Source organism: Lytechinus pictus, unplaced genomic scaffold (genome assembly GCF_037042905.1).
Source record: "Lytechinus pictus isolate F3 Inbred unplaced genomic scaffold, Lp3.0 scaffold_20, whole genome shotgun sequence".
NCBI lineage: Eukaryota > Metazoa > Echinodermata > Echinoidea > Temnopleuroida > Toxopneustidae > Lytechinus > Lytechinus pictus.
In genome coordinates this window covers 7,643,770-7,715,858 of record NW_026974141.1, presented here as the reverse complement: position 1 = coordinate 7,715,858, position 72,089 = coordinate 7,643,770, and the positions used below count along the sequence as shown (strand labels likewise).

The window sequence follows — 72,089 nt, the reverse complement described above, 5'->3', positions numbered from 1 at the left end:
CCCGGAGGATTGATATTATTTGAAATTCAATCTACTAGACGTGTCTGTGCCCGGCAAAGAAGAGAAAAGCGGGATATTGTCTGGCCCATAATGCCCGTGTTATTACGACGAGATGATCGGGTTACGCGATCAAACGGGGAGGATAAGGAGTCACGAAAATCCATGGAAATTGAGCTTCGGCAAGGTGTAATTTATTGATGTAATCGCATCCTCGGCCCCCCTTAACCTTTAATGTGGATGACTCTAATGCATATGAGCTCTCTATCCTATTGTTAGCAAAAAATAACCACTAGAAATAACAAGAGGTTCTATTTTGCTGCGCATTGTTAGAGAACATAAGCACTAGAAATAACAAAACAGGTTATAGTTGCTGCCTATCGCTAGTCTCAATAACCTCTAAGTCACCATTTGTTGTTAGTAAAAAATATTACCACTAGAAATAACAAGAGGTTATAGTTCCTGCGTATTGTTAGCAAAAAATAACCACTAGAAATAACATGAGGCTATATTTCGCTTTGTATTGTTAGCAAAACTTAACCACTAAAAATAACAAGACATTATATTTTGTTGTATATTGTTAGCAAAACATAACCACTATAATTAAATAACAAAACAGGTTATAGTTGCTGCCTATCGCTAGTCTCAATAACCTCTAAGTCACCATTTGTTGTTAGTAAAAAATATTACCACTAGAAATGACAAGAGGTTATAGTTCCTGCGTATTGTTAGCAAAAAATAACCACTAGAAATAACAAGAGGCTATATTTTGCTACCTATTGTTAGCAAAACTTAACCACTACAAATAATAGGTTATATTTCGTTGTGTATTGTTAGCAAAACCTAACCACTATCAATAACAAATCAGTGGCTATTGTTATCTAAAATAACCTATATGTCACCATATGTTGTGAGTAAAAAATAACCACTAGAAATAACAAGAGATTATAATTTGCTGTGTATTGTTAGCAGAAAATAACCACTAAAAATTATAACAGAGGTTACTTTTTGCTCTGTATTGTTAGTAAAAATACCTACTAGAAATAAGAAGATATTTTTTTTCCTGTAAATTGTTTAGAAAAAAGAGTGGTAGAAAATAACAGAGGTTATATATAGTTGCTGCCTATTGATAGTTAAAAAAAAACCACATAGAAAGAACAAGAGGTTTACAGCTGCTGCTTAAATCAAGATTAACTATAACAACAATTGTTGCCATTTAAGGAGTGAAACCCAAAAGCAGGAATATATTTTTTTCTGTAAAAGAGCCATTGTTGTGCTTTTTTGGTCAATCTCAAAATGTGTTGTTTTGTATACAACCCAATGGGATATGGGGATATATGGGCATTTCCAGAGTAATAATAGACAAGGCCTTTATGAATGAAATGAGAAGATATCATAATGTGAAAAACTATTTCAAAAACTGTTTGCTATTATTATTATTATTATTATTATTATTATCATTATCATTATAATTATTATTATTATTTTTGTTATCATTATTATTAATATTATTAATATTATTACTCTCATTATCATTATTATTGGAGCTAAATGAAAATTACCCTCAGTTGAGTATGCGTTTATTTTGCGGCCCTTCTAAAAGGAACTTATATGTAGTAACGGTACCTCTACATCATCACAGCCGCCCGATTTCAAATTCACCTCTGTTCGTTCAGAAACACAGGAGAATCCAGCCGTGCAGCTAATCAAATTGCAGAGTCAATAGTGTAGCCTTGATCTACAAATGCTATACAATTAATGCAGGCATATTTGATCATTTTGGGTGGGTATAATTAAGTCTGCAGACACTAGAAATTATGGAGTCCACCCATCCATGTGGTCAATGGTGTTTTTCTATTGTGCGTGTGTAACGCAACATGCAACATGCATCATTGTTGAGAAGGCCCGAAGTGTACGAATTAATCAATTATAAACAAATATCACCTACCAGTACATGTAGTATCAAAAAAGAGGGAGGGATATGAGAAGAGTGATTTACCGAGTTCAGTTGATAAAATAATTTACATTGAAGCTGTCAAAAAGTACTCTAGAAAGAGTTTAAGATTATAATTCAATCCAACAAGATTGGCATATCAAAAAGCCCTTTATAAAGCGTGGATGCATTTGAGACTGAATCCAATCAAAAAGTAAATCTGTATTATATTTATAATCAACTGAAAATATTGATCATCACCAATTCTTGAAGAGACAAGGGATTTATCATGCTTTTAAGCAATTTAATTTTTCAGAAATCTTTCCAAATTGAATTATAATCTTAATTAATATTCATCGGAAAAATGTCCTCCCCCCCTCTGGAAAATCCTGGATCCGCCCCCACGTCAGGTGATAAAATACGATGCAATAATCATTGGTTCTCTGGGCTTGCCGATCTTTGTAGTGTTGTTGTCAACACTCAGTATGAAGGAGTGCATTTTGAGGTGGTGTTCACTAACATTTGATTTGAGCACATCTGCATATACATGTATATGCCCTAGCACAAGATATTTCTAATTTATCTGTTTGCCTGTCAACATACATGTATGTAGTTGCAGGGGCGGATCTAGGATTTTCCAAAAGAGGGGGGGGGGACGAATTTTCCCGATTAAAATTTGACAAGCAAAAAAAAAAGAAGAAAGGTTTTCACTTGAAATTGAAGGTCATTTCATCTGCGGAAAAAAAATTGACAAGCAAGCAATAAAAAGTCCTCCTTTTCAAAAGGGGGGGGGGCACACTTGAGTAAAAAAAAAACATTTACATGTACATTACAAATTTTGATTATGGCTCTCAAAGGGGGGCGGGGCAGGGGCCAGCTGTGCCCCCCCCCCATCCGCCACTGAGTTTTTCTGTCCACCTGTCTGTATGTCTCTCTTTATTTGTTCTCCTAATAAATCTCTCCTTCAATAATGTGCTATGACTGCAGATCAGCCTTTTGCCATATTAACCTAATTATTCATCCATCCACATGTATCTATCAAGGCTCCTATCTACCTCATCAACTTTCTCTTCTAAAATACTTCCCTTGTGATCAGACAATCATCCTCTCAAAATCCATTCCTCTTCCCTGCCTCTCATTCTATTTCTCAAAATTTATCATCAGATTAACCCGATTATCAAGCCATTTTTTTACTGGATATTGAGCTCGAAATTTCCCAATCAACTAGCCTTTTGTGTGCACAGTATGTGCTCTAAATGATTATTTGATTCAACTGACAATGTATTGCATTCAAAATCCAAAATGAATTGTTCAACTTCTATGTCTACGTACATCTACATTGACTTGGAAAACTGAATACAATCATCTATTTGTTTGTAAATGTTGATATAGTTTTATTTTAAAGAAGAATAAATAATTTTGTTTTTACTTTTTTATATTTGTATGTTTTATCTAATAAATAAAAAGAATCCTATTCGATATTTACGCAGTCATGACAATTGGAAAGAACATTACAAACAAAGAATAGATAAATGATAACCTGCTTTTATACATCAGAGGCCTGTTACACAAAGCTTGGCAATCATCTAAGAACATTCTTTTTTTTTACAATTGATTTCATCGCATACATTCGTAATAACGAAGCTTCGGATATTCCGAAGGTTCGTATTTCCGAAGGTTCGTAATTCCGAAGGTTCGTTAGTCCGAAAACGAAGTGAGGTTCGTAATTCCGAAGGTTCGTTAATCCGAAAAAGAAATGAGGTTCGTAATTCCGAAGATTCGTTAGTCTGAAAACTAAATGATTAACTAACCTTATTTCGTTTCCGGACTAACGAACCTTATTTTGTTTTCGGATAAACGAACCTTCGGAACAACGAACCTTAATTCGTTTTCGGATTAACGAACCTTCGGAACATCGAACCTTATTTCATTTTCGGATTATCGAACCTTCGGAATAACGCCACAAATGTTCGGATTAACGAACCCTTTTACGTTTTCGGATTAACGAACATCGAGGTATAGGCAATTTGCATGTTTCGGAATTACGAACCTTCGGAATTACGAAGTGTAACCGATTTCATTGACCACAATGTTAATCCATCGTGAATCGTAAAAATCAAACATCTTTATAGATTCATCCTACTCTTCTTCTTTAATAGGCCTTTTTCATAGAGGGGGGGGGTTCATCTGGTCCAATGCCAATTCGTCCAATTGCCAACTCGTCTTCTTTCATTTGGTATACCATCAATTAGTCCAATATCCACACGGTCTAACTGCCATTTCGTCTAATAACCAGTTGGTCCAATAGTCATTTATAGTCCATATACCATTTGGTCTAATTAGACTAAGTGTTATTTGGGCAAAATGAATGAATATAAAACGAATATTAGACCGACTGGTTGCGAGATGAAATGGTCATAGACGAACTGGTGATTAGATGAAGTGATGATTGGACCAAATGGTTGTTGGACGAAATGTTGATGGACGGAATGGCATTAGACTAAATGAAAGTAGACCATGTGGTGAGTGGACGAGTTGGCAGTGGACAAATTGGCAATAGCAGGCCCCCTATACATTACTCTCCATTTCCGTGCATTCCTTTCCAATTTTCTTCTTTTCATTCATCTCTCAGCATCATAATCATCATTAAAACTATTATTATTATTACAAGAAGCCTCCCATCTTAGAATGAAACACAAATATCAATAGGTGGGGCTGCTCTTTAAATCATTAAGCAGGTCCATGTTTAGATATAGGCAGACAGTTCCGAAGGGGTGAATTATAATCAGATCTCCTTCAATCCTAACATTGTGAAGAAATACTGCATTTCTGGAATATCAAATTATTCCCAAAATAGAGAGCATGACCAGACACTGGATACACAAAATGCCATCATGTATCTCATTATGCTCAAAGACTCATTAGACGCTGAGCTGTTCACACAAAACCAATTAGCAATGCAATGTACGCAGGCCTCGTAATATCAAATCCTAGAGCAAGCTTGTAATACACATGTATCCTACAGGCCGTCCAGTAGATGCGTTCATATGAGACTAATTAAACGTATACTGTAGCAGTCACATTGGTTTGACAATGTTCATAGGCTCAAAGACTCATTAGACACTGAGCTGTTCACACGAAACCGATTAGCAAAGCAATGTACGCAAGCCTTGTAATAGGCTATTCCTAGCTAACAATCTTGTCACACACGATCATGTATCCTATGGTCTAAGTGATGTGTTCATACGAGACTAATTAGACATATACTGTAGCAGTCACATTGGTTTGACAATGTTCATTATACTCTTAGACTCATTAAACACTTATGTGTTCACACAAAACCAATTAGCAATGCACTGCACGCAAGCCTTTCTTTTCTCTTTTTCAGAAAATTTGTCAGCAGCATGGTAAAAATTGTACTCAAAACATTAGAGTGATTTGACTGTCAATAAAGGGAGTAATTAATGACAATTAGATAACTGATGATAATGATGCTTTGCAGTACTCAACAACATTGTGTTGAATTCATATTACACTGAATTCAAACTGTAATTCCATCTACATGTAATTTCAATTTTTGATCAATCTTGTTCATATAGGTTATGAAATCGATAACCCTAAAACACCACAAGTTTATTACACTGAAAGTAAACATTTGTACATGGTATGTAAAATTTATCACACATGTGGTGAAGAATTCACACAAGGGACTAAAATAACGACTATATGGCTTAATAAATTGCGCTTTAGCCTAAGTAGTGCATTGAAACCCTATTTGAGTCCTTTTACGTTGCTTACAGTAGCTACATACAAGTTTACATTGGAGTAGATATATCACTTTGTATTACCACGTCCATGCCCTTGTCCACTTAAATTTGCTGTTAATTACTGGAGCTAATCGAGGGCAAGCCTCAAGGCTTGCATAATTTCATAGACCAGCTCGATCTTTCTCATGTCCCCTCCGTCTCTCTTTCTGACTCTCTCTTCTATTTTTTTCCTTTTTCAATTCACCCTACCCTCATTTCCCATGAATTCATGATAAACACAACTTATTGTCCTGTCGTTTAAATACATTCTGTCTCTAATCTCATGTACACTATTATTTCAGGACTTGATTGTATTTTGTACAATCTCTAGCTATTTATCTCTCCCTCTCTCTTAATCTCCCACTTCCGCTTACTCTCAAATCAATTCAATTCAATTCAGGTTTATTGCAAAAAACATGATTGGCAGTCAGACTGAATTGTACATGTTTACACAATGCCAACATATCTACAAATAATAAAAATCATTATCAAGATTAACAATAATATATTGTACAATCAAAATCACATATGTGCAGTTAAAAATAGAGTTAAAAATGAAAGATAGCGCAATATTGCACATTTTTTATCACACAAATTACAAAATTTTCCCCAATTCATCTCTGACTTTTCCCTCTTCCAAATGTCAAGTTCTTTATATGTTTTCTCTCCTCATGATGTTTGTGTGTGTGTGTGTGTCTCTCTCTCTCTCTCACTCATTCTCATCCTTTACTATGTCAACTTATTTTTATTTCCCTCCTACCTATTTTGTGTTTTTATATCTTTTTCACTCTCATCCTTGGCATTTTCTATGCCGACCTTTCCCTTTCTCTCCTATTTTATGTCCTCTCTCCCAGTCTCTCTCTCTCTCTTCCGAGCCGAGTAATTACTCCCCCAATCCGTCCCTTCCCTTCCATATCTGTATATATGTACACATACATGTATGAGTGACACAAAGTTGATTGTTTTGAAATGCTATGCCTAATTGCTTAAATGGATGCTAAGTAATGAAACGCCCTGGATGACAAGCGCTTATAATATATATTTCCCCAAATCAACTCCGACTTTCGACTATTATGCTGCATTCGGAGTGACACTGGATATTACAGGCATGTCACCAAGCGGTACACGCTCTACCAAAACTCATGGTCAAACGTTATCATCTCTATCTAGATTACTTTATAGGGTGACAAATAAGAAACATATCATTTCAAAATGATAATGTATCCCGCTCAATACAGAACGAAATTGTCCTAAATGGGTTTATTCATATTTTTGCACATCTCATTAATTCATCAGCATGGATAGAGCTACATATGGGAAACACATGTGCATCCGTGTATTTCCATCTATAATTTTTCAGATTTTACTTAATGTAATCATGACTGAGCGATTCACCCATTTTGTGCCATATGCGAAAGTAGACTAGTCATCTTTTTTAGGAGCTCAGCAGCAATTTTAGCAATAGGGACCAACCCAAAGTGATCATTTACTTCTCAAAGCATTTTCTGAAATGTAATTTTCTGAAGTACAAAGTATTTTCACATACTTTTAAGTAAATTTCATTCATTTTAATCCAACATCTACTTGATGCAGAGGAAGGGACCAAAGGAAAATGGAAAATAAGTGAATTTCAGATTTATTCTTCAAATGATAATGCTTAAAAATGTTCATGGTAAGGTGAATCTCTGTCAGTCTAATTATCTACTTTAGATATTAAGTTAGGATGGTAAATATTCACCAGCCCACTGAAGAAACTGAACTCGAGGCATGCATTCAATTAATAATTGTCTATTGATATTCAACTGGAAACTGCTACAAGCTACTGATATCCTTGTCTGTGATTGGCTAAGAGCAAAGTAAACAGTGAAAATCATCCACAAGATACTCCATAAAAATGAGGCATCTTTGAGGAATCTATTGTACCAAGAAAATTCATTTATAGTCAAAACATTACTTTGCAATACTTTAGGAAGATTTAAATTATAATCAAAAGAAATCATCAGTACATTAGGATCAGAGCCATAATAAGAAATGTTAATGGAAACATGCCGTGTTTACACCAGTGTGCCCCTCCTCATTTTGAAAGTCACATCATCCATTTTTAATGGGAATATGTCATTGAAAAAGTTTTCCTCAGGAAAATGTGCCCCCTCCCCTTTTGGAAAATCCTGGATCCGCCCCTAACAATGATCATCCAAATTGAATAATTTTAATAATTGTCACTTTATTTGTATTATCCGGCTCTACATATGTCTGCCATTACAGTCAGATACTAGACTGGGGCATAGGATATGAATTTCATAATTAAAAAAAAATACATATATTCATTAGCAGGGGTGGATCCAGGAATTTCCAAAGGTGGGGGCACATTTCCCTGATGAAAACTTGACAAGCAAAAAAGAAAAAAGAAAAGGTCCTCTCTTGAAAAAGGGGGGGGGGGGCACACTTGGGTAAAAACGGCATATTTACATTACAAATTTTGATTTTGCCTCTCAAAAGGGGGAGGGGCACAGGCCAGGGGTGCCCCCCCCCCCCCCCTTGATCCAGATACTAGGGGCCGGTCAAAAAGAACTTAAAAATACGAAAAGGGGCTGTGGAACAGTTTTGAAAGATGGTGTGACCATGTAAAAAATCACAATCTTGTGGAAAATTTTATGCCTTTGTACATATGGTTCGGGAAAAAAGTGGGGAGCTAAAGCCCCAGCCACCCCCCCCCCCCCCCCCCGGCCCCTGACAAACATGTAGGCCGAGGCCTACTCATCATTTTAAATCTAAGTTAGATCTGAACTTACCCAAAAGGGCCAGAATCTACAATGATTGTTTATAGAGATCCTGCACTATCCTGTAGATCTACAGCTGAGGTATCTAAATTGGAATCTAGATCAAACTTGACTCTGACATTAATAACAGTTGTCTATTTTACGACTCATCATGCATTATTGCATGACATTGCATTTTTTCTCTCTGTCATACTTACACAGCAAAATGATAAGCAAAACATTTCCAACCAGACGGTCTCTCCAAAAAGTTATACACTCTCCCTTGAAAACTCATCCGAACTGAGGGCCTTTTGCTCACATGTTCCGAGTATTTTCTCTCAAATTCCTTATCAGTTTGCACACTGTTGTTGAGATTTAGAGTTTGGACCAGTGGGCTACGCGAGGTGCTGTCCACCTGTTGGGAGTACGCCATGCATCCCCCGGCCTGGCCCGCCCCGCTGCTACCCATATCCGATGACGAGCTGACTGGGTCGAGTTCAATTACGCTCGAGTAGGAATAGGCCTTGGGCGGTGAGGAGGTGTTGCGAGATTTCGTACCTAAATCCTTCTCAGCCATCGCTACGTTTTTTCCGCTATTCACTCCTCAAAAATTATCTCAAAACCATTCCGAGGATTGGAGCTTCTGTAAGCACAACAACATCTCTGATATCAAATCTGGTTCGACGATTAACGTGTCACTCCGTGTTTTAAATTAGAAGCGCTGAAATTTGTCCCGCACTGCTGATGTGAGTGATGATGGCCACACGCTTTTAATCCACGTTTCCAGCGTAGCAAGCTAGCAACATACAGCATGCAGCTCAGATGCAGAATTTTCACGCCGATGCGACCCCGTCGTAATACGACAGCTTTCGCGCCGAGCGCTTGTCGCTTGCTGCACTCCACCCATATACTATTGCGAAACAGTTTGTTTACAATGACGTCATGCATATTCATTAGAAAATTGACCAATCAAAAACTTTTGAAATGTTTCGTCCTCATTATCCTCCCCCCCCCCCATAAGAAGGAAAAGGAGTTTGTAACATTTTAACAGAAAAATGTTGCAAATACAAAGGATTCTAGTACACAAATCCCTTTTTTTTTTCATTTTCTCTTTATTCTTGCTTCTTGCATGCTCATTCTGGCTGTACGCCCCCTTGTCCGCCCTGCATTTACTGTGGGGGGACTGTTTTGGACATTATTAAAGTCCATTACCACATTAGAATCTTCTTGTTCAAAGATCACGCACGGTAAGTAATCCTTTTTAATTTTGTTCACTTCTTTCTAAGCGAGAGTTCACTTCTTTAAACCCCTTTCACATTTACAGCACATTGCCTTCTCCCTCTGTCTATCTCAAGAATGGCAATTGTTTACATTCCTCCTCTCGTTGCTACCAGATCTATCAGCCTTCTTGCCTTTTGTTAACCTCATCCATCCTTTACTTGACCATTTCTTTTGTTATAGAATTCCTTATCTCTCTGCTCCCCTCTTCAGTTATATTAACTACCCTTCCTCCTTTCTTCGGTTGATTGAATCATGAATATATACTGTAAGACTCTTTAATGTGATTGGACCCTAAGCCCTCATCACACTTATTCGGAATCAAGCAGAAGCTGGAAAGAAAAAAAATATTCAAAAAATCTAGAAATTTTTGGGAGGAACTTACGAATTCACCAAACTGGAGTTGAAATTCAGTAAATTGACCAGGTGTATCATCATACACTAGTCAAAATGAACCGCAATGGAGTCAGATTGATAATTCGTGCTACGTTCTTGGACATTCTAGGGGCATTCTAAATATCCTGACTGCATTCTGAGTGCATTCGAAATATTTTTGTCATTTCTTTTGGCCGTCCCGAAGGTTTTGGTCATGTTCAAAACATTCGAGGGATATTATCGAACGGTGTTCGAAGTAGATTTAAATGACCAACTGGTGGTCAAACAATAGTCCTTTCATTCAGGCCAATTCTGCTTGATTCGGAATAAGTGTGATGGGGGCTTACCAAGAATATGATTACTTTGGTATTGTTTACACTGTAAAAACGCTGTTTAAACTTTCAAGCAATGTTGTTTAAGCCTGTCACTCTAACAACTGTTATTTAAGGTCAGTTTTAATCAAGTTGTTTAAACTGTAAATTAGATTGTTTTAAAAGTATATATTGATCCCATTTTTATTCAAATATCGAGTATTATGACGGTCGGAATATCCCGTTATCGAAACACATTAATGATTTTGTTTTCCTTTGAAAATAATTGCACAAATAACACACCGTTTTTGTTGTGTTTTTTTTTTTGTTACAGAGATGTGAAAAATGAATAGACTGATCATAATCATATCTTTATCATGTTTATGGTGAATTTTTAATTTAAAGATAAGTGAAAATCCCTTCGTTAATGCAAATTGTGATAATAATAATGATAATAATATTATTGTTCCCAAACAACCTTTATAACTAGTATCTCAATAGGCCTATATATATTTCTTGTAAAAGCCAAAAGTGATAATAACCTTAGTCTGCTTGGCATCGGTCGGCGCATCGTCAAAGGACAGAACAAAATAAAAAGATCTATAAATTTGAAAATAAAATTATTTCAATTGGGGATTCCCCCAACTGATAGCGAATGCGCAGAGTAATGCATACGAGTCAGTTTGCGCAAGAGAACCCCCCCCCCCCCGCAGAGTCTCTCTTAAATTGTGGCTGGGGATTCCCCATAAAATCCGCGACTGCGCATCAATGTATTTACGCGCAAATATTAATGGGTCAATGCGCGCACGACTCGAGAGGGGGAAAAGGGAAACATTGCATGCACTGAATGTGTAAAAGAAAAATAACCCATTCTTTGATTTTTCTTCTGATTTTGTTCGTTTCCTTGTTTTCTTATCAACATTCTCCTCTTCAGCTTGATTCATCGCTGGGAAGTGATGTTTGATGAAGGACTTCAGACTTGAAATTGTTTGACCTCACCACGAATCAAGCATTCCAGTTCAGGGTAATTCATGTAGATCAAGGAAGACGGAGTTGGCATAACATTTCATTCGGGGGAAAAGAGCTGGGAACGCTTAAAAAATGCCGATATCCAGCTCTCGACGTCGGCTGACAAGCCCGTTTGTAGGCCCATCGGCAAGTAGCACATCGTCGTTGTTGAACACCTCTTCTAACACACAAATTGTACGTTCGATAGACGAAGAGGGCGTCACATCAGATAACGGACTGGAAACATTGAAGAAGATACGGGGAAGAGTGAATACAAACAGCATTAAATTCCCAATCTTGGCTCGAATTCGACCGTCAGTTCGGTGAGTAGATAGATCCAGGCTCAATTTTAATCGAGTGAACCTAAATTATAAAAGCATAGATCTAGACCTGACTTTTCATTTGTTTTCTTTTAATATAGGGCCTACTTCTCTTTTTTCTCCATATTATTTTCTCCATCTTATTTTCTTCTCCTTATGAGGAGAAGAAAATAAGGAAGAAAGTGGATAATGAGAAATTGAACAGAAGGAGAAAAAAGAGAAAGAAAACCAATGAAAAGTCAGGTCTAGATCTATCTGTCGCTGTGCTTTATTTTGTCTTCTTTCGAGCTTCTGTGTTCCTTTCTTTGTTTTGTTGTTGTTGTTGTTTTACTTTGTGTTTGTAAATAATTTAAACAATTTTATTCCCCTGGCTATACTGCTGAACGCCTGCCATTATCACGATTTATTTCAGTATTATATTAATGCATGAAGGCTTAAGATGAGTTTTATTTAAGGCCTAATATTTTAAGCAGGTTTATTTCCAATTCGTCTAATGCCAATTCGTCCAGTTGCCAACTCGTCTACTATCATTTGGTCTTCCATCAGTTTCTTCCACTATCCACACGGTCTAATTGTAAATTCATCCACTCACCATTTCGTCTAATAACCAGTTGGTCCAATAGCCATTTAGTCCGTATACCATTTGGTCTAATTGGACTAAGTGTTAATTGGGCAAAATGAATGAAAATGAATTGGATATTAGACCAACTGGTTGTGAGACGAAATGGTCATAGACGAAATGGTGATTACACGAAGTGATGATTGGACCAAATGGTTGTTAGAGACAAAATGTTGATGGACGGAATGGCATTAGACTAAATGAAAGTAGACCATGTTGTGAGTGGACGAGTTGCAGTCTACAGACGAATTGGGAATTTACCATTTGAGCAATGGGCCTCTATTGCAACTATGCCTTTGTAAAGAATCATTACGCCCCCCCCACCGATTCCTTCTCATGAATGCCTAATTAATTTGATATGACGACTATTTTGTCGATTTTTTTTCCAGGAAAGACTTCAACGTCATTCATGGCACACCTCAGTCCAAACCTCGCCGCAGAGGGCGCACCACCCCGCTGACAACACCGACACCCAGCAACACCGCTGCCCGTCGACTGCAACACGGTGATCAACGGCTGTCGATGGGCAAGGACCAGTTTGCTCTGAAGAAGATTCGATTTTTCAACGCCCCACCAAAGCCTGCACCGCTGACGCTGTGCTTCTCCTACCCGGGATACGATCTGATCCATCGGGATGTGCTGGACGGCATCAAGAAAAGGAGACCTATTGACGTCAAGAGAATCAAGAGCATTCAGTTCGTCGATATGAATGTCATTCTAGGAGCAGCGGGAGTTGATAATAGGTTGGTTGGTATTAGAAACTAGTTGTAACAAAGCATTGTTGCATACAACCAATATCAGCGCCAAAGGGGCAGGCAGCGACTACAAAGTCGTGAAAAATAAAGGAGGTAAATCAGGAAGGTATTATATTTATCAAATCTCTTTGGGTAGATCAAGGGATAGAAAAGGAAGACGAGTCCGTAACTATTATTTTAAATAAGAAACAAAATTATGGCGTGACCTTTGTGTCGTCTGAGAGACCCCCCCCCCTCAAGGTCATCTAATCCCAAGTATTTTACAGAGCTCCAATCTGCGCATTCGAAATATATATTTAGGTCATTGGCCAAAATGGTGTTCTAATATCAGCGTGGAGCAAGACAACTCTTCTAAAAAGATAATCACACCGGATACAATTCCCACACCCAAGAATCATTGGCGCACTTTTCCTTTATTCTTGGAGGAACTTCCCTTGAGGAAAATTCTCCCCCTAAATGACACCCTACAAAAAATGAAACTCCTTTACAGGCAGGGAGGGGGGTGGGGCTAGTCTGCAGGCACAGTCCCTGATTGAAACTCTGATCAAGTGTGTCAGCATGCGAAGACTAGCATATTAATACAAAACTTGCCGTTTCAGTCGTTGAGCGAGAGAGCCTTCAGTACACAAGGCATTTGTAGGCTGCACATTCAGACCCTTAACTCGAGTGAAGGGTTTGCACAGTCAAGCAGACGGGGGGGGGGGGGGCAGCGGAAGCTGTCAGAAATTTCCTTCTTGATGCATTTTCCAGTTTGTCAAAGGTATAGCTGGGTCCAAAGACGTGTGTCCCTTTGCATAAAAAATTCTATTAAGGTAACTTTACCATCCAGTCAGTGGCGTACCTAGGATTTTCCAAAGGAGGGGGGGGGGCAAATTCGTCCGCCAAAAAATTTGACAAGCAAAAAAAAAAAAAATCTTCAACCGCAAGTAAAGGACATTTCGCACCACAAAAAAAAAGGTCTTCAACCACAAGTAAAGGACATTTCGCACCAGAAAAAAAATTGACAAGCAAAAAAAAAATAAATAAATAAAAGTCTTCAAGTTCAAAGGAGGGGGCCACTTGTGGCTCGTCAGAGATCAGTTTTGACTCGTCGGGGGGGGGGGGGAGGGATACGTTCTTTGCATGAGTTGTGACTCGTCAGGGGGGCAGTCTGTCCCCCCCCCTTAGGTACGCTATATAGTGCATCCAGTGGCGTCTACCATTGGAATGTAATCAACAGCCAACTAGAGTCATTGATTCCATCTAAGTAACCATTGGAGGGCCATTATCTCCTTCCTCTTCTTTTTCCTCTTCTACTCCTTCCTCCCCTTCTCCTCCTCCTTCTTCTTCTCTCTTCTTCTCTTCTTCTCCTCCTCCTTCCTCTTCTTCTTCTTCTTCTCCTCCTCCTCCTTCTTCTCCTCTCTTCTACTTCTCCTCTTCTTCTCCTCCTTCTCCTCCTCCTTCTTCTTCTTGTACTTCTTCTTCTTCTTCACATCGACCTTCCTATCTTCTTTATTTCACCTGCTTCAATCATCCCATTTTGTCTTTTCTATCCCACACCCCAGATGGTTAATAACCCTGAAAGATCATGATGCCCGCTATAAACTCTTCCGAGACGGACTATCTATCAAGGGCGAACGAGTCTTTCTCAGACGGTACGACGACGTCAACTTCGAAGATTACCGGGACTACTTGAGGCGGAAGAATACTTTGCAAAGTGATGCACACACCGCTGTGCAGAGACTCTTATCTCTCTGAATGTATTTTTTTTTTTGGGGGGGGGGTACAATAATGGAATTAAGAATGAAAACGAAATAGACTACCCTTTTGCCTCAAAGTACATTTGGAAAAATAATGTGCATCTACTGGCGTAAGAGCGAGGTGAACACCCCCCCCCCCCCCAAATATTCAAATTGCAGTGTATAATTATATTAAATTCAAAATTAGAATAAAAATGGCAAATGCCTCGGACATGGTGCTTCTGCCGTCTCACCGCCTCACACATGGGTGTCGATCACGGGGGGATGGGGGGATATATCCCCCCCCAATATTTCAAGTGGGGGGGGGGATGGCCTGTATTATCATCCCCCCCAATAATTTAGGGAAGAAACATTATAATAATGATGATGAAAAAATGAAAAGTTTGATCATGATGATTATAGTGATGATTATGCCTTCAATCAGTTTGTTTTCCTCGCAATTTGTGTATATTGTTATTAAATAAAAACATTCCTTTTCAGGACTATTAAACAGATGGGTGGAGGTTCAAGATGAAAAAGAGTGAAATGTTTTTGTATATGATATTTTTTAACACATGACATAAAAGAACCCAACGAAAAACAACTTTTGTTGATAGGGTGTTCCATCCCACCAGTGGTGAATAAATTAATTTTAATACATCAATTAATTCAAAAGGGTGGACAATAAACGGGAGTAAAAGGGTGGCAAGATAAATCGTCTAAGGAATGACCATATAGCTATTACAGTAATAGCTCTATGGAATGACGGTAAGCCCGATGGCGCACGAGAAGCCACACAGTTTGTAATTTGTGCTTGTCTTAATTGGTCCGAATCTGCATGTTATCATCATGCATTAAGAAAAAAGATATTGCCAGTCGGGTTAGATTTAAGAGAGAAGTTGTATACACAGAGGCGTCGATCCGGGGGGGGGCAGGGGGGGGGGGGGCGATCGCCCCACCAATGAAAATATTTGGGGGGAACATATCGTTTTGCCCCCTCCCAATAATTCCGCATGTGCAACTAAAAAATAAAATAAGATTGTAATGCTACACTGAAACCAGCAAGCGAGATTGAGATACCAACTCGATTTTGATTTAAAATCGTGCTCAAAATGTCTGCTTTTCAGATTGGAATATAAAAATTTTCAGCTCGCGCTTCGCGCTCGCATCATTTCTGTACCAAAACCCCATACTTTTCATGATTAAATAGGTGAATAGAATGTCCCGTTTTCAGTTCTACATGTATACCTCAAAAGAACTCCCACTTCAATTTGCAATAATCTTTTGTTGGATATATATCTTGTTCTTTATTAAAAGCGTCCATTAAACTGTCTTTTTTTTCCAGATCGAAATATCAAAATTTTCAGCTGGCGCTTTGCGCTCGCATCTATTGTTCTTCTAGATACCCATCTTAATCATTGGTACCAAAAATGCTTAGAATATCAAGCTTTCACGTCAGAATATAAAGAAATTTTAGCTCGCTATCTAGTGAGATACATGTATCTATGCTCCTCATAAGTTACTACAAACAAACCTATACAGGTAATTTTTTCCTGTTTTCATGTCATACTAAAAAATTTCAGCTCGCGCTTCGCGCTCACATTGTTGGTGAGGGTGAGATATGTGTCTCTTTCTCATGAGTCATATATATATATACATATATATATATATATATATATATATACACATAGGTACATAAATATATATATATATGTATGCATATATATATATATATAATATAGGCCTATGTGTGTAGGGGGTGTAGGGGCGTGTGGGTGAGTTTGTTCGTTTTGTATGATCGAGCGCCTTTGGAACGTTGATTCATGATTTTGCCCCCCCCCCCAATCTGAAAAATTGATCGACGCCCCTATGTATACATCATGCTCAATAAACAGATCACTATGTACATGGTCCAGACAATTTTTGTCATTTTTTCTTTCGTATGAGTTTAGAATAGGCTTACTTGTAACACATATTGAATTTTCAAAAAAAAATTATATAAGTACAGTACACTACAACAATGAAGGAATTTCCAAGAACACCATGCATATCAATTACTCCAAAATGTCCTAACTTGTGATTTTAGTGGGGGTAATGTTGAAAGATCCCCATCCACAAGAACTTTTGTGTCAATCATCCCCCCCAACCAAGAATACCGATCGACACACATGGCCTCACACCTTATAGCCTGTCACGCGGGGTGATAGGGTATCGGGTACTGAAATGCCCGTGTGTGTATGGGTGTGTGTGGGGTGTGTGTGTGTGCATGGACCTACGATGTGAGTGAGGGAGGGGGTATTTGGGAGAGGATCGCCTTTTTCCTTACCCAACGACTATGACGTTTGTTGTTTCTCTTTCTCATACGAGTGCAGAAATAAAGAGCCCAGCACAAGTGTGACGGCTTTTTGACACATACTGAATAAATTTCACACATTTTTATTTCAAATTTTATGTACGATATATTGCATTAGTAAAAAACGTTATACTATACCAATAAGAACAGTAAAATACAGAAAATAGTTATTGCTCTAAAATCAGATTATCACGATTGCAGAATCATGTGGATATAATGCACTTTCCCCAATGTGTAATACAAAATGCTAAAATACAAAAACATCAACTAAAAGTGTAATATTGAAATTATAAATAGCACCCTTCGCCTCGATTTTCCAATACTTCTTATCGAATATTATTATAACTAACAATTAAGGACATGGAAGGCAAGATGTTACTACTACTACTATATACTACTACTACTACTACTACTACTACTACCACTACTACAATAATGACTTATAACAATGGTGATTTGTTTGGGCAAATAATGATTTATTTGTCTTGGTAGTGTTAGCTGGGGGGGGGGGGGGGTAGTTTAGACTGTCAAGTCATACCATTGAGCGTATTTCTCTCTCGGGTTTGTCATCATTTTTAACCAGTGCGCATGCGCCCGCGGTGTGCTCCGATAACCCAGAATCACTTGACCGACTTCGGCTTCGCTGTAACCGGTATCCGTATCCGAGTCCTGTCCGCTGTCTCGCTCGTTCGTCACCGCGACTAAAATCTGGACGCGTTCGAGTTTCTCCGCTGGGACTTCGAAAAAGAATTTGTCGTTGAATACGGGGTCGACATCGGACGTTACGACGCGGGTCTTTCTTCTTCTGCATTTTCTGCCGCCCATGATGAGTCTAGCCCGAACACAAGAGTCTGTAAAATGAGGAGAAAGTCATATAATGGTTACAATAATTGTGGTTCTTTGAGAAAAGAGAAATACTAGCATGGTTTTGGCAATGCCGTCATTGTCAACACCCTCATTTATCATCATTTCCACCATAATTACCATCTCTGGTATCAAAATCTTTACCATTAACATTATCAACATAAACAAGATGATCATCATTATCATCACAGTGCCTTTATCATCATCATCATCGTCACCATCATCATCATCATCACCACCATCATCATCATCATCACCACCATCATCATCATCATCATCACCATCATCATCACTATCATCATCATCATCACCATCATCATCACTATCATCATCACCATCATCGTCACTATCATCATCACTATCATCATCATCACCATCATCATCACTATCATCATCATCATCACCATCATCATCATCACCACAACCATCATCATCATCACCATTATCATCACTATCATCATCATCACCACCATCATCATCATCATCACCATCATTATCACTATCGTCGTCACGTCACCATCATCATCACTGTCGTCATCCTCATCGACAACTTCATAATCATCACCATCGTTATCGTCACCACCATCACCACTACATTCATCATCGTCGTCGTCACCGTCCTCTATGTCATCATCATCATCTTACCTATATTTCTCGAGTCATCTTGGCACGTAAGATTCCTCGCTCTTAGAACACCAAGAAGCAGACGGCTGGATGTTGGCAGGTAGCTCAGAGAAAGCAGCATCTCACCGCACATTTTCTGGAATAAACAACAAAACATCAACAATCTTCGACCAGGGTGGGTGTTTCATAAACTGTTCGTAAAGTTACCCATGACTTTACACACGACAAGAGCATTTTATTTGGATCTATGTCAGCTAGTTCAGACGTAGCCTCTTGTCGAGGCCCTGTCGGCTGCTTTCCGAGCGAACATGGCAAAGCAAGGGAGAGAGCGAAGCAGAGCGCCGCGAGACAGGGCCTCTTGAAATCTGACCCGAATTTCACCGACTTTCTTTTGTTTTTTATTGTTTTTACCAATTCACCGACCAAAAACTGGTCGGTGAAAATCATCCAATGAGAGCGCGAGCTGCTATGACGTCATATTAAATATTCATGAGCTCATCTTGAATGGCGACCCTTGGATTCTTGGCGAAGAGTGACGACGAAATATCAAAGAGCGCTGAATATGACTCTAAAATGCTGAATATTGACCGATTTAAGGATTTGCAAGTCGATGAAATTAACTCTGCACTGAAAGGACGAGATGTCTTTGTAAATCTACCCACAGGATATGGAAAAAATGTAATATTTCATGCGATTCCACCGGTCGAACCGGGGCGTCGGGGGGGGGGGGGTACTGGCGCACCACGTATCGTATATGGCCTAATTGCAGAAGAGGAGAACCCAAGATGCCTTCATTTGGAAGTGATGACCCTTTTTTTTTGGTCGTACATATTTAGGAGGAGGGACAAAATGAAATGCACCCTCTTCTGAAAAAGGTTTGGTGTATAAAGTAACAAAAATAGCACAAAAAGAGTCATCCTACGTGCGTAAAATTATTTGTAAATTATTTCACGAAGTGGCCTCTAGAGATCATAACTTCAGGTACATTGATAACGAGCGAAATTCGGAAACAAGGTTTGAACTGGTTATGAAAAATGTGAAACCCTCTGCAATCTATCTATTTCCTGTGATTAATGAAGTATGGTTTTATCATCATTATCTATTTAATTTGTCATTGTCTTTTTTTTTTCAGTGCCAACAATATCGATTAATCGAGAGCAAAATGATGAAAAAGAAATAGATTCATGAAAGTACGAAACTGGGGGAGATAGGAAGAGAGGAAGAGATTTATTTATTTATTAATTTATTACGTCTTATTTTACCAGGGTGACTCTGGACTCTGGAGATGGAAAGATAACAAGAGAATGATAGAGAGAGAGAGAGAGAGATGGTGAGATAGAGGGAATGGGGGACGGAGTTGGAGAAGTGGGGGCGGAGAGGGAGGGATACTGAGATAAGAAAAGAGTCCCATTGCGACCGACAAAATAGAAAAAAATATTCGTGTGATGTTTTTTTTTGTCATATAATAAAAAAATAAATATTTACTTCCCCTTCGAAACTAACCTTCATCGGCTCTTTTAGATCGTAAGCTTGCGTTATCTCATTCGTTGTCGTGACGTCATAAAGAGGAATACAAATCTCGCCTATCACGTCCTTTCGCGAGAATTTATGAAAATTGACCACCTCGAGCCTGATGATGTAGTGCGTTAGTTCTTCGGGGGATAGATTCACAAAAAAGGTTTCTTCAAAGGTTGGGTTCTGCGTTTTCCTCTTAACCGCGCTTTGGAAGTAAAAATCGTGAAAATGATCTGTAATTGAAAGAGAGAGAGAGAGAAAGAGAGAGGGAGAGAGATGAAGGGAGAGACCAAAAAAACTTTGACTTTATCGTTACAATACCTAAAAAAGCAAAGAGTGAAACAGGTAACCGATATGAATTCAAAGAATATTATATCAAGGTAAAAGTAAAATGAACTAGAAATATATATAAAATTGAATAATGCCTCAGCCCTATAGCATGGCGGCCTTGTGACAATTCAGTATACCCGGCAAATAAAATATGCACTGCATTGCTTCACTTCAACACCAACGTGTGTGTAACGATTAACATGAGTATACCGGGTGAAAACTGAGGAAGTAAGAAAATATTTTTATTGCAAAGGACCGACCGTTCACCAAACAGTATGTAATACATACCCTTCAATTAAGTTTTTATTTTAACCTGGTGGGTGTTTCATAAAGACGTTCGTAAATCAAAAGTGACTTTAAGAACGACTGGTGATCCTTTCTTGAGGCAAATGGGAGACACAACAATGTTCATTGGCAATGGTTTAGCGCGTAAGAAAGGTTTACCAATCGTTCATAATGTCACTCTTAACTTACGAACAGCTTTATGAAACGGCCTCCTGCAGCCTGTTGCATAAAATTTTTTACCTGAGAAAACTCCGGTAAAAACTGAAAACTAAGTTTAGTCTGATTTCTGCCATTGACTTTAACACAGGGCAAAAACTCAGATGAAAAATACCTGAGTTTTCTCAGGTAAAAAGTTTAATGCAACAGGCCCCAGGTAGGTGTTTCATAAAGCTGTTCGTAAGATACGAATGACTTTTAGCACGACTGGTGATCCTTTCTTGATTGTACATTGTAGTCTATGCAATCAGTCGTAATTAAATGTTCTACGATCATTGCTAAGCTTTGTGTTACGGGCCCCAGGGGCCTGTTGCATAAAACTTTTTACCTAAGATAACTCTGGTAAAAACTGAAAACTAAGGTTAGTCTGATTTCTGCCATTGACTTTAACACAGAGCAAAAACTCTGGTAAAAACAACCTGAGTTTTCTCAGGTAAAAAGTTTTATGCAACGGGCCCCTGGTATATAAAACGATCAATGGCTATGATATCCGAGACGGAAACACAAAATACAATTTAATGTAATGAAATCGAATAAAATAAAAGAGAAATTACACACTTGAAATGAGCATGATATGGAATGAAGGACAAACGTACGGATCAATGCTTTATAAAAAAATGCCCATGCAGCACGTAATTTGTGATAGAAAAAAAATAATTTTCGATATAATCTATAAAATCCTCTATTGTTTTAATATAGTATCACCTTTATTGCTTGATCTAACTCGTATTCGAACATAAGGATCGATGCTTTCTGAAAATGGCCTCAGCAACAAGTTCGTCACTTCGAGCAACGTAATAGTCAACCTGTTCGACTGGCTGTATGATAACGAGAGGAGGACCTGACCGATGTCGCCGGGAGATGTCTCGACGTCATCGATGTCGAGATGGTGGATGTTCTCGACCGGGGTGATTTCGTGGACGGAGGAGGCGTTGCGTCCGAGCAGCAAGGAGCGACTCTGTTCCGAAATAAATCAAACAAAAATGTGTGAAACAATGCACTTTAGAAAAAAAATGTACAGAAGATTAGATTCAACATTTATTTCAAATGAATTGTGCATAGGCCTATTATTGACATTCGTATTGCTTACAATACAGGCCGACTGCCTACGGAGGTGACAACTCTGAAAGCACTACTACTAATACGAGGTACTGCGTCTCTTTTGTTGACGCCCTCTACGTTCGTTCGTTAAATCTTTTGGAACTCACATGTAGCGATCCATAACCCTCTGAAGTATTGGAACACGAAGTGGATGCAAGAGATATTTTTTCAACGCCACTGTTGGACCTCGATGGCGGGAATCTTTCTAGAGCATATTCATCACGTGATTTCTTTTCTGTAACCATGGTGATGGAATAAAAAAAAGTGGAAAGGGGAGGGGGCGGGAGGAAAGAATGACATGGGGTGAAGTAAAAAGAAAGGGGCGAAAGTGTATGAGAGCAGAAAGAGAGAGAGAGAGAGTAAAAATAGAGATGGAAAGGAAAAGGAGAGAGAGAGGAGAGAAATAAAGAAAGATACAACGGTTGTAGAAAGAGACAGAGACAGATTGGATAGACAGAAAGGGCATAGTGTGAGAGAAGGGGGTAGATTGGCGAGGAGAAATAGAGGTGGGAATAACAATTAAAAGTTAGAACAATTAAACAAAAATAATGAGGGGGGGGGGGTGTTGTACATCAATGGAACCGCCTCGGTCAATTTATTTTCTACGTAGGCCTATGTGTACCCCGCCCTATGAGGCGCAGAAAACAATCCCTTCCTATCCGCTATTTTGTTTCTTATCAATTCAGGCAATGATGAAAATAGGCCAACGTGATACCTTACAATCGGGCGTTTTAGATTTATCATCCACGACGCAGTTCAAATCTTCCGATTTGGGGAAATCAGCCTTACACTACGCAAGTGCGCATGCACGAGTATAGTCCATCCTCCGTTGTCTATCATTGTACAACCGTTCTCAGGCATTTCTACGTTTTCGCCATAAATATTCGTGGACAGGCGCAGCAAGGTTGATGGCGCTATTTTACTGTAATTCGTCTGTTAAATTGCGTCGAGACGTTACATGATTTCATAAACCCAATAAAACCCAATTATGCGGCTAATAGCAGCATAATTTGGTCGTAAAATCAGAGGAGGACAAGAGTTATCCGCATTATTCTGATGCTGCTATTATCCGCATAATAGCGGCATCGGGACAAGATTTTGAGTTTATGAACGTATTTCCAAATAATGCGGATAATTGCCATGGTGTGGTCACAAGGTCACCCTTTTCCAACACAACCGCATCGGAGGGGGCGTGTCCAGTTGTCATGACGATTATCCGCCTTTTTCAGGACGGGCGCTCGTAAAAATAATGCGGATAATTTTCGGAGTTTGTGAACGCAATTTTTATTGAATTATCCGCATTACTCTAAGGCGGCTAATTAGGTTTTATTGAGTTTATGAAAGGGGTATATAGCAAGATTATTCCCGATGCGGAATAAGGTACCGAACTGATGACGCCTCAAAAAACTTTTAGTGGCATTTCAGCGTTTTTTTATACCATATTTTTGTAGCGCATGATGAAAAAGCACCACTACCAAAATTTGGGAGAATCGGTCCATGCGGGCCTGAGATATAACCTCATGAATTCATATAGTTAGCCCCATTGAAGTCAATGTTTTATTGGCCTCCCAGATAGCTAAGTATCTGGGGCCCATATGGGAATCATGTGGGCCTACTGGGGCCCATATGTACCATGTAAAACCCATATGTGGCCCATATGGTTTGTCCCACCTAGAACCCAGATAATAAAAACCATATGGGCCCCATGTGGTATCTATATGGGCGATGTGGTCTTATTTCAGGGTCGACCGAGCCCATATAGAAACATATAAAACCCACATTGGGCCCATATGAGTTTTCCCACCTAGAACCCACATAATAAAACCACATGGGCCCCATGTGGTATCTATATGGGCGAAGTGGCATAATTATGGATCGACTGAGCCCAGATAGAAACATATAAAACCCATATGGGGCCTATATGGGTTTTCCCACCTAGAACCCACATAATAAAACCATATGGGCCCCATGTGGTATCTATATGGGCGAAGTGGCATAATTATGGATCGCCTGAGCCCATATAGGAACATATAAAACCCATATGGGCCCATATGGATTTTCCCACCAAGAACCCACATAATAAAACCATATGGGCCCCATGTGGTATCTATATGGGCGAAGTGGCATAATTATGGATCGACTGAGCCCAGATAGAAACGTATAAAACCCATATGGGGCCTATATGGGTTATCCCACCTAGAACCCACATAATAAAACCATATGGGCCCCACGTGGTATCTATATGGGCGAAGTGGCATAATTATGGATCGCCTGAGCCCATATAGGAACATATAAAACCCATATGGGGCCCATATGGATTTTCCCACCAAGAACCCACATAATAAAACCATATGGGCCCCATGTGGTATCTGTATGGGCGAAGTGGCATTATTATGGATCGACTGAGCCCAGATAGAAACATATAAAACCCATATGGGGCCTATATGGGTTATCCCACCTAGAACCCACATAATAAAACCACATGGGCCCAATGTGGTATCTATATGGGCGAAGTGGCATAATTATGGATCGACTGAGCCCAGATAGAAACATATAAAACCCATATGGGGCCTATATGGGTTTTCCCACCTAGAACCCATATAATAAAACCATATGGGCCCCATGTGGTATCTATATGGGCGAAGTGGCATAATTATGGATCGCATGAGCCCATATAGGAACATATAAAACCCATATGGGGCCCATATGGGTTTTCCCACCTAGAACCCACATAATAAAACCATATGGGCCCCATGTGGTATCTATATGGGCGAAGTGGCATAATTATGGATCGACTGAGCCCAGATAGAAACATATAAAACCCATATGGGGCCTATATGGGTTTTCCCACCTAGAACCCAAATAATAAAACCATATGGGCCCCATGTGGTATCTATATGGGCGAAGTGGCATAATTATGGATCGACTGAGCCCAGATAGAAACATATAAAACCCATATGGGGCCTATATGGGTTTTCCCACCTAGAACCCACATAATAAAACCATATGGGCCCCATGTGGTATCTATATGGGCGAAGTGGCATAATTATGGATCGCCTGAGCCCATATAGGAACATATAAAACCCATATGGGGCCCATATGGGTTTTCCCACCTTGAACCCACAAAACAAAACCATATGGGCCCCATGTGGTATCTATATGGGCGAAGTGGCATAATTATGGATCGACTGAGCCCAGATAGAAACATATAAAACCCATATGGGGCCTATATGGGTTTTCCCACCTAGAACCCACATAATAAAACCATATGGGCCCCATGTGGTATCTATATGGGCGAAGTGGCATAATTATGGATCGCCTGAGCCCATATAGGAACATATAAAACCCATATGGGGCCCATATGGGTTTTCCCACCTAGAACCCACAAAACAAAACCATATGGGCCCCATGTGGTATCTATATGGGCGAAGTGGCATAATTATGGATCGACTGAGCCCAGATAGAAACATATAAAACCCATATGGGGCCTATATGGGTTTTCCCACCTAGAACCCAAATAATAAAACCATATGGGCCCCATGTGGTATCTATATGGGCGAAGTGGCATAATTATGGATCGCCTGAGCCCATATAGGAATATATAAAACCCATATGGGGCCCATATGGGTTTTCCCACCTAGAACCCACATAATAAAACCATATGGGCCCATGTGGTATCTATATGGGCGAAGTGGCATAATTATGGATCGACTGAGCCCAGATAGAAACAAATAAAACCGATATGGGGCCCATATGGGTTTTCCCACCTAGAATCCACATAATAAAACCATATGGGCCCCATTTGGTATCTATATGGGCGAAGTGGCATAATTATGGATCGACTGAGCCCAGATAGAAACATATAAAACCCATATGGGGCCCATATGGGTTTTCCCACCTAGAACCCACAAAACAAAACCATATGGGCCCCATGTGGTATCTATATGGGCGAAGTGGCATAATTATGGATCGACTGAGCCCAGATAGAAACATATAAAACCCATATGGGGCCTATATGGGTTTTCCCACCTAGAACCCAAATAATAAAACCATATGGGCCCCATGTGGTATCTATATGGGCGAAGTGGCATAATTATGGATCGCCTGAGCCCATATAGGAATATATAAAACCCATATGGGGCCCATATGGGTTTTCCCACCTTGAACCCACATAATAAAACCATATGGGCCCATGTGGTATCTATATGGGCGAAGTGGCATAATTATGGATCGACTGAGCCCAGATAGAAACAAATAAAACCGATATGGGGCCCATATGGGTTTTCCCACCTAGAATCAACATAATAAAACCATATGGGCCCCATGTGGTATCTATATGGGCGAAGTGGCATAATTATGGATCGCCTGAGCCCATATAGGAACATATAAAACCCATATGGGGCCCATATGGGTTTTCCCACCTAGAACCCACAAAACAAAACCATATGGGCCCCATGTGGTATCTATATGGGCGAAGTGGCATAATTATGGATCGACTGAGCCCAGATAGAAACATATAAAACCCATATGGGGCCTATATGGGTTTTCCCACCTAGAACCCAAATAATAAAACCATATGGGCCCCATGTGGTATCTATATGGGCGAAGTGGCATAATTATGGATCGCCTGAGCCCATATAGGAATATATAAAACCCATATGGGGCCCATATGGGTTTTCCCACCTAGAACCCACATAATAAAACCATATGGGCCCATGTGGTATCTATATGGGCGAAGTGGCATAATTATGGATCGACTGAGCCCAGATAGAAACAAATAAAACCGATATGGGGCCCATATGGGTTTTCCCACCTAGAATCCACATAATAAAACCATATGGGCCCCATTTGGTATCTATATGGGCGAAGTGGCATAATTATGGATCGACTGAGCCCAGATAGAAACATATAAAACCCATATGGGGCCCATATGGGTTTTCCCATCTAGAACCCACATAATAAAACCATATGAGCCCCATGTGGTATCTATATGGGCGAAGTGGCATATTTCTGGGTCGACTAAGCCCAGATAGAAAAATATAAAACCCATTTGGGGCCCATATGGGTCCTCCCACGAATCCATATAATAAAACCATATGGGCGGTGTGGCTTATCGCCTGTTCCCAGATAGAGACATATCTAACCCATATGGGGCCTATATGGGTCTTCCCACCTAGAACCTACGAAGTAAAACCATATGGGCTCCACTTTGTATGTATATGGGATCGCTTGAGCCCAGAAAGAAACGTATCAAACCCATATGGGCCCTATATATTGGTCCTACCTGAAACCAAAAAATACGTAAACCATATGGGCCCCATGCGCCATCTATAGGGGCGATGATGTGTATCGCCTGAGCCCAGATAGAGACATATCAAACCCATACGGGGCCCACATGGGTCCTCCCACGAACCCACATTATAAAACCTTATGGGCCCCATGTGGTATCTATATGGGCGATGTGTCTCATCGCCTGAGCCCAGATAGAAACATATCAAACCCATATTGGCCCCATCTGGGTTCTACCTAGAACCCATGAAATAAAACCATATAGGCTCCATGTGGTATCTATATGGGCGGTGTGGCTTATCGCCTAAGCCAAGATTGAGACATATCAAACCCATACGGGGCCAAATGAATCCTCCAAACTACAACCCACATAAAATAGTAGAAGTAATAATTGGCCATATGCAGTATCTCTGTAGGCGATGTGGTCTGATATAAATCTATTAATCTACTGATAGACACATAATAAATCCATAGGTAGCACACACATTTGTGTATCGAATGGGTCTGTATGTATACATTGGCGATACAGGGGCCGAAGGGACCGCCCCCACCCCCATATTGGTCAGGGGCCGCGGAACGGTTTTCAAAGTGGGGGGGGGGGCTGAGCCAAAAGTGGGGGGGGGGGGCTGACCATGCTAAAAATCACAATCATATGGTCAATTTTAGGTTTTTGTACACGGTTTTGGGAAAAAGTGGGGGGGGGGGCTGAAGCCCCCCCCCCCCGGTTCCGCGGCCCCTGTTGGTGGTCTAAAAATAAGGGGGGGGGAACAAAAAGGAGAGGAAATTGAAAAAAATAAGAGTGGACAGGAGAAGAGAAAAGATAAAGTGGGAGAGAGAGAGACCGGGCTTTGCATGTAACCGAAAGGAAATAGCGCTTTATAAATGCCCAACTATTATTATTATTACATTAAAGAAAAAGACGAGGGGGGGGGGGGGCTGGGAACAATATAGGCCGTCATATCGTGGAAAAAACCTGCTCACGCTAATTCGCACTCGCCTTTTTTAGATATTGTGCAGAGGAATGGTTAACTCATCACTTCACGGGGAATTATTTCATAAAAAGAAGAAAAACTATCAAAATGTGTGTATGTTTTTGTTTTGTTTTGTTTAATTTTTTTTTTTTTTTTTTTTTTTTTTTTTTTTTTTTGGGGGGGGGGGGGTAAATCACTATATTAGGAGGATTTCAAAACAAAATAACACGGTTGGTAAAAAAAAAATGTTTTGAAGAACATTGAAATTACAAATCAAATCAAATCAAATCAATTTATTCAAATAAAATCCACAGTTTAGGATTTTTATCAAATATTATAAATAATGAACGTGGCAAAACAGAGAGATATATATATGTAAACAAGTAAATATAAGCAATCGCCAAAATATGTGTCCATTCGAAAAGAAAATACATTATTAAACATTTTGCTAAACTCTTACTGATTTCCAATTAAGTCATTACAACACGTCCATGGCGTCATTTATTAACACGAATGTATCATAGTCCGTCATTATAATTACTCATATTATTTAGTTACATAAATTTTACTTATATCGTAATCATTACTTTTATTTGCATGATGTACAAGAAGTAACCTGATTAGCTCAGTTCTCTAAATGACGGCACTATTGTATAGGCCTATTATCATAATTTTTCTCGTTGCGGGTTAAGGATGGGCGCGAGTACGTCGATTGATTTCTAGTGTTTTTGTCGCCCTTGTTCAGTCATAAATTTACTATTGCTAATTCTTATCTTCAAATAATTCCTTACTTATAGATTATCAATGTCTAATTAGGTGGTCTGTCATGAAAATGCCAGATCACCTATTATATTCGTCAGAATTTTCTTTATTTTTATTGCCAAATCTTTGTCCCACTTTATCTCAAAATCGGGCATGTCAATTTCCTTGATTTTCAGGTCATGTATGGACATCATTATGGACATGGGAAACGAAACTTTTCAAGGTTATCAAATCATGATGACGTCATCTAGGCGCCATTTTGTAAAATTAAATGATTGATCATATCATCGCAACTAATCATAAAAAATCATCCATATTTGCATCATATCAAGTTCAGGTGACAGGTCATCAGAACATATCATCAGAGGTCATGCAAAGGTCACGACGCGCACGTAAGCGCGCGTCAAAATTTTAAATTTCCCCAAATCGACCGTGGTCAAGTTTGGGTACGTTTCTGGTCATTTTGAGCATGTCAAGAATTTGCGCGCGCATAGGTATGCGTGCGCGTTCTTGCACCTACCATCGGTATGCATCTTCGAATCATCATTTATTTTATGTCTTTCAATTGCCCATTATCTTCTGATTAATTTGATACCTCATTCAGCCTCTTACGACCAATAATACGGGAATGGCGTCCATTCAAATTTGCATTACTCGCGCGTGCAAACTTGCAAAAAAAGTCATAAATGGGCAAAAATATGCCTATATAAAATTCACTGTAGCTCTTCAGGGAGTCCGTTGACCCCCAATTTGTTTTTTCATATTCGAATAGAGTATGAATAGGAAATATGATTTCATGCCACATTTGACCCTTAATTACATCGTGACGTCATCAAAATGGCGTCGGAACTAAAAATTAGTGTTTTCTGTTTAATGATGTCACCACACTCATGTAAATTGATTCTAATTCCGTAAATGTTGGTCTGTTCTCGCCAAATTTTCAATATGTTTTAGCTTAGAATGTACCCTTTAGACAATATGTCCATTGTATCATTTTAAAGCTTGTACTATTCTCAAAACTAGAACTTGTAGAAGTTTGTCATCATGCCAATTTTCTACTTGCAAAAATTTACATTGACAATATGTTTCCTGTTTTGCACCTGCTGTTTGTCGGAAACATTGTGGTCGACTGGATAACGCACCTGACTGTCAAAGCAGAGGTCGGTGGTTCAAACTTCGCTTGGCTGTTTTTTTTTTTTTTTTTCCTTTTTAGGTGGTCTGTCATGAATATGACAGATCACCTATTATATTCGTCAGATTTTACTTGATTTATTTTTATTGCCAAATTTTGTTCCCACTTTATCTCAAAATCGGGCTTGTCAAATTTCTTGATTTTCAAGTCATGTATGGAAATTATTATGGAATCGCGAAACGTAACTTTTCAAGGTAATCAAATCTACAAGAAATTCATAACTTATATTCTTTAGATCAAATTAATAGAACCGACTACACAAGGGTCACATGCAATTCAATGACTCTCATTGATCATATGATTACTAATTCACTTGAAAATATAAATAAATATGGTATTATTCACGTTGGTATCAGTGACCACTCAATGAGTTACATGATATGGAAATCAAACATGAAGACGCTTCTCGAATGATTAACTTCAGAAAACTATCAGGTATTGATCTAGAAGCGTACATGGAAAGATTAAATAACCAGTCTTGGCATGAGATACTTAATTATGATAATATAAATGAAGCATTTATCAAATGGGAAGAACTTTTAATGTCAGTTGTTGACTATTGTATGCCTATCAGAAGTAGGAGAATTCGGAGTAAAAAATCGCCCTGGATGAACTCGGAAATACTTAAATTGATTCGAGAAAGGGAGAAATTTAAGAAAAAAGCCTGGAAAAGTAAAGATGAAATTAAAATGATAGAATATAGAAAGATCAGGAATAAAATCACTTACCAAATTAGGAAAGAAAAGAAAAAATATTATAATGATCAAATAACAAAACTAAAAGTAAATGCTGGAAATATATGGACTGTTATGAAATCATTATTACCTTCTAAGAAATCAAATTCTATGATTAAAACTGACAAAGAACAAATATTTGAGCAAAGTGAGAATTTTAATAATTATTTTGCAAATATCGGGGCTGATTTAGCATCCAAGATTCCTCTTTCTTCTGGAATAGTGCCGGAACAATGTAACCTGGATTCATCTTTTTATTTTACAGCAGTAACAGAAGAGGATGTTTCAAAAGAGATTAAATTATCAAAAAATAAACCTTCATCTGGTATAGATGGTATTACTGCTCAAATATTAAAAATGTCTGCACCAGTCATACTTCCATCACTTACTTATTTGATCAATAAATCACTACTAGATAGTACGTTCCCACATAAATACAAGATAGCAAAAGTTATTCCAATTTACAAATCAGGTGATAAAAATGATCCTTGTAACTATAGACCAATCTCCATTTTATCTTCTATTTCAAAAATTATGGAAAGACTTGTATCCAACCAACTTAAATTGTATATGAAAGAAAATGAAATACTCTGTGTGGAACAGTCCGGATTTAGAAAGAAACACTCAACAATGACTTCTCTTTTGAAAGTCACAGATGACTGGCTCAAGGCAATGGACGAGGGTCTTTATACGGGGGCAGTATTCGTCGACCTGAAAAAGGCCTTCGACACTGTGGATGTTAAAATACTTGTGAAGAAGCTAGCAAAGATTGGTGTTTCAGAAGATGCTTTGCACTGGTTTGAGAGTTATTTATGCAACCGGAATATATGTACGAGTATAGAGAATATTACATCAAACGTCTCGAGTATAGAGTATGGGATTCCACAGGGTTCAACCCTAGGGCCAATTCTCTTTACGTTATACATAAACGATATCAATAAACATGTAAAATATTGTAAACTGCATCTGTATGCAGACGACACAGTTATTTATTTTTCTGGAAAAAATATCAGTGAGATAGAATACAACGTAAATATTGATCTACGTAACATATATGATTGGCTGTGTCATAACAAACTAAGCCTTAATGTTGATAAAACGAATTCTATGCTTTTTGGAACTAATATTATGTTGTCAAAATGTGCAAATATAAATGTTAAAATATCTGATAAAACTATTAAGCAATCTAACTCTGTTAAATATTTAGGCATGTATCTCGATCCAAAATTGAAGTGGGATACTCATATTGAAGAACTGTGTAAGAAAACTAACAAGCTTGTCAAATATTTAGCACGTCTAAGACATTTCGTAACTGAAAGTAATCTGAAATTATTGTATAGTTCAGTTATACTTCCCTTATTTGATTATGCTGATATTGTATACGAGTCCACAAATAAGAAATATACTGAACGTCTTCAAAAAATTCAGAACAGAGCTGGTCGTATCATTTTGAATGTTAAACCGCAAAATCGAATATCAAATAGAGAAATACACCAACGACTCGAATTGAGGTCATTGCAATCACGAAGAAATATCCATGTACATACAATGGTGTTCAAATCATTGAACGGCCTGGCTCCATTATACTTAGCAGATTCATTTAAATATTGTAATTACTCATATAATTTAAGAACCGTAGGTAATGTAATTATGCCCAAACCAAATACAGAAAATTGCCGTAGAATGTTTATATATAGAGGTTCACGCCTATATAATGACTTACCTTTAGATATGAAATTTATCAAAAACTTAACTACATTTATTACTTCTTTGAGCTCTAAGGTTTCGAAGTACATTGATATCTGAGCAACGCGTTGTTTTGCCGGGAGGGGGGGGGGGGGGGTTATTTGCTTGTAGCTTGAAATTGTAACTTTATATTTAGTTTTATGTCTACTGACTTGCTTTCATTACTTTATATTTTGTTTAATGTCGTTCTTTCCTATTGTTAATGATGTTTATAATACAATCTGATCTATTTTATTATGTTCTGGACCCCTAGGCAGAACAGAGTGGTAAAAATTACCACTCTGAATGGGCAATCCAGCCATTCATATGTATTCATTTTATTTTGTAATTATATCTGATGTATTTTGTTTGTATTTTGCATGTTTTTATGAATGGAAAATAAATACAATACAATACAATGATGACGTCATCTAGGCGCCATTTTGTAAAAATGAATTATTGATCATATCATCGCAACTAATCATAAAAAAATCATCCATATTGGCATCATATCAAGTTCAGGTGACAGGTCATCAGGACATGTCATCAGAGGTCATGCAAAGGTCACGACGCGCACGTACGCGCGCGTCAAAATTTAAAAATTCCCCAAATCAACCTTGGTCAAGTTTGGGTACGTTTCAGGTCATTTTGAGCATGTCAAGAATTTGCGCGCGCACAGGTATGCGTGCGCGTTATTGCACCTACCATCGGTATGCATCTTCGAGTCGTCATTTATTTTATGTCTGTCCATTGTCCATTATCTTCTGATTAATTTGATACCTCATTCAGCCTCTTACGACCAATAATACGGGAATGCGCGTCCATTCAAATTTGCATTTTACGCGCGTGCAAACTCGCAAAATAAGTCATAAGTGGGCAAAAAATGCCTATATAAAATTCACTGTAGCTCTTCAGGGAGTCCGTTGACCCCAACTTTTCCTCACTCTTGGATATAGTCAAAATCTCATCTGGAGATTGCGTAATAACGTCAAAATTACGTTAGAAGTGAAAATTAAACATTTTCGCAATTACGTCAACGTATTTATGCATATTTGACCGTATCTTCGTTATTACTAGTCAATTTTCTCTCCAATTTAGATATGATGTAGTGAAGACAATTCTCTACAAATAATGTGTCAATAATTTTCACTTTAAACCACAGCATTTGTGTGTTATGACCTGTTTAAGTTTTTGCAAATTTTTTCTGGACCTAATTTTTGAGAATTTTTTTAAGAAAATGCTTTATTAATCAATTGTACGGTCTTGCTGAAAATATCAAGCCCACTTGCCTTGCGGTTTTTTATGTAGGACATTTTTTTTAAATATTGCCGGAACTTTTTAAAGGGTAGTTTTAACATTGTAAAACATCATTTATGCATTTTTTGGTAAATGCTACAATATTGAAACGCTATTTGGTTGATTAATTTCATTCTAGACATTTTGTGGAAAATCCTGGATTTTTTCTATTTGGTTATTTTCTCTAAATAACATATAACAAATTTTCAGATACCTTCTGTGAAATTAAAAATATGTGATTTAGTAAAATACTAATTTTCCCGAAATTTTGCGGGAAAATTGCCAGTATTTGAATCTTTTACCTGACTTTTTTAGTAAAATCATCAAGAAAGAATTTTCAAGTAAATGTTAAAGTCATACACAATTAATAAATGGATATTGAAAATTCTTGACGGAAAATATTATGTGAAATGTTTAGGAATTTGCAGAAATTTTGCAAATATTTCCCCTCAAAAAATTCTACTTAATTCTTTTATCAAATACATCACTGATGAGTTTTGAAGTGAATGCTGTGAAATTGTATCATTGCGAAACTTCTCATTAAAAATAATTGAAATTTAGCAGAAATTTTGAATAAAAATATTTAAGATATTTTAGTTTTCAAAAAGTATCACCTAAGTATTTTTAAGCATTCTGTGAAATTGATACCCACTGACATTGTGAAAATTCTTGCTTGAAATCTTAAAAGAAAAATTGCTGACAGTAGAAAGAAATTTTAAAAAGATTTTGCATAAAAAACATGAAACTGTCCATTAAAAATTAGCTGCTCTGAAAATGAAGGCGCCTTTTATTGCGCAATTTGGAAAGCCAATTTCGGTAAATCGTCTGAAATTTTGGAGGAGTTTTTAAGGCATTTTACATGCTCCAAACTTAATTTCGCATTTACCGTATTGCATTATCACCACCATTATTATAATCATCACGGTTGTCATCACCACATTAATAATCACATTTAGCAATGGTCAATATGTATTCCTATGATGTCTATGATCAAGATTATCAACCATATCTAAATGATTTATTTCATACAACATTAGCCGACACTGAATGAAAAATCATGACAGACCACCTAATTCGTCCTCATGACGAATTAAAATCTAGTTATAAATATTTTTCTATGTAGGGCCTACGTTTAAGGTATTTATATACGTTCTCAGTTTACTACAATAATTCTCTTCCAGTATCTATCTTCCTGAAACTGTACCCACTGATTTAACTTGATGTCGTTTAGAAAATGTATTTAGGTTTTCCCAAATATGAGAATAACCTATATCTTTCATAAATAATTCTAGCTTTTGACAAAATCCGTTATTTATTTTCATGTTTGATTGATAAATGTTAATTAGTATGTTAGCCTTTGCATTTGTTACTTGACACTAAAATCCGATCATGTATTTTAAAGCTCGACATAGATAGTAATCAAGGTATATTTCACATTGTTGGTAAATCTCGAAGGGGTAAAAAAAAGGGGGGGGGGGGGAAGAAGAAGAAAAAAAAGATTTTCTTCATTTTCACATTTTTTGATACACTTATGATGAGAACTCAACCCCATAAAAGTTCGCTTTGGAATACCTGCCTTTTCTAGAAATCACATGTTTAGTGTTGATTTTAGGGATTTATCGGGTACCCTATGTATACGGCTAATTTGATTGATGATAAATAGCTTACGGATAAAAAAAAATGTTTGTGATCTTACAATTCACATGTTAGGTTCTAATCGTGTTAATGCATCTTAACATAAAGAAAAATTTTGAATTTTCAAAGGAGAACACCCCAGATAGCAAAATATCTGGGACCCATATGGGTCCAATGTGGGTTATCTGGGACCCATATGGCCCATATGGGTCCCATCTTAACATAAAGAAAAATTTTGAATTTTCAAAGGAGAACACCCCAGATAGCAAAATATCTGGGACCCATATGGGTCCAATGTGGGTTATCTGGGACCCATATGGCCCATATGGAAACCATATGGACTAGAAGTGGGTAGGTCCACATCGGGCCCAGATATATGGGGCCCACTTGGGGCCCATCTGGGTTATATCTGGGCCCATATGTACCAGATGAATATCATCTGGGCTGGAGATGGGCATTTCCAAGTGGGACCCAGATGGGCTAAAATATGTGGGACCCATCTGGGTTATATCTGGGACCATATGTACCAGATAAGCCTTCTGGGACCCAGATGGGTCACATCTGAGCTCAATATCACTGGATGATCGATCTGGACTGCACTCATGATTATTCATTACAACAGTAAATGACCAAAATTTTAGCTAATAAGGCTACAACAATCAATATGTTTATGTTTATGCAAGGATTCCACCATGAAAAGTTTCAGAAAAGTATGTAATTTATTACCATAAAATTAAAAATCAAAACATTTAATTTCAGGAGAAAATTTCCAAGGTTAAATATTGAAAATTGTTATTAACCATAGCCTGTCAAGTATAGCAAACTCGCTCTATATATAGAAGTCAATAACAAGATTCAGTGGTTAGGTGTAGGAAAGGATTAGGATAGGATTAGGATTTAGGGTTAGAATGTAGGATTATAGGATATGATAAAATGATAAGGATTAGACTATTGGGTTGTATATAAAGTCACCTTAATGATACAAACTAATATATTTTTTTAATTGATTAAAACATCGTGGACCCACTTGGCCCAAATGGGCCCCACATAGGGTGTACATATGGGTCCCAGATTGGCCAAGTGGGGCCCATATGGGCCCATACATAGCCCAAATGGGCCCCATATGGTTTACATGGGTACGATGTGGGCCTGCCCATATTTACCCCACGCGAAACCCTGGCCCATATGGGCCCCAGACGGGGTGTACGGTGCAAAAAACACAAGGGGCCCAGATGGGCCCATACATAGCCCACATGGGCAACCCATATGGGGCCCACATTTTTAGCCCTGATAAGCCCACAAGTAACCCATATGGGCCTATATATTTTGCTCACTGGGCTGGTTCCTAAATATAACTTTTAGAACCAGGCCAATAATACATTGACTTCACTGGGGCTAATTATGTATTCATGAGGTCATATTTTGGGGCCCCACGGACCGATTCTCACTAAATTTCGGTTGTGGTTTTTTTTTTCATCATGCTCTACCAAAATATGGTATAAAAAGCGCTGAAATGCCAAAAGGGAAACTTTATGACGTCACCTTCGGTACTCTATAGTAAAGACTTTAGGGAAAAGACGATTCTGTGCTATGGGCTGGTGTTTGAAAACAATTACATTTTATGGAGAAGGAGGGGAACAGACCGATCATTGCTCGCATGGCCTTAAAACATCAATTGCCTGTAAAATATCGAAGCGTATATTGCACTATATATGTAGGCCTATATACCGGTACCTGACAGAGTTTCTACAGGCTTAATTGGAATTCTTACTATAATGTTTACTGCAATACCATATCGTTAATTTACAGGGTCTAGAGAAATAATTAACAATGATCATTAAATATAATAATGATTATATTGGATGAAATGGTTTATCTTAATGGTAGGCCCGGGGGTAGGCCTAAGCAGGAATATTACCCTCGTTTCGGCCAATATTGCACTCATCTACAACTTGTGCAACAATATTACCTAACCCGTGGAATATTCCCAGTGTTTCATTTTCAGCTATGCAATATACTCACCGGTTTTTCTCTTCCGGCAACACAAGCAAATAAGGAAAGCAATGACGACGATACAAATAAAAGCTACGACTGGTATCCCAACGCGGATTATCCAGAAGATAGCGGCATCGACACGCGATTGGTAGGACGGATCGTTTTGCATGTGTGCCATCTCTCTGGTATCAACTCTCTGTGGGGGGGGGGGGGGGGTAGATGTTTATACATTTTAATGGATTAATATGTCACAGAAATATAAATCAAAGGTTCCAAATAGTTCATAAAATTATGTCCTGTAGAGGAATGTTTACCTCGAATTTCAAATGCTCTTATTTCTTATCAATATTTTCAATTTTTTCTTAAACTTCCATCACTGTAAAAACTGCGGTGTTAAAACTGACACCAGTTGGTGTTAATAGAGGACCACACCCCGAGGTGTTAAAATTACACCCTAGAGATTAAGAATAACACCAAAACGTGTAAATGTAACAACCAAATGTGTTGTAATGACACCTATAGGTGTAAAACTAACACCACCAATTCAACACCGGTGTAAAATAACTGGTGTGGTCCTCTATGTACACCGGTTAACACCACAGTTTTTGCTGTGATTGATTGAGTTTACACACAAGCTAACCTGTTCCCAGTGTTCCATTCTTCAATCTGTTTTGGAAGGAAAATGAGTGTATTTTATTTATTTATTGCGGTTAAAAAAATCCTACTATCAGCTAAAAAATGCTTTTAAGCAAGCCGTGAAACGTTGTATAAAGCGTATGTACTAATACCGCAAGTTCTATTTTTAATTCTATGCAGTATAGATAATGATATAGATCGTCATCAACTTCACTCTATTCAGAATTATACGGGTCTGTTTTCATACCTAAAGATTCAAAACATGAACCGGGTAAAAATGTGCATGGACTGATGGACATGCAGTATTTGTTTTCATAATGAATAATACTATAGTATCTATATTACTCAAACGATTCGGGACCATTTTGTTGGGTGTACCGACTCATTTAACGTACCAGAAAATGTTATTTATAGAGCAAAAGTAAAAATGATATCGGTATTGTTATGTTGAATTGAATACTGTAAAATTTGAATGGGCAACAGCTCTTGTTTTTCTTTTGCTTCTTTTACTTGTTTTTTCTTGAGAGGGCCTAACCTGACATGGGTGACAAAAAAGCACATTTTATTTACCTTCCTAAATCAAAATCTAACTTTTTGAAAGATCCACTGCAAAATACACTCCAGCCCTACCAATGCTACATTTATATATACCAATGCTACCTTTATATACATATATATATATATATATATATATATATATATATATATATATATATATATATATATATATATATATATATATATATGTATATATATATATATATATATACATGTATATATATATATATATATATATATAATTACCTTTGTAGAAGCATAAACGTACCAGTCAATAGAATTCTGGCTGCGATGATAATAAGAAAAGTTGTTTACAGCATTCTGCAGTTTATCCACCATTTCTTCATTTTGTATTCATGTCGACCTCCGTCTTGTCCGTCCATATCCCATTCGCAGACTGTAATCTGGTTGTGTTCCTGAGCCGAAAGTCAAAATGCATTTAAAATCATCCAAGCAATTCGAAGAAACCTTTTGACTGTTAGAGGCTTACGCTGAGGAGAAAATTACAAGGGTGTAACGAGTTAAAGAGCTTTTGGCTTGGACCTTGGAAGATTTCCTAAGCTAATGGAAAATTAGTGTTTCCAGTCAAAAGTGTCCTCGGATGGAATGAAGATTGTATTAGAAAAGAAACGAGGACACAAGTCAAGCCATGCACGTATAAGTCAACACTGAAGCTGGTGTGTTATCCGGGGTATTATAACCGAAAGTAATAGAGGACTACAGCACGAGGTCTTAAAGGGATTCCAACCGAAATAAAAACTTGTTTTTATAGGAAAAAAAAGGAAAATCATCAAATTGAAAAGTGAAAGTTTTAACAATATCGGACAAACAATATGAAATTAAATTATGTATTTTTAAAATTTGTAAATATTGGTAATCACTATACCCATGGAGACTTCAAATTGGTCGCATATATGATGTCATAGTGATGTAAGGCAAAGACTACTCTTCCATGTACCCCAACAATGAAATGGCTAAAATGTCATTTTGTTTTTCCAAAAGTTTTATTACAAATTATATTTATTTTATTAGGACATAACGCAATATGCTTTATACCTGAGTTATATTTAGATTACTGCCCCATAAGCAGGCGAATACTTAGGAGAAAACCAAAAATTCCTGATAATCAAATACAAGGCCTGTATTGAAAAGCTTTCTTTGCCCCTTGTCATAATTTACTTACCCGGTTGCCAAATTCGAAATCTACATAGTCTCATCACGGATCTCAATTTCAAAGCAAATAAATGTTCTAATTGCTTGTCCGATTTATTTCAAACTTTCACCATTCTGTTTCATTTATTTTTCTTCTTTCTAACACAACAATTTTTGACCAAGGCTGGATTCCCCTTTAAAGTTACATCCTATACAGGGGCCGCGGAACGGTTTTCAAAGTGGGGGGGGGGGGGGGGCTGACCTTGCAAAAAATCACGATCATATGGTCATTTTTACGTTTTTGTACATGGTTTTGGAAAAAAGTGGGGGGGGGGGGGGCTGAAGCCCCCAGCCCCCCCTCTTCCGCGGCCCCTGCGATAGTTTGAACAACACCATAGAGTGTTAAAGCAACAATCTATACGGTGTTGTAATAACACCCATATATAGGAGTTGAATATAACAGTAAAATTAACACCGATTGTGACTCGTATTGTCCTTCTACGTATAGTACACCGATTTGGCGGCTTACACCACAGTAGCAAAATAATGTACACTCACGTCAGTTTGGCCTACTACTGCAAGCTCAGAACGAGTTCTGTTGAATTCATGTTAAAACAACTGATAATCCTCGTGTTAATTGCTATTTCGCCCCTTGTTCCACTTGGAAAAGCGCAACATCCAGCAGTATTATCCCGAAACGAGTAGGCCTATCCAAGCCGGGATCGATCCACGCCTTAATCAGAATAAAATAATAATTTATTGCTACTGCACGTACTATGATGGTAAAATTTTGTTGCACAGCTGGCATTATACTATGTAATCCTGGGTAGAAGCTATATTATCAAGTACCTACGTTTTCTAGTGTTGTGCTTGAAAATGTTGCAGGTATTTTTTCAGCGCGTATTAGGATATAAGGGCGTCTCTGCTTCCTTCTCATAAACAATACATGAAAATGCTGGTACACAGAGGGCTATAATCCAACTACTATCAGTGGTATCTATAATTAACGCGCCCCCTTCCCCGTGGGTAGGTCGGTAGGTCTTCTCGGTGGGTCACGGGGCGCGGGGAGGGGAGGGGAGACAAGGAGTAATTTGGAGAGGTACTGTCAAACAAACAAACAAGAAAACTAACGAAAAGACACACTTAAAATCAGACAGGCAAACAAACATACATTAATGTGCAAAATGCAAGCAAAAAAATAAAAAAACAAAGAATTAAACACAAATTAAACGAGCATACCAAAACTGTGAAATGAAATAAAACATACTTGAAGCGGATGTATCTGCAGTGTCGCTTCTGACGAAAATGTCCACAAAATTAGCTCATTTTTGTATAAGTAAACCATGGGTCAATTTTATTTTATTTTTGCATATTTAAAAAACTAAAACAAATAAAATTCAACATCATGATAGGGAATATAATTTATATTCTTTTCTTGAGTCATGCTGATGTTTAGGGCCTATTTGTTGGGAGATATTTTTTCTTTAGACAGGAACTTTCTATGTTTCAGTCCAAAATGAGACGAATTTACACATTCAATCAGAAAATGCTCATATCGAAATTTAAAACTGAGATAAATAAACAATATAGAGTCTGCATTGAACAACAACAACAAAAAAGAAAAACACTCTCGAGAGACATCTCAAGTATAGTAAGATCCTAGAGTAATACTGCCATCTACTGTCCGTTATATGCATAGTTTTACGTGGATGTTTACATTCTCTCCGAGTCCGACTTCGGGAAATTTTTGGTTTCTCTTTCTGTTTTGATATTATAAGGTATTGAATTGGGTAAGGGACTTGTTATTCCTATGGTATATCTTTTATGTGAGTTGTGGGTTTGGATGTTAGAGTTTTGTGTTGGTTTAATGCGAGTAAGTATCTGTATCTTCCCTCGGCCTCGTCTACCTGTCGATGCTTGCCTTTACGTGTAGCTAGGCTTGAATTAGGCCAGTGACACCCCGAGAGAGCCGGGAGGGTGGTGGGGCGGTGATGGCACCGGGAATTGATTGGGAAGTCGGGGACAGTAAACGCAAATTGTCTCAAAGTTCAAACCCAAGTGCCAAGAAAGCGTGGGAGCTCAGCCTGGTCCTTGATATGGCCGAAATCGCGGGAGTGTTGTAGAAGAGTATGTTTGAAAAATAATATCAATAAAAAATCAAATCAAATTTAAATCCACGCTGAGCTGAAGTGAAATCGGGTTTAACGTTATTGCTAATCAGAACCGCAATGCGTTTTGGGATTGAAAAGGGTGCAATCAAGTTAGCTCCGCACACTGCGGACAGTGCGCGGAGCTAGCTTGATTGCCCCCTTTCTTTTCAATTTCCCATATTTGTTGTTGTTTCCCATAATGCATTGCGGTCCTGATTAGTGATAAACCTTATTCAATTTCAGGTCATGAGATTAAAGTTTCCACCGCAGGTAACCTACCTCGGGCGAAGTTCGTGCAGGCTCCACTTCACTACCGCTACACTACGCTCCACCTACCCGAACTTCGGGACCGTGAACTAGTTCGGATATACCGAGTGACAAAGGTGGGATCCAAAAGTGTTTTATTGTAAAAATTTTGGAAAAAAATATAACAAGAAAGAAAAATAGCTCTATTTCTTACTCTTCACCCTTATTTCGCTCCGTGTCCATCCTCCGGTTATCCTCAAAATTGGTGATTTTGGGCCAGTATCTAATTCCGCAATTATTCACGGCCGATTTCAAAACATCACACTGCGAGGGTCGCATGTCAAACAGCATGAATATTATATTGGATGGCTCAGAAATATTCCAAGAGTTTGGGACAATATTCCACTTATTCGTAGAATATTTTCCCAACACAGAATCCTGACATCGAGGCGCAAACTGGACCCTCAAAAAAAGGAAAACTTCTGTCTCGTTCATTCTCCTTCTTTTAAAATTGAAAACAAAATTGCTGATCGATACCGAGAACGAACGTACGGGACATATAGGTCTAACTTTTCCTTTTTGAGGGTCCAGTTTGTGCCTGGATGTCAGGATTCTGTGTCACGATAGACCTTCATATAATCGAGGCAAGTGCATAATTTATTTTCCCCCTTTTATTTGGAGTGCTATTGCGACCCCATTCTACCCCATTTTGGAGAGTTCCCATGTCTGCCTAATATTGCACGGACGAGTCATGGGCTCCGGCCCGCTTCGCAGGCCGGAGCTTCCTGGGTTACACTGCAGGCTGATATGTCTTGTCTTAAAAGTTAGGCCCACCAAGGCTAAGTCAACATTATTTTTAAGAAGGTCTGTGATTTCAGTACTCTCCTGAGCTTTGAATCTTTTTTTCCATTGAAAAAAGAACAATTTATCCTCTAGTATCTATAGTTTGTAGATCTAACGTCATGAACATGTCGAAATAAGAGTAGAAAATGAGTAGTGACATGAGACGGATTTCATCCATCTACTGACCGTCTGCAACAGAATGGCATTAGCTAGTGAATTAGGCATATCTACATCTAATTCTTGCAATCTCTTTGATTCAACTTTATTCTCTTCCCTCTCTAGCCCAGGGCACAGATGATGGCTTCCTTGCAGCACCTGTTCAGGGTTGCTGTTCTCCTCTCCTTCGGCTTAATCCGAGGGACACTCTCTTCGCCCGATGACAGATGCCAGTTCATCTTCAAGGAGGATCATGTCCTTCAAGTTGCAGAGTCGGAAAACGCTGGAGCCAAAGTGAGAACGGATCTCCACACCGAAAACAAGATCAAGTGCGCGGAAGCTTGCTGTGAATCAGAGGGAGGTAAGGATGTACAGTGCGTCCAACAAAAAATGGAAATTCCTATTCAGAGATGGATTTCACAATTTTCAAATATGTTTTTACTATAAATTTTAGTGTGAATGGAATCTCGTCTTTAATTTAAGACGTGACAGTTTAGCAAATCGTTCACACATTGCAGCTTACTAGCAACGAATATTGGCGCATATCAGAGACGATTTGTGCAGAAACTCACATGTGAATCTGAGTCCACTCTCAATTCAGGGATCAATGAGAGGAAATTAAAAAAAACAAATTAAAAATGCTAATGAGCCAGTTATCTAACATAAGCATGGTTGTCGTATCACGAACCAATCTTGTCAAATTTGTCTGCACAACCGGATTTTGACATTAAAATTTCAAACTCGTCTTGCTCATTAATGTGTGAAGTGTTTGTCTTATATTAGGTATCAAAATATAGAGGTACATAATTGAATGGTATGATGATGTTAATTAGATATCATAATTTATTTGACTTTGAAGAAAAAAGACATGGGAATCCAAGTTTCTTTTTTTTTCTGGGACGCACTGTATGTGACCAGGCATGGCAAATGAAAACCCACAAAAGTTGCCAGATATATATGAATTTTCAGTTTAATATCTCGACTGAGAGAGGAGAATCTCAGCTTTAAAATAACTCTTAATTGGTTGTCCCTAAGAGAAGAACATTGACTACCATAGAATGTTGCTTTTGAGAAAAGAGGGATTAAAGTTGACAAATCTATTGACACTGAGCCTCACACTGTTGTTTAGGGTGACAAAGAGAGGGTTATAATTTGTTCATAGTACATGTATTCTAGAAGGGGTCATCAAATTGGCGCCAAATTTGTCACACTAATTTATAGGTATCCTGTTCTTGATTACATAAAAATATCAAAAAAATATCTTTTTTTTTTACTGGAACTCAAAATGAGGAGAATACTTTGGTTCTCACAAAGAAGAATAAATTTCAAAATAATCTTAAAAGACAAATATGGGTCTAATTAAAACTGTTAAAACAACAATTTTTGTTTGTTTTGTACATCCATTTTGTTTTTGTAGTCCATAGAAAAACTCTTTCAAGCCATACCATTTTAATGTCCTTGTACTGGAAATCACACGGTGCTACTTTTTGTGGGTGTTGCTATGCTTGATCACATAGTATCATGCATGAATTGCATTTATTTTCAATAGTTTTATATTGATGGCAAAAATAAATCTAGATTTTTGGGAAGTTATGTAACTTTATTAGGTATATGTATTCTTAGATTTGTTCCCCGTTTTTCTTTTGTGCAGAATGGTGTACATTTGCGGTGTATCATTTCCAAGCCAACCCAGAAGCAATGAATTGTTTTCTTGTCCAGTGTATACCTGATGGCAGTCAAGAAGATGTTTGTATCACAAAGCACGTTCGACACTCGGACTTCACGGCAATCGCCGTTAAGCATCGTAAGTAACTCCAGAATTGTGACACCAGGGGCCCGTTTCATAAAACTTGTTACATTATTAAATCAATTTGCAATAACAGTGTAAAGCTACTGAAATCGTTCAATTTGATTTGCCAATACTGAACTTGTTATTATAACAAGTCTTTGTGAAGTGGACCCTGATTTCTGTGTCCTTCGGCATTCTAAACCTTATGTTCCGTGCTCTCAAGACCACCCCAGAAAATTTTGAAATGAATCTATAGAAAAAAAAATATAGCATAATGCTGAAAATTTCAGCAAAATTGGATGTGAAATAAGTTATGACATATTAATGTTTCACTTGTTTTTCACAAAATAGTTATGCACAACTCAGTGACATGCAAATGAGAAAGTAGATGATGTCCCTCACTATTTCTTTTGTTTTTATTGTTTGAATTATTTCACTTTTATTTATTGATAAAGACCAACTTAACTGAATCATAAAATGTTAAAAAATAGTATTTTAATACATATTCAGGGAGGAATAAAATGCCTTTCTCATGACAGTGTGGAGAAAATTACAGTATTTGATATTTCATTTAATAAAATACAACAGAAAAAGTGAGTGGATGATGTCATCAGTCGTCTCATTTGCATACCGACCAGGATGTGCATATATAACTTTTTTTGCGAAATTAAACAAAATTAAAAGCGTCATATTAAAACTTTCTTATTTTACCACCGATATTGGTGAAATTTTCAGGGTTATGCTTGTTGGACTTTTGTCTTTTTATTCAAATCAATTTTTTGTTGGGGTGGACTTGTCCTTAAACAAAACACAACTGTATAAATGTAAGAAAAACAAACCTGTATTCAAATTTATTTTCTTCCAACAGTCAGGGATGGTACAATACAAATTAGATTGATTTTAAAAGTTTTAAAATTGCTGTTAAATGTTTCCATGTTTGTAAAAGAAACCGATTTCTGAATTTGTTTTTTGTCATAATGTTGACTGCAGCCAGCTGCCATCACCACCTTCACATATATATTTAAAAAAATATTGCCTATTCAATTGTATCCATTTCATTCATGGTCTAACCCTATGCCAGTTGTTTGTTGTTAGCACCTTCATGTATATTTTATTGATCAATAAATCATCTTCATGAATATCGATTTTCCATCAAGTTATGTTTGCCACTTTGCCCGCACTAGGTTTGAAAAATAATAAAGCAGGCTAAGCTGTTGCAGTACAGGGTTAATGGTAGGAATTGATAACCCCAGGCCGCCCATAACCCCCCCCCCACCAAAAATAAAGAAAAAAGGAATTTAGGCCAAAACATTGCCAATAAATTGGGGAAATTATAAATTTGTGACCATTATACAAAGCCCTTTGGAATTATGATTTATTAATCTTCAAGATGATAACTTTTTTTATTATGCCATATTCATTTGTTTATATATGTTACTTTTTATCCCTGTTCCCCTTCTGTTTCTTGTATACAAACTGATCATATTTCATTCCTTCTGTATTGATATAGTGAAAAATCAGAAATCTGGTTTAGTTCATCTGTTCCATTCTAATTCTAAACGTCAACATGTAGTTCGCCGATCTATATATCCTGATCTATTGCAAGACAATGTAATTAGAAATAGGGTTCGTTCTCACAAAAAGCCTATTTCTTCATCGAGCAAGGCAAAGTCTTCTGATGTCTTTTCTAGAGCTCATAACCCTTCTAAGGATCATTTGTCATCACTACCACCATCAGCAGTATCGTTATCAGCATCATCGTCAACATCATCCTCATCATCATCATCATCCTCATTATCATCATCATCACCATCATCATCACCATCATCATCCTCATCATCACCAACATCATCATCATCATCATCCTCATCCTCCTCATCATCACCATCATCATCATCACCACAATCATTATTTCCATCGGCATCATCTTCATCACCCTCCTCATCATCAACATCACAACCACCTTCAGTTAAATCATCGTCGTCATCATCACCATCATCAATCTCCTTTTCATCATCTCCGTTCATGGCACTTCGTAGCACCACTCATAAGAGAAGCCATCCTGTTTCAAAGTTCACTTTGACCCCTTCACATCCATTAAGTAACTATCCCAACTCTAAGGGAAAAACCATTTCATCTCCTCTCTCATCCTTCTCTGCTCCGACATCTTCTCTCGCAGCTACCCCACCAACAACTCCTCCGCCTCCAACCACCCCTACTAATCCCCCTCCTCCTTCGTCTCCTGTTAGTCAACCTGAATCAGCTGGCACATCCACGCCTCCTTCCTCTCCCTCTTCCCCAACAACTCCCCCTACCTCTTCTGTGACTTCTAAACCAACACCGTCTTCCACGGATGCGATCCCCACTAATGACTCTGCGGGAGCCCTTGATGACCTGAACGCTGCCCTCAACTCATCATCACTAACATCACCTCCATCTAAACCTGCTATCACAAATGCACCACCACTACCACTAACAACTGTGGCAGCAAGAGGTATATATATCAGACTTGTTCATATAAATTGCAGAGAAACAAGTTCTGTGCACAGCAAAGATCAGCAACATAATATAGTGTTGAGCTATCCAAAATGCATCAGAATTGTCTACTCATGATACATTTTGAGTTTCGCAGATAGCTTAAATGATATTTTGCTTAATTATGAATCATAATAATTACAGAGAATGGGGTCACATAGAAGTATGTCTCCCTCCCTGGTGGGTGTTTCATAAAGCTGTTCGTAAGTTAAGAGCAACTTTAAGAATGACTGGTGATCCTTTCTTGTGTTAAATGTAGTACACCAAAATGTTCATTGGCGATGGTTTAGCGCGTAAGAAAGGATCACCAGTCGTTCTTAACTTACGAACAGCTTTATGAAACGGCCCCCAGGTTGATGTTTTAGTTTTACTTCGTATGATTTTGTTAGACCAATCTTTTGTTTAGTGCTTCTAATCTTACAGTATGCAGCACTTTGTAAGTGTATATCGGGCCCGAAATTCATCAAAATATGATTTCATGTACACAAATGAATAGCAGTATCTGTTCCCAGTAAAAAAAAAATGAATGAATCATTATATTTAACTTGATTAAAAACAATTTCATATTATTTTTGTTCTGAATGGTATCAACGACAACTTCCAAGCAAATTGCTGTTTATACAGCTTTGTTGCAGTGATTTTCTTGCTACTTGTACATGTATACACGTGTGTTTTCAGCTTTGCTTTTCTTGTATTCAGTGTTGAATATAAAAAATAAGTCAAACAGGCATACAAATGAGTGAAACATATCATCTTATAGTTATTTTTAGACCAGAGTGGAATTTCATGTTTTTAAGTTATGTCCGGCATTATGAACAACACTGGGGGTCAGTCGTTTGGTGCCAATTTTTAGTTCTCATTTAAATGTATTTCAAATTCTTAATTAAGTTCCTTTCATTTTGATTTTTAGATATCCCAACCCCTAAGCCCAAAACAACAGAAGGTCCTAAGGATCCAACAACCAAAGCTACAGCTAAACCTGCAACAAAAGCTGGTATAGCTGATACCACCCTCAGTCCCAAATGGACCAGTCCAGTTTCACAATCAACCAATCAGAGGCCTCAAAGTAATACATCTCAGCCAATCAATGCTACTCAAAGTGGCCCGGAAGGAAGCAATGACCAAGGAGAGGTAGGTTTGAAATTTTCTTTATATTTGTTTGAATTTTGAAGAAATTCAGTGAGAGATCAGAGTGAGGAGAATTTTTTTTTTTGAAGTTTGGCATTTACTCGAGCAAGTAGAAGGAGATGTGTACGCTGTGTAGTCTCAGTGAAACTTCCAAGCAGTCCGGACTGTCCAGTAAAACTTGTGTCAAAGATACTGGTACCTCGGCTTTTATAAAACTGACCAACTTCAAATTTTGTCAGTATAAAGAAGAATTGTTCTTTCAAGTCGGCCAATTTTATAATGTTTACTTCTTGAAAACCAAATTATTATTTGGGCTTTTTACACAGAACATTCTGGTTTTTGGGTGGTTGGTCATGTATAAGGGTTGGCTGTGATACAGGCATGAGAAAAAAGATTTTGGAGAATGAGCAATAGTCCCTAAAGGCCTGGTCCCACTGGCCAACGGACACAAAATGTATTCATAACGGATACAGCGAACATCCAAAATTTCGGGATGACTCCATCCGTTTTCATCCGCTCCAGACAATGGACAAAATGGGCAAACAATGAAATCAAGGTGGACGGATGCTCGATGGATATAGAGCATATGAAACACGTATGCAAAGAGCACACAACGGATACATAACTTTTTCCAACGGATGTCAAGATTATTTTCCGTTTTACATCTTCTCTGCGTCCGTAAGTGCAGTGGGACCATGCCTTAATGCGGGAGTCTCATGTCTCATGCTGGCAACTAAGCATGTCTGTAATTTGAGTTAATATTAATGATTAATATTTTCCCTACTTGTATCCTCTTTTTATATTTCAGGTTATTCCTGACAACATCAATAGAACCACAGTAACACAGACAAGTAAGTTTTTAAAAGAAAAAAAAATACAACTGTGATGAATGATAGGACAATTCCATTGGAATGTTTTGACTAAAATAATAGAGAACAATATTATGCAAACATGATGCTGAAAATTTGATCAAAATCAGATTGAAAAATAGGAAGATTATGACAGATAAAGTTCGACTGATTTCACATTAAGTTATATTTGCATCCTACATGTAATAATAATAATGGATATCTAGAGGCGCTAAAAACAAAAAGTACCATAGCTCGTAAAATGTATGAATAATAATTTAACATTTGCAATAATTACCACAATATTCAAGATAAAAAGGAAAATTAATTATTAAGGAAAAAGGTATAAGGGAAGATTTGAGGCCACTGGAAGCATTTCTTATTGAAAGAGGGATAGCATTCCAAGTCTTGGCAGCTGCTACAGCACAACGTTTTTCGGCAGAGTTTTGACAAGGGAATGCAAAGTCTGCATGTGTCAGTGATTGAACGAAGATTACGAGAGGGTGTGTATACTTTGATGGTATTATTAAGATATTCAGGTGCCAATTGATTTAGAGTTTTATATACATATAAACAGACTTTAAACTGAATACGTTGGACTAGAGGTAGCCAGTGAAGTTCCTTTAATATAAAGTAGGGGTGTAGTATGAGTTTGAGATCCAAAGCCAAAAACTAATCGAGCGGCACGATTCTAAATAACCCCAAGTTTTCTTCTATCCCTAGCTGTATGTGGTAAATGAGGAAACTGGGGACACCCTTAATGATTTTTTCGTCTTAATTGAACATGAAATATTTCAATTTTTGTCCTCATCGTTGTGAGTCAATAAAGAGCTCCCTTATTGTAGAACCCGCAAACATTGTAGTATTTGACATCATTGACTCTCATTTGCATATCACCTATGTAATAATAATAGTAATATTCTGCCTTATAGTATGCAAATATACCAGGTCTTGAGAAAGTATTGTGGGGAGTTATTGATTGATATTGCCAGTCCAACCAAGGATGACTACATTCAATAATCACCACTAATATCCCTTCTTTACTGTTTCAACAATAAACCTCCATACTCTTCTCCTGGGTCCCTTAACACAAATTTTAGCAATCATCATAGATCATTTTTTTCTACGATTGATTGCACTGACCATAATGTACAATCAATCGTGAAAATTAAGTGTACGATAAATCGCTAGTCTCTGTGTGTTATGGGACTCTGGTTGATCCGTATCTCCATCAGGACTTAATCTGTTCAGCCACCGTGTTCAGTGGAATCTGATCAGTGTCATCGCTGCTACATTGCAATTCAGGGGCGGATCTAGGATTTTCCAAAAAGGGGGGGGGGCACAATTTCCCCTGAAAAATTTGACAAGCAAAAAAAAAGAAAAGAAGAAGAACAAAAAAAAAGGTCCTCAATTGTGTAGAAATGGCATATCCCATTAAAAATAATGACTATGACTCTCAAAAAGGGGGGGTGGCACTGGCCATTGTTGCGATTGTTTCCCACTGGAGACAACATGGGGCCTGTTGCCTTAAAAACTTTTGCGATAGAAAAAAAAATCAGGCAAATAAACAAAAACTCTAGTAATCATAATTATCTCACTGACACTTAACGCATGCAAAATTTTCTGGCAAAAATTGCCAGAGCTTTTCTTTTATGCGACAGGCCTCTGCTGTACCCGAGATTCAGCGTTAGCTCTGTATGGTTTTTGATATGTTTGCTGGAGGTGGGGGGAGGGGTTCAAACTGTGCAATAATTCATTAAGTTCTGAATATTTAATCTCCTAAAATATGATGTAGTGGAAAACTTCACTAAACAGTCATTGAGGAAACTCATGAATATTCCTAGAACGGATATAAAGTGCACCTTACATCAGAGCAGCGCCTCTAAGCACTTTACAATTGCTTGCATGCAACCAGCATTGCTGTACAGTTGCAGCTGCGGTTATGGCTTTGCAGTCAGGACTTCTTATCGTAGGAATTTATCTAAAAACATGTTGGGAGGGACATGAATCAGCTCCAATTTCTCAGATTTAAGATAAAGATAGGATGCATATGAAACTGTGTGACTCCTTCTAGCTACCCTTTTCCTTGTGGAGAACTTTATAATTGCTTGCATGCAACCAGCATTGCTGTACAGTTGCAGCTGCGGTTATGGCTTTGCAGTCAGGACTTCTTATCTTAGGAATTTATCTAAAAACATGTTGGGAGGGACATGAATCAGCTCCAATTTCTCAGATTTAAGATAAAGATAGGATGCAGATGAAAGTGTGTGACTCCTTCTAGCTACCCTTTTCCTTGTGGAGAACAGGGTCCCACCTTAACTCTTTGCCCGTCACGTACACTATCCCCTCTGCGCCACATTAATTTTGGGGTGCCACATTCAGAGGGGGTTTGCGTGCACTGTCTTATTCAACTAGCAATAACTTTTTACTGGTTTGTCGTATTGAAAAAAATTGTGTAGCAAAGTTTTAGAGAAATGAATACTCTTGCCAATGGTATCATTTTTGCTATGTATAAAATCATAGATTTTGAGAATTTTAACTTTACATTCTGTTTCCAATTTTTCGTTTAGGAGGGTATTTTATACCTCTTATATTCAATACTTCCTAATGAAGGTTACATTTCTAAGTTAGTCCATTGAAAAGATGTGTTCTTTAGCTTTCATTACATACCAAATCCATGTCTTTATGGTCATTATGAGCTAAGCAGTTTAGGATTGAAATTGGGCATTCAAAAAGAGTAAACTGACAATGAACTAAACTCTTCTCTTGAGATTGTCCCTGGCTACTTCAATAGACTTCCCGTCCTGGGAGACTTCCCGGTCTATTGTTACTTTGATCCCCTTATTGTTATAGGGAGGTGGCAATTTGTATCATTCTTTTATTACAAGGAAAGCAGTGCAAGCTATTGTAAGGTCATCGAAATATATCCTAAAGCAGTTAAAAAAACTCAATTTTACGCAAAAAATCTCTATGTAAACAACGTCGGCGAAAGCTATAACACGAAAGCTAGATTCGTAAACAATGCAATACACGCGTTGCTATTGTATGTGTGTGCACACAATTACAATTAAATGCATTCCGTATGCATTGTGTGCGAACTGTGACTTGAGTCGTCGGTGGCAGTCCGCTGTATGTGCCGCGAGTCGTCCGTGGCGGGCAAAGAGTTAAAAAGGGTTATGATTGATCAAATTAACCACAACTATGGAAACCCATCAATATACAAATAGTGAATAGGCATGAGTGCGATGGTGCGAGATTTCGCATTAGGTGAAATAAAGATGCTCTATTCAACTCGGCTAACGCCTCGTTGAATAGAGCGTGTCTTTCTTTCACCGAATGCGAAATCTCGCACCATTGCACGAATAAGAATATTCGCTATATGTGTTGTACAACGCCTCGGAATTTAGCGAAAATCTGAAAAAGAAGAGTTTTTCCCTGCAGTAATCTATGAAATGGGAGCAAAAAAATTGAAAGCGAAAAGCAAAACCCCACAAGCGCATGCGCATGACCTTGGGCAGCATTGCGCATTTAGCCAGCAGGCTTATACGCGTATTCATTTTTACTGAGCGCAATGAATTAAATCGTATTGTGACGTCACCTAAAGCCATGCAACGGTACATTTTTGATGGTACATGTACATCTTGTGTGCAACGGTATGAATGTTTGACATTCAGCCTCCCATTTGCTCGCGTACAACAAGCTAAGTAGGCGTTGTACAACTTCTAAAGGTGCATGTTTGTGCAAAATATTTCCTAGATATGATGTGTTATTCGTTCTGAACATAATGGCCCAAATTCACGGTTGAGTCCATGGTTTATGCAGATTTCCTGCATAAATTACGTTTAATTTAGCGCATATCGGGCGCGTGTATAAAACATGTCCAATGCTGATGCACGCATTTGTCACAGTGCGCCAAATTGACGCCTGTTACCATGGTTAGATACGCTTTTTTATTCATGAGTCCACAGTTTGAAGAGTGGACTCATGAATAAAATAGCGTATCTAACCATGGTAACAAGCGTCAATTTGCCGCACTGTGACAAATGCGCGCATCAGCATTGGGCATGTTTTATACGCGCTAAATTAAGCGTAATTTATACAGGAAATCTGCATAAACCATGGACTCAACCGGGGGTTTTCAAAACCACCTTTGTGAATTCGGGCCATAGTATGCTCCTCTTTGTTTACAAAAAGACTGCAAATTTCCGGTAGGAATATTTGTGAAAGTGGTGGATTTCCATATGTTGAGGTTCATGGCATCAATCACAACTGTTCGTAGGATGAGACTCGGGGATTATACAGTATTGCAGACATGGCAAGAATTCATATTCGTTTTAGGTTCCCCCCCCCCCCCAATTTTCGATTCCTGGCTCTAGACCTTTATCCTATTGCTCCATTGCAGGTATTCTCATCGTGACCCTGTGTTTCGGTATCATATTCCTGCTGGCGATGATTGTAGTGTCGGGGAAAAGATGGTGCGAGGGCTACCAGAGAAGGAAATACAGCAAGGTGGACTACCTCATCAATGGCTACTACAGCTAGGCGGTCAGTACACCTTGACGCATGACCGATTAATCAATTAAAATTCCCATAATGGTTTTCTTCAGGAATTCCAGTCAGCAAATTTACCGTTTTGTAGCCGTTTCATGTACTACTGTCCTGGGATGTAGTCGAGGCCGGCCTCTAGGCCACATTTGCCGGCCTTGGCCTTGGCCCGTGTACAAAGGCTATGGGAGAAGATACATGTAGTCTCCTGCGGCCTCGTGACACTGCAACGTGCAGCATTGACTAAATCCCTGCTAATTTCTTTTGAGCAGTCAGAATAGACAGAATTAGCCAAAATTAGCGAGAATGAGCCTTCAAAATGGCTACAAAACGGCATGAAACGGAGAGAAAATGGCTACACAACGTCAAAGTCCTCACTGTGAATACATCCATGATGAGGTAGGTATTTCGCAAAGATTAAGGTGTGACCGAAAATCGGTCCCATTTGCGTGTGGTACGTGATACATCACCGCATGCGTCGGATCATCCTGAGAGGACGCGTACTACCGCATACTCGTCAATGAGGTTACACGTAAAGATACCGTGGGCGTATTTGCGTGTATAAACCGGACTAAGTCTTTTTTCAAAGCGTTAAATGCCTCCTTGAATTGAGATATTATTTTAATATTAAATTGAATTTTGTACAAAGGATGACTTTAAAATATCACCTATTGTAAATCTGTGGATTTACATTCATCTAGGGGCATTGGGATAGATTTTGGTCTCAACTTTCAACTTTCTTTAACAAACATTATTTTTTGTGATTATTGTACTAATTTGAATTTTTTTAAAATTTTAAGTCTTTCATTAACTTATGAGTGATTGAACAACTCTATGATACACGCCAAACCTTCTAAACGTGCCAGATCAGTAGCAGCTCTGTGTGTATTTTATATATTTTCGTGCAAATTAGCGACACGAACGCGTTGAGATTTAAGGGCTGGTATTCAATTCAAGGTGCTGATTGACTTACTTTGCTATAAAGCAAAACCCTCACACTCATATTCAGACCACAAAAGCATTTTAACCACCTCAAGCAAAATACTAATAACCATTGGGGGTGTCATGAAGTTTGGGCCAAATAATGTATTATGAAGGCCTACATGCATGTATCCACCCATCTGTGTGCGGCATGTTTGAATATGTTTACGTGTCCTTAACCCTTTGAACCCTAAGTTATTAGGGGCAGCGGTGACCCATACCCTGTATTATTTGCACCTATCGACCACATTTACAAACTTCCATGATTCGGGGCCAACGGCATCTTTCCCCCGCTAGTACCCGGACCGGTCCGGCTGAAGTTGTTTAGCTTCTCGTAGACCTAGTCTACAAACAGAAATATCAATTTTAGTGTCTGTTTTGGGCTCAAAATCACTGTTTTGACTTAAGTCGGATTTATCAATAGCTTCCCCATAGTCAGCATGTGCCTCGCCGTGTATTACCGCACATGCCACACGAGCCACCGCTGTAGAGTGGCATATTTTGGCAATTTTTTAGGCTAAAACCTTCCGAAATAAATACCAATCCTGACTGGAATTATCGACTAAATATCCCTACATGTACTAGAAAGATGACGTCATCTTTAAAAGATCACCTGACATTTAGAACCTATGTTTTTTAAGTCACATGGCTTTTGGCCGGTATTCCGTCCTATCGGGTATATGTGCGTTCACTGGTGGGCCGGAATACCGGCCTATCGGGTTCAAAGGGTTAATTTAGGTATGGGCTGACTTAGATTTAAGAAAGAAATACTTTAATAGGCCAATAGAAAACAATTGATTAACAGAGAATTTTTTTTTACTTTAGTAGAATACTGTGTAAAATACTTGAATTGAATACTGCCCTTTCCAGCCTTGGATTTCTAGTTTCATGGCAATTATTAATCAAGCAATTAATATGTACATGTTCATTTTTTCTGCATAATAACAACTCATTTATTTTGCTGCCATTGTTCACTCATAGAAAGTTACATATTTCTTGTATTATTTATTAGATATTATAATGGTTCAAATCATGAAAGACATAGTACATGAACATGTATGCAATATCTGAATTTATTCCTAATCATGTCTTGAATTCTTAATATTATGATATGATTTATTACATTTATTGCAATGAATTATTACATTCAAATTTTGAAATATGTAGAGTGATAAAACTCTTTGGCCTGTATGCTGCAGGGACGGATCCAAGAAGGGTGGGGGGCTGGGGGCCGAGCTGGCCCCAGCCACCTATTTTTGGGCAACCTGCACTCAAAAACGCTAAAATAGCATATAAAGGGTTTAGTTTTTCCAAACTTTTTCTGGGGGAGGGCCCCCGACCCCCCGTCTGCGTCAGGACGTACCTTCGTACCCCTTCAAAATTCCTGGATTAGGCCCACCCTTTAAAATATTCCTGGATCTGCCCCTGTTCTGGACTTGGGTTTGTTTTAAATCATGAAACGTATTGTTTGATTCGACGCAGACTTTTAACATTGGTGGTTTTTATACAATAATAATTATCAATAGACACTTATGTAGCACCATCCTTGAAATATTCTTTTCCGCGGTGGACTTCTGCTGTTACCCCGGCTTTAGCTTCAGCTGCTGTGTCCAGCGCTGTGCATTTCAAGAATTAATCCTGCTGGGTATGGCTACCCAGAGTGACCTTACCTGGGTTGAGTGCGGCACAATGTGGATCAATTCCTTTCAGTCACCATTAACTACATGAGGTAGTGAGCTATGGGAGTCTCGTAGGCTAGTTGTTCACACTTTTGCCCGCCAATCAAGGGGGTCATGGATTCAAATCCTATAGCCAAGCAGGATTTTCTTCAGCAGGAAATTTTTGTGCATTTTGCTGCACTCGACCCAGGTGAGGCAGGGTGGTACCCAGCATGAATATCAAATCCTTGAGTTGAACATCTGCCAGATTAAGGAGAATGAGCGCCTTGAGCAGAGCTCTCTATGAGTGGATTTGAACACTTCATAAGTTTTTATTATTAATTTCATTATTCATGATTAATGTTATAAGTTTTATGTGTATACCAAATAGAGCTATAGTTGTGCTATATGTTCATGTACATAGGCTATAGATGTCCTAGGGACAATTTACTGTGAAATTCTTTTTAACGTTTTTGTATTCAGAGAATCTTGATTTTTGTATTCATTGTGATAATGCACTGTAAGCTAGGATTACACCAGGACTGAATCCTGTTCTCCCTGAGCGAATGCGAGAAAATTTCATAGGGATTCTGAAACATTCGCGCAGGAAGTCAGGATTTTTTTTTTTTAATACTAAATCTCATCTTCATATGTATGTTTAGTACTACTATTCAGTCTGACAGAGCCGTGTCAATTCAAATGTAACTATGGTACTATTTGCCTTATTTTTAACATTCCATATTTGTATTAATCTTGTTTATAATATATGTGTAATAGGAATATTGTATGGTAACTGGGAGAATAAGAAAAAAAAAACAATTGCTAAAAGACACCTTAGCGTTTTCTCCTCTAAATGTCATCTATTTGTAATTATACATGTAGCTCTATATTGTCTGCCAGGGCTGTGTCAATTTTAGTTTGATTATTGTATTAGTTGCCTAATATTTAATATTACATTTTCATGATTTTATTTGTATTCTGTGTGTAATAGTATTTGCATGGTATTCCTGAGTGAGTAAAAAAAATATATACTCCTATTAGTGATTGAACATTGGGGTATTTTCTTTACTTTATCTTTTCTATACGGAGGTATAGCACTATTCACTGTTTTAGGGCTTGTAAACACGATTCAGTGTTTCATGGCTTGTAAACACTATTCAGTGTTGCTTTTAATTACATGTGCTACTTTTCTTGCATAAAAATGTTAGTTTCTCTATACAAATTAAATTATAGGGTAAATTTATTCTCTGAATTATTGATAGTTATCTGAAAGGTAAGATTTAAGACTAGCTAGTCATGCATAGAGTAAATGACAGACCACACACGGGTAGCTCGCCATTTATTATCTCCCGTGCAGATCATGTGCCATTATCATTGCTTGGAAAACAGACCCTACATCTGACTCGATTGCCATCTTTATTTGCTCATTTCTCAGCAATTATATAAGTTGGTATATATTTGATTCTGTTCTAACTCACAGTCTTATAAAGAGTTGCGATTGACCTGATCAATCTCAACTAAGGAAGGCCAGTCAAGCCCACATCTAACATGCACGTTAAAAGTGTTTTCTACATGTACGTTCGATATATATTATATATGATTCATTATTTTGGTGTGTTCCCCTTTGTTTACAAAGAACATGTTGCAAAATTCATGTAGAAAAAAATTATGACACTAATGGATTTCCATAGAATTACAATTGATTAGATCAATCATATAACTTTACAGGACCCAGATGGTTATTTGATTCTGTTTTAACTCATTTTAAGATTGCTACCACGAACAATTGACATTTTTATGAAAGGTAGTCCTGGGGGCCGTTTCATAAAGCTGTTCGTAAGTTAAGAGCGACTTTAAGAACGACTGGTGATCCTTTCTTGTGGTAAATGATATTTGCACTGGCGATGGTTTAGCGCGTAAGTAAGGTTCACCAGTCGTTCTTTAAGTCGCTCTTAACTTACGAACAGCTTTATGAAACACCCACCTGGGCCCCGTCTTACAAAGAGTTACGATTGATCTGATCAATCACAACTATGGACGGCCAGCAACGTCAACATCTATTATGCATGTTCAAAATATTTTCTAGCTATGATGTTTATTCATGCATTCATCGTTGTCTTGAAAATTCACTGTGCTTCTTTTTGTTTACAAAGGACATTGTACAAATTTTTTGTAGAAAACAATTATGACACTGATGGATTTTCATAGAGTTACGATTGATCGGATCAATCATAACTCTTTGTAAGTCGGGCCCCTGAAAAGAATGTTTGTATTCTCTGTGGCAAGTGATCTGTAAAGATTTCTTGTAGAAACCCCCCCCCCCAACAAAATAATGATTTGACTCCTGTGAAGGAACAAGGACCCGTTGCATGAAAGTGATTACTATGGTAACGTCATCAATGATAATTTCCATGGTAACAATGCTCAACAGCCAGTCAAAATCAAGGATTCCATGAAATGACAGAGTTACATTAACCCCAACTTACCAGGATGAGGGCTTTTTCAGCCCCCCCCCCCCCTCGTCATTTTTCACGATATATCCGTTGCGCAAACTGTTTCCACCCCGCCGTTTGCGTACATTTTACCTTCCAGTCTTTCAAAACTTTTGATACCAAATTTGTGATGCCCGGACACTCGGTTACGAAATTACCTTACATTATGTAAGTGCATGTCATACCAAAATTGCTCAAAAACGTATATACCATGTACAAAGTCAATACAAAATCTGTTTTATCTAGAATTCATGACAGTGATTTTTCTCACTTTTATTGAAAACGGTTATTTGATTTGATGCTATTTATGACTGAAATAATGTCCCCGATGAATTTTGTCACAAAAAAAAACAAAAAAAAAAACAAAGAAATAGATAAGAATTTTAAAAACAATTAAATACATAAGAAATTGATTTGGTGGCGGAATTTTTTTCATTTGTAGTTAGGAATGCCACAAAGAATATTTTCACCAAAAAATAGCTATTTTTAGCAGCTTTAGTGAATTAGAGCAAATAGTATTATAACATGAATAAATTAGCATAATTAATTCATAAAAAACATGAATTTCGTGCAATTTACCTATTATGTCATTCTATACCATCGTCGAAATTTTCGTCGCAATCGCGCAATCCACAGCCAAGATCTTAGGGGGATTTTAAGCTCACAAAATAGCCCAGGTAAGTTAGGGTTAACAGTAACTCTTATGCAACGGGCCCAAATCATGTCGTTTGAAACATTTAGCCTTCTTTTTAAGAACTGTTGCCAAAATAATAAAACCAGTCCTTTTCAGGTCCACCTTTATTTGACCAATCGGGTGCAAACATTTAAGTAGCTTATAACAGGACTGTTGTCCAAGGAAACTTGTTGTATGTAACATTCCTGTCACAGTACTGCATGTATCCATGTGCTTCCATTTAACTCGACCAAAAATATGATTTGCAGTTTATTGAATTCATGACTTTGCATTATCATGTTTCATTGACTCTAGTAATTCAGATTACTGAAAATAACCTGTTTAGTCAATCTTATTATAGTTTCTGATGAGTCTTCCATCATTTTCGAATTAATATTTAATAATGAAATTGTTAATTATGTCCATTGAGTAGGCCTAATGCTGCTACTGAATATGTTGTCCTAGGATAAACAAGGACTAGGCCCCGTGGAAGCTTTTCTTTTTAGATTATTAATTCAGATTTCCATTCATTTTCTTGTTAATATAATCTCCATTTATATGGATATATTTCCAAACTGCATGTATGTGTGTTTGATTATGACAGCTCATTTTGTAGTGCAATAATTGAAAAGAAAATTATTATGAATTTATGTTGTAAAATAAACTTCTTTCTTAATGATAATTCTTATGATTAGAATGATAAATCACGTTATTAATACAATTTAGGTTTATTCAGTGCAGTCTGAAATAAATGACATCGTTTGATGACTCATTTATCAAAAGAAATTTGAGACATCATTTGATCAGTTTTTTTTCTTCGAATTGGTACTTAATTGTTTCTGTTTCATTATGATACAGTGCTCCCCCCATAAATAAATGAAACCGAGATTTAGCAATGATTTATCAGAACTAAATTACAAATACAATAGACAAAATGACCTGTCATTCTAAAGCTAAGAGTCCTTCTTTAAGCTGGGATAGGACGTTAAATGGAGGCCCTGTGTCGAGGAGAGTCACCACCTTTGCACGTTATAAAACCCACTGCACTAATCGTAGAAGAGTATAGAGAAACCCTGGTTTAGTGGTCGACCTCCACTGCCCCAGTCTGTTATATCGGGAGGAGAGACATGCGGGTCGATCACATTGATTCAGTCCCAAGATTCAGCTCGATTTTTGCCTCCAGGCACAGGTGACGCCAAACTAATAATAATAATTATGATAATAATAATATATTTTTCATTCACGCATGAGTGAGCAAAACCAATTTGAAGAAAGGATACCAAACTGTCACTTGGCGGGCGGTATCTCAGTTTCTAAATAAAAGTAACATTTCTGAAAAGCTCAATATCTGCTCTTCAATGTGATACCTCAATTACAAAACTTGGCCATGAAATAACAAAATTCTGTTTATTTGAAATTAAGCTTGAATTCCAATAACTTCATAAAACGAAGAGGTTTTACAGGCTAGCTTTCAGACTTACGTACTCGACACTCCGTTTTGTTGACGATCAGCCATGCATAAAGTCCCTAAAGTCTTTTGTTAACTATGCGATAGCTTTGATGGGAAATCGGTGAAAACACGTTGGTTTATATGAAAGTATGGAAATACAAGCATTGTTTCGAAGAATCAGAACTTTATTTCCCGACCATTTTCTGTGATTGAGGTATCAAATTAAAGAGCAGATATTGAACTTTTTAGAAATGTGATTTTTTTTTTCGAAATCCATATAACCCCCGCCAAATGACTTTTTGGTATCTTTTCTTTAAATTGTTTTTTCATCTCTCATGTGTGAATGGGAAATCTATGTTATACAATATAGACTCTTAGCTTCACGATCATAGGTCATGTGTCTATAATTGTGATTAAATGAGAATGAAACTCTTGGAGCAAGTTAGCTTTTGTGAAAGCAGAAAAATCAAAGAATAAGATCAACAAAAGTTTGAGTAAAATAGGACTAGCAATAGAAGAGTTATGAGCATTTGAATGTCGAGATCACTAATGCTATGGAGATCCTCCTATTGGCAATGCGACCAAGATCTATGATGTCACAGATGAACAACTCTCCCCTTTTGGACGCTGAAAATATACCCCAAAACATCTCTTATTGCTCATTCTAATCATATGACAAACGATTCATCAATGATATAATGTTGTGAAACCTCTGTACTTGTCCTCTCATAAAGAGAACACCTCACCTTCTGAGAGACTCTATAAAAGTGAGAATATAAGTGAAATAAGTACTAAAGTATTGAGGGAGTTGTACGTGTGTGACATCACAGATCTTGGTCGCATTGCCAATGGGAGGATCTACATGGCATTAGTGATCTCAATATTCAAATGCTCATAACTTTCTTATTATTCATTCAATCTTCCTCAAACTTTCACCAATATGTTTCTTTGATTTTCTCTTTGATATGGATTCAGCTGGTTTCAAGGGTTTCATCCCCTTTAAGTTATGATAAAATCATTGCTAAATTTTGGCGGGAATTTGTTGTGGGGCGCACTGTATGAAACATGCATATTGAATACCCTGGCTACGGGGCTGTGACAATGCAAGTATGCCATGAGTTTTCTTTAAAAACATCGAAAACTGAATATTCCAGTTTTCACTTTCGCCCAAACGGTAATACACCCTGAATAATCTGACAAGTAGACCTACCACTTCACATCTCGCCTGGCGGGCAATTCCCCGGAGGACAGCTTCCCTTGAGTCTGAACTGAATTTATCAACGAAAAAACACCAACCAAGTTTGTCGACCGAAAAACTTAGTTTTTCTTTTCGATGGAAAAACGAAGTTCGGCGATTATTTAAGTTAATCGTCTTTATGGGACAAATGGCGCGCCATAAACACAGAAGGTTTTTGCCCCTTTACCACGGAACCGTGCCCTATGTACGCACGCCCATGGTAGTGGAGACCGGGGGACAATTGTTACAAAATTTACTAAATTTGAATTATCACCTTTATTAAAGATAAATGTTATTGATAAAGAACATTTAAAAGGAATCATAGGCAACTGTGTGATCACTGTGAATCATATCTTCGTATAGCAATTGGTTTTGAATCTATGTTCCTCCTTTTGTTTTGGGAAATAGGAGCTTTGAAGATTTTCTCAACACATATTTAAAAAATAAATTTACATCCTTTCGTTATTAACTTGTTCATGAGAGTTTCCCAGGGCGCCGGGAATATTTTTTTTTCAGTGGGGGTGCTGGCATGGGCGGAAATCTCTACTCAAAGGTGTGTGTGTGTGGGGGGGGGGGGGGGGCACAATACAGTTTTCCATCTTTCTTGTATACACACACACACACACATGTAAAGGCACACCCCCCACACACACACACACATATATATATATATATATACAGTGCATATATAAACCCCTCAATAAAAGTTTGGAAACCTGAGTTTGGCCATTAATTTCTCCCAACTCCCAATTTTACACAATGCATATTTGACATCATTCGAAAGATCATTTAATTCTCTTTAAAATGATACCATGTTTGTTATGATCATGCCATCACGAAAATAGCAGGATTCAAATGTGTTGGATGAGGTCTGAATTGAAAAGCTACAAAACAAGCAGAAATAGTCATGAAGGGTCAATACAGAACATGATTCTTTTGTCTGTGTCAATAGAGATGAAAATCCATTCAAATCAAGCCCCTGCTTCTTCATTTTTATGTTTTGGTGTGGTTTATGTAGTGATGGTTCTGTGAGATAACATGGTTTGAGTCGTGGTTTGAAATACCCATGAATGTTTGGTTGTTTGCTATGTGTTTGATTCCATGTTAATGTTGATGTTAAGGTGCGTGAAAACAATTAAAAGAAACCGCTGAGAAACTCACTCTTCACCACGGAAAAAAAGAACAGTGACTTTCAATATTGTGTCATTTTGCAACTTTTGACTTTCGACATTGCCCCACATTTCAAGGCACTGCACCTCCATGTGAACCACAATCATATCATGTAGGGTATCATTTTAAAGAGAATTGAATGATCTATTCATTAATATTGATATTTACTAAAACCGAGGAGGGATTATCGATCAAAGTCAAATTTCCAAACCTTTTTTGAGGAGTTTATATATATATATATATACATATGTTGATATATATATTAAAAAAAAACGGGACAGTTTTGAAAAGTCTTTTGAAAAATTGATTCAAATCATAATATCTATATTTTGATGTTAATAGATGCTCAACCCTCACCTTTGATTTTCCGAACTGGCTCAAACCATACTTTGTGTACTATAAAAGTCTCTGGAATGATGGCGCGCACAGGTCAAAGACCCGACCTAGAATGCTGCGCTCAGAGGCGGCAGAACATCAGGCTCGGACAAAAGTGGAGGCCGGGGGCACCTTTTGTCTGTCAAATAATAGGTGCCCCTCCACTTTAATTGTATGAGCCTGATGTTCCGCCGCCTCCGGCTGCGCTTATGTTGGTTTGCGCAAGGTTTGTGCCTCCAAATAGCGCTCTAAAGAATCATGCGCGTGGCATTAATTATTTACGAACTGCGGGCTCAAACCGTGGTTTGTGCCGCTAAAAAACAGTACGTATGATGCGCGTGAATTTACGAAGTGACCCAAACCCCCTGTTTTGGGTAAAAATTAGCAGCTTCTTAAATGCACACATGCGCTTTATTTCAAATATTGAGAGAATGAATACGAAATTTGCGGGCAAATTTTTGATATTAGTTTAAAATAATAGAATGTACGATTCAAATTGGTATAAATAATTGATCTGGTTTCTTTCAAAGCGCAAAATTAGGAGGGTCTGAAAAATATTCAAACTTTGAACGCGATAATCTTGAAATCATGTTTTGGAGTCCAGTCGAGGTTTGAGCCAGTTCGTAAAATTACTGACGCTATGTGCGTGAATCCGTTGTGATTATGACGTGAACTAGTAGGGACTATAACACGAACTATTGATGCACTTCGTGCCCGCATTTTTGAGAATTTGCATGATCGAATCGTGCAAATACGAAAACCAATACCTGTACAAGTGCTATCCTACATGTCCTAGCGCGAAGCGCAACCTTATTTGTTTTATACACTGGCCTGAAAAAGTCGCATTTCTGGTAAGCTCGATCTCACTGTGGAATACTGTGAGTGCTAAGCGCGAATTAAAATCGAATATTGAGACTTAAAAGTCACCTCTACTATTACGAAATGCACTTAAAGGGATACTCCGGGCTAAAAATATTTATATCGAAATAAATAGAGTAAAATCCGAAGAGCAAAATGCTGAAAATTTCATCAAAATCGGATAAAAAATAAAGAAGTTATTAAAATTTAAATTTTAGCAATATTTTGTTTTTGTTATATGCACGTCATCATGAATATTCATTAGGTGGGCTGATGATGTCACATCCCACTTTCCTTTTTCTTGTGTTATTACATGAAATCACAATTATTTCATTTTTTCATACACGTGTAAATGATGTGTCTGCGTTATAATTAAATAAGTTGCAGCAATGGATAACTATAAATGCACTTAATCAGTTGTCAATCCAATTGTTTAATTCTTGGTAGAAAAATGTCGAATAAACCTGATTTCATATAATAAAATACATAAGAACAAATGGGGATATAATATCATCAGTTTGCTCATTGAATATTCATGAAGACATGCCAAGAACTGTTTCACCGGAATGATGCAAGTCTTTAAAATTCAATTCAATGTTTGATAAAATCAGCTCCAGTCTATCTTCAACAATTAATATCAGAATACTCACCCTCCCGCAACTTGCGCTCATGCAAAAAATCACTCTTAAAAGTTCCTGCCATCAACACCCAGTCTTATGGTTCCCGATCTTTTTGTTCAGCATCCCCTCAACTTTGGAACAATCTTCCTCAGAGCATAAAACAAGCAGACTCAACGGACAAATTCAAATCAATGTTAAAAACTCATCTTTTCGTTAAATAGATCGTCCTAGCATATGCGGCTTCAACTGTCTACTTTCAACTGTTAACATGTATAATTTGATTTTAGCTGAAATTTCTTGTCTTCCTATGTATTTTCCTTAAGCGCTTACAGACATTCTTTGTGATAAGCGCTATATAAATGATGTTAATTATTATTATTATTTATAACTTTGTAATTTGTTATCCGATTTTGATGAAATTTTCAGCATTTTGCTCCGTGAATTTTACTCTATTTATTGAGATATGAATATCTTCAGCCTGGAGTGATGTTGCAGTGCTTTATATTACAAACCCATCTATTGAAAAGTAATATCTCTCGAAATTTACATCGGAAGTGCTTGTTTGTCGCTGCATAAATGAAAGGGTTGATCATGGAGTTACCCCACACAAGTGCATTCGTGATCTCCCAGTTCAGGTATGACACGCACTTGTGGCCGCAAATTGCAAACATGGCACTTGAGATCTGAAAAGGCACCCAACATACAAGGAAACAGCCAGTCAGTATAGCAAGGACTACTGCGGATTTCCGATGCCTGGTCAATCTTGGTCTATCAGGTTCGATGCGGTTTCGGGTTGCTCTGCAAGGCACATTTTCCTCTGGGTGAGGCCCTGTAAGTAACCACAGGGGTAATGGAACATTTTTAGGTGTAGCATTCAAAGAATTCTGCTGGTTCAGGCTTCGTCGGATCCCAGGAGCCCGTTCTTCATCTTCTGGGTACTCTATGGTGGGCCTTTCAAGTGGGTGACCGTGACCAGGTCCTATTTTGCCCCTAGATCTTCTCTTGATATTCTTATAAATCGCTATATTTATGCTAACAATGAGCGTGAACGGAATGAAAAATTCCAATATATTGACTACCAGGGTAACAATAATATTGGAAGTGAATTCAAGCTCGCAGTTATACGTGTAGTCAATGGTGTACTGTCCTGTCAACGGACTGAAGCCGAACGCCAGGAACGAGTAGCCCAGAATAACGCAGGTCCACATGGATAGGATCATCAATCCAACTCGCTTCTTCGTCCGAAACACCCGCTGCGTGACGGCCGATGAGAACAAGCAGTAACGGTTCCAGCTTATCATCAAGAGGGTTAGGGCGGACATTGTCGTTACGGTGTAGTCAACTATCAACCACACTTTGCAAATGATCTCACCGTGGACCCACGTATCCTTGATGAGCCAGGAGATCATGACGGGCCACATAAATGCGCCGACAATGAAGTCCGTGATGGCGAGGTTCAGGATGAATATATTCGCTACCTTCAAACGGATGCAGCGATCTTGAATGTATGCCACAATTACCAGCAAGTTTCCGACGACTGTTACTGAAATGATGAGAGAAATTATTAGAGGAACGATCACAAGCCACGTTGTTGAGTATGGGTACACGTACGAATTTGAGCTGTTGAACTCTGTCTTAGTTAAGTTCTCCATGGTTTTAGAGCTACAAGATTGTCAATCATCCTGTTGTTTTGATCCACCTGTTCTACCATGGAAGTCACATCAAAAGTCAATAAAACATGATATCGTATACATGCCTAAGGAATAGCATGCACATCATCTATTTTATATTCTCTATGTGAAGTAAATGGTCTCGTAAAGGGTGAAAAGCTACTTCATGGGTACATAATAATTATGTGACTGGTCAAAAGGAGTCATCATCACCTGAAAACGGTGGTTAAGCATCCCAGCATTACTCTATACCTGGGGTAGGTTGTGCTAGTTCCGAACTGTATGAGACACCCATGCAAGTCGCATAAAATCTTCGTACTGTCAACTCCAGAGATCAACTTTGATCTTAAAAGAGTTTCATCGTTCTATTCTGCGAAACGTTGTCATGTTTCCTATCTGCATGGTCAGAACAAGAAAAAAAAAGGAAAGAACATGAAGTGAAAAAGTTAATATCGAAGATATAATCAGAAATTAAAAAGAGTGAATGAAAATAATGAGTTTATTATAAAACGTTTAATATAGTCGGCCCTTATATTTAGGGGGGGGGGGTCCACCTGAAATTTTGGGATGGACACAGGTAACAATTTGACAAGCCCCAAAAAAAAGGTTATCAACCTAATTTTTAGGGGGGGACAACATAATTTTTTGACAAGCAAAAGAATAAAAAAATAAAAAAGGTTATCAACAAACAATTTAAGGGGGGGGGGGGATCGTCCCCCACCTCAAATTTTATAGGGGGGGGGGGGACAGGTTCCCCCGCTTCCGCCGCCTATGGCCCTTATACCTATAATTTGAAGTTTTGGGGACAAAGTTTACAAAAGCGCAAAACTTTCCCCAAGTATTTCAAAAGTCAATAGCTTCATTTTTTCCACAGGACATGACATTCAAAATCAATTGTTCCTGAAAATATGCGAATTTATGAATTAAGCAGTATTCCAATGGAATAACAAATATCATAAAATGGGTCCACTGATGTAGGCCTAGCCAATGTGAGTGCGTATACAAGTCTCGGATTCACGTTCAACTAGGCAACCTCTCAGCCATGTATTTTTTGTGCAGCACTATGCATTATGGGTGCATCATTTTACCAAAAGCTTGTAAAAACTGAGACGCCATCTAAAATACGAGTTCTTTCAAAGGAAAGGCGATCGGTGTCGGCGCTTTACTTAGGCGCGCATACTAGATACGCCTGTGGTGTTATACAAGCAAGCGAAAAGGTTGTGACCTCTTCGTCTGTGCGATCCCTCGAAAATTTGGAGCGATTCGCACAACCAATCCACTATAAATTTCCACTGCCGACCCGTTTAACAGAACAAGCAATGCGCATTATTAAATTCATGATGTTATTGACGATGCCGGCATCTCGGGTCTTCGCAATAACATGCAAAAACACTTGGCGCAAACGAATAGTGCTTTCGCACATTACCCTCGAACGCGCTGCATCGCAACAACACATTCATAATTGTGCATTATTTTGTAATATTAAAATGCCTGAAAGGGAATGATACTTTTTGAACACCTCTGTCACGTTAATGCATTTAAATTTTCCGACAAAACATTCTAGTGAAAATCAAATCACTTGTAGCATGGGTTTGTGATTTAGGACCAATCCGGGAGCAACAAGTGAGGTACAAAGGTGTTTCTCTCTTAACCCAGGTATACCCCAGGGGACCAAGCTGGGCCCTGTGGTGTTCTCTGATATGATCAATGATGCAATGTGCCATAAAGATGACCATATGCGACCACTGACATCAGCATCTTTGCGAGTGTTTTTTTTCTGTAACGCTCGTGCATCGGGGGAGCGTTTCATGAAAGGACTTGTCGGACGTTTTATCCGACAAGTCCTCTTTTATCCGACAGTTACCATAGTAACAGTGCCTCACAGCCAATCAAAATCAAGGAAAGATGTCAGATCTGACGACTTGTCGGACAAAAATCTTGATGAAACGCTCCCCTGATCGGCCATTTTTTTACTGAGTAGAGCGACTTTATTGAAGCTATTGACCATGCACACGGGATATGCATGTGCGTGGACTAGAAGTCTATGCATAGGCGGATCCAGGGGGCGGGGGGCCCGCCTCACTATTGGCGGAGCAAAAAACGAAAAAAGGGGGAAAGAAAGAGAAAAAAAAAAAAAGAGAAAAAAAAAAAAAAGAAAGGGAAAGACAGAAGGATAAAAAAGAAGAACAAAATCAGAGGAGAATGACCGGTGAATAAAATAAGGCCAGCATGGTTAGGGGAAGACTTGGAAAATTAAAACAAAATGTTATATGTCACAATATAATTTTTTTGCTCGCGCTTCGCGCTCGCATTGCCTGTTTGATGAGATAGTATCTTGCTCAATATCAAGTTTTAAAGTCAATACACAAAACATATTTCAGTTCGTACATCGAGCTTTCCATATTCTATTTGATTAACAAATTCATTAAAACAAATGTGCACTGTAAAATGGCCGTTATATGGTCTGAATTTCAACATTTTTTCCTCGCACTACGCGCTTGCATTATTCGATATGCCAATTAAGTACCTTTGTGTGTTCCATAAAATTTGAAAAAATTCCCTTTTCAGGTCAAAACGTATCAGCCGGTATCAGCTAAAGCCGCGCGCTCGCATTTCGATTGGTAATTTATATCTACCTCTATTAATTCTATAGCAAAGTACTTAAAATGCCTTTTTAATATGTTTATCAAACATTTCGACTCGCGCTTGCATTAATATCTAAAAATATATTAACCCATGCATCCTATTCCTAATCATAAAAGTGCTTAAAATGTCAAGTTTTCAAGCCCTGATATTAACAAATTTCGCGCACTCGTTAGGCTTCATAAGATAATAACATTTCCATGAATTATTCCTAACAAGTGAATTGTCCCCATTTTTCAGAATGGAATATCAACAAATTTCATCTCGCGCATGGGAATAGGAATAGGAATAGGAAGATAGTCCTAAGAATGTCCCGGTCCTGGGTCAAAATAATAATTAAACAAAAATCAGCTTGCGCTTCGCACTCACATCATTTATTAAGTGCGATCCACACCAACTTTGAGCGACCGATCGGGGAAATATGGGTGAAAAAAATTCGCCCGCCCCCCCCCCCCCCTATTGGCGAAGGCGAATGCATATCATAGAGGTGGCAAAACTCATACACGCAACTGCGCTGTGCTGATCATGTAAACCGGCCGCCATTACCAAACCGTGCAACTGTGCCTGCCCAGTCGCGAAATTATTTTTCCCACCGGAGTTCCGAACCCCGATATGAATATTCATGACTTGAGTCTCCGGAATAAGAGTACGTATGAGCGTGGACGAGGCTGCTAATTCATTCGTGGCAACGTGAACCACAATTAATTTGGTAAAGATCGAGTCCAAGCGCGTGCGTACTCTTATTCTGGAGACTCAAGTCATGAATATTCATATCGCGGTCCGTAACCTTTGTGGGAAAAATAATTTCGGGATATCAAAAAGTCTGATCGGAAAGCCTTGGTAAAAGCCTAACAAAAAAAAATGAAAAAAAAAACTCGGCTGCCAGTTTTTCATCCAGTGATTGATTCACAAAAGCAAGAAACAAAACATTGGTAACGTATCTTTTCAGTATTTGATCCGATAATCAGTAACATCACAAGAAAGCGTATAACATAAGGAAATAGTGGGCCATCGATAAAAACAATATTTAGACCTAGTAAAATGCTAAAAATCTCGACAAAATTTTTCAACCAAATCGGTGGACGTTTGTACCAATGGGCGCACGCACAAACGGTTTACTGTCGGTGAATGGGAATGACAGTAACAGTCATGAAGAGAATAAATAATTATGTTTGACAGAAAAGAAGAAAGGAACATAATGGACAGATTAAAACAAAATCCGTTCGCGCTTCGTGCTCGCATTGCTTAATAATAATTTGGATACATACCTTGTCCATTATGAGTATTTACGGCGCTTCAGATGTCCCGTTTTCAAAATCAAAGCACTCCGGCAGATGATGGCGGAGCAATAGTCATGGGTGTCATGGTACCAACTTTATATATCAACTGATTACAGAGATCGGCGAAACACAAAGGTTCAGTCACCGCGCTTGATAATTATTGATGGGGGGGGGGGGGGAGTATAGCCATGACGTAGGTAACTTTTGACCAACCCTAAGCAAGAGTCTTAATACGTGGAATAAAATCAGGATTATACATGGGGCCTTTAGAAAAAAAACTCTAAAAATAATGCAGTATTTTAATTTTCTTTTCAGAAAACTAATGATGTAATACAAATAAATCATCTCTGATATTTCGATCCTTAAGTTAGTCTTATCATGAGTAAGAAACATAATGTTTAGACATTTTTTAAACTAACCATATAGTTTGAGTCCATTTTGATATCAAAATATTGTTCGGGCCGATTGGAAATGCAGACGCATATATCACTAGTCTGGGTGTTTTAAAAACTGATTAAATATTTTCATCATTGGCAATGAAAATTTGCTTGTCACACAATAATCACGCCTAAGTGTCAATTATAAAAAACAATTTGTGGTTTCTTGTAATTAGATCGACAAGTTGCATGG

At 38.0% G+C, this 72,089-nt stretch overlaps 4 protein-coding genes and 1 long non-coding RNA gene across 6 annotated transcripts; 2 read left to right on the top strand and 3 right to left on the bottom strand.

The window, feature by feature from the left end:
* Positions 1-11,443: 11,443 nt before the first annotated feature.
* Positions 11,444-14,898, top strand: LOC129283235 (uncharacterized). Its single transcript, XM_054919069.2, has 3 exons — positions 11,444-11,790; positions 12,796-13,149; positions 14,706-14,898. The coding sequence occupies exons 1-3, from the start codon at positions 11,561-11,563 to the stop codon at positions 14,896-14,898; spliced, it is 777 nt and encodes a 258-aa protein (XP_054775044.2). The 5' UTR covers positions 11,444-11,560.
* Positions 14,899-17,299: 2,401 nt separating this feature from the next.
* On the bottom strand, positions 17,300-22,412 carry LOC135157953 (synaptotagmin-2-like). Its single transcript, XM_064115159.1, has 5 exons — positions 22,275-22,412; positions 21,772-22,024; positions 20,224-20,468; positions 18,742-18,856; positions 17,300-18,083 (listed from the first exon to the last, which is right to left on the bottom strand). Exons 1-5 carry the CDS (start codon positions 22,410-22,412, stop codon positions 17,752-17,754), a joined length of 1,083 nt encoding a protein of 360 aa, XP_063971229.1. The 3' UTR covers positions 17,300-17,751.
* A 15,381-nt stretch (positions 22,413-37,793) lies between these two features.
* On the bottom strand, positions 37,794-40,977 carry LOC135157909 (uncharacterized). Of its 2 annotated transcripts, none has more exons than XR_010296815.1 (3): positions 40,671-40,977; positions 39,207-39,451; positions 37,794-37,962 (listed from the first exon to the last, which is right to left on the bottom strand). It is a non-coding gene; the product is annotated as an uncharacterized LOC135157909 (long non-coding RNA). The 2 variants fall into 2 exon arrangements; XR_010296814.1 differs by having other exon boundaries at positions 39,207-39,376.
* An 824-nt stretch (positions 40,978-41,801) lies between these two features.
* Positions 41,802-58,018, top strand: LOC135157839 (mucin-2-like). Its single transcript, XM_064114838.1, has 8 exons — positions 41,802-41,902; positions 42,506-42,645; positions 43,634-43,868; positions 45,159-45,311; positions 47,476-47,790; positions 48,742-48,962; positions 49,768-49,810; positions 54,210-58,018. The coding sequence occupies exons 3-8, from the start codon at positions 43,646-43,648 to the stop codon at positions 54,347-54,349; spliced, it is 1,095 nt and encodes a 364-aa protein (XP_063970908.1). The 5' UTR covers positions 41,802-41,902; positions 42,506-42,645; positions 43,634-43,645; the 3' UTR covers positions 54,350-58,018.
* Positions 58,019-66,264: 8,246 nt separating this feature from the next.
* Positions 66,265-67,611, bottom strand: LOC129282826 (histamine H3 receptor-like). The gene has a single exon (XM_054918687.2). The coding sequence runs from the start codon at positions 67,516-67,518 to the stop codon at positions 66,340-66,342; it is 1,179 nt and encodes a 392-aa protein (XP_054774662.2). The 5' UTR covers positions 67,519-67,611; the 3' UTR covers positions 66,265-66,339.
* Between the last annotated feature and the right edge of the window lie 4,478 nt (positions 67,612-72,089).

Bases quoted from the DNA above. Each gene is read 5' to 3' on its own strand.
- LOC135157953 (XM_064115159.1), bottom strand. From the start codon at position 22,412: ATGGTTACAGAAAAGAAATCACGTGATGAATATGCTCTAGAAAGATTC. The intron at 20,469-21,771 runs GTGATACTATAT...TTTCAATTACAG, and splicing joins AGTTAGATCAAGCAATAAAG to ATCATTTTCACGATTTTTAC. The intron at 18,084-18,741 runs GTAAGATGATGA...CTCATTTTACAG, and splicing joins AGATGACTCGAGAAATATAG to ACTCTTGTGTTCGGGCTAGA.
- LOC129283235 (XM_054919069.2), top strand. From the start codon at position 11,561: ATGCCGATATCCAGCTCTCGACGTCGGCTGACAAGCCCGTTTGTAGGC. The intron at 11,791-12,795 runs GTGAGTAGATAG...TTTTTTTTCCAG, and splicing joins CGAATTCGACCGTCAGTTCG to GAAAGACTTCAACGTCATTC. The intron at 13,150-14,705 runs GTTGGTTGGTAT...CCCACACCCCAG, and splicing joins GCAGCGGGAGTTGATAATAG to ATGGTTAATAACCCTGAAAG.
- LOC135157839 (XM_064114838.1), top strand. From the start codon at position 43,646: ATGATGGCTTCCTTGCAGCACCTGTTCAGGGTTGCTGTTCTCCTCTCC. The intron at 45,312-47,475 runs GTAAGTAACTCC...CTTCTCTCGCAG, and splicing joins GGCAATCGCCGTTAAGCATC to CTACCCCACCAACAACTCCT. The intron at 49,811-54,209 runs GTAAGTTTTTAA...GCTCCATTGCAG, and splicing joins AACCACAGTAACACAGACAA to GTATTCTCATCGTGACCCTG.
- LOC129282826 (XM_054918687.2), bottom strand. From the start codon at position 67,518: ATGGAGAACTTAACTAAGACAGAGTTCAACAGCTCAAATTCGTACGTG.